Raw genomic sequence first — 71,287 nt, forward strand, 5'->3', positions numbered from 1 at the left:
GAGCTTCCTGGGAGGAAATCTTAAGAGAGTTGTTTAGCCAAGAGAAAATGCAATTTAAAAGTGACAGGATAAACACCCTTCAGATATCTGAAGGGGTGTCAGCTAGACAATGCAGCAAACTTGGAAAGAAGTGGACTCTCCTTCCAGACTGGGGTGCCACCTTTCAGGAATGTTGTAGAAGAGGCCTCTCTGCTTCGGCTGGATGACCTTTTGAGATCCCATCAATTCCAATATTCTATGCAGGGGTGTTGCTTATTAGCAATTAGATGGAAGCTGAATTAAAACAGGACTTCCACACAGCACTAAACGCAATACATTTTTATGTACTTCCCCATGGCCAAGAGCCTTCATTGCCCCCATCGGGGACAACGAAATTACTTGACTGCTCCATAAAAACACTAATTAAACAATACAGTATAATACAGCAGGGGAGATTAGATGACTTTCAAAGTCCAGGCTTCCCATTCAGGGCCGAGATCGCTCTGGAGAAGAAGCTGTTCTTAAGATGGCTCGTTCTTGTCTTCATCGTCCTGTATCTCCGTCCCGACGGCAAGAGCTCAAAGAGACAGTGACCAGGATGCGATGGATCTTTTACTATGTCCAGTGCCTTCCTATGGCACCTTGTGGCATAAATCTGCTCTAAGGTGGAGAGTGGGCAGCCAAGAATGCTCTCTGCTGCCTTAACAACCCTGCACAACCCCATCCTGTCCTGGGTAGTACAGCTTCCGTACCACACACATAAGCCATAAGTGAGCACGCTCTCAATGGCACAGTGATAGAAGGCAAGCAGCAGTTTCTCCGGAAGATGGTTTTTCCTTAGTATTCTCAAAAAGTACAGTCTCTGCTGCGCCTTCTTCACAAGCCCCCTTGTGTTGACACTCCAGGACAGATCCTCTTGTAATTCAATGCCCAAAAATCTGAACGTTGTTACCCTCTCCACACAGACCCCATCAATCAAAAGTGGCTCTTGTTATGTTTGCTTCAGGTTGTGCGTTTTCAGGTTGCGTCCCGCAGCGACCCAGAAGTACCGGAAAGGGTTACTTCCGGGTTTTGCCGCTCACGCAGACGTGCAAAATGACGTCACACGCATGCGCAGAAGCGGGTTGCGTTCTGCTCATGTTGCGAACGGGGCTCCGGAACAGATCCTGTTCACAACCCAAGGTATCACTGTAGTTGCTCACAATTATGTAAAACGCTAAGTTCCTCGCTAGAATTAATTATAATCTTGTTTGCAGGTTCAGCCTGTTTCAATGCTGCCTGTTGATTTGTCTGGGGTGGGGGGCTTTAATTGAGCAGTCATTAAAGGCTCCCTCTTGGAAACAGAAATGAACACTGGGGTAATTAAAAGAGGCTAATTATTGGGAAACTCTTCACTTATCCCCCAGATGTAACTCACAATGAGGTGGTGAAAGCAGTCAATTAGCCAAGTTGCACATATCTGGCAGTCCTGCTTTTAGTGTTTCATCATAGGCACAGATTAAGGACGCGAGTGGCGCTGTGGGTTAAACCACAGAGCCTAGGACTTGTTGATCAGAAGGTTGGCGGTTTGAATCCCCGCGACGGGGTCAGCTCCCGTTTCTCTGTCCCAGCTCCTGCCAACCTAGCAGTTCGAAAGCATGTCAAAGTGCAAGTAGATAAATAGGTACCGCTTTGGCGGGAAGGTAAACAGTGTTTCTGTGCGCTGCTCTGGTTCGCCAGAAGCGGCTTAGTCATGCTGGCCACATGACCTGGAAGCTGTACGCCAGCTCCCTCGGCCAATAAAGCGAGATGAGCACCGCAACCCCAGAGTCGGTCACAACTGGACCTAATGGTCAGGGGTCCCTTTACCTTTACCTTTACCTAGGCACAGATAGAGAAGAACTAAATCTCACTGCTTACAGAAAAGCATCAGCATTCAATCACAGGTCCAGATAAGGAATGCAAATCACAGAGTGGAGCAGACTGACAGCATCGTCTGGATGTTTCATAAACTACAAGTGAACAAATGACGGGAGATTCCAAAAAAAAAGAAGTTAACATGGAAGCAACCCCAGTGGTTAAAAAACTCAGTGCAGCTATCGGAAGGGTGTGGGTCAGAGAATCTGCACCCCTAAAACCTGGGTGAATGCTGAATTTCCGCATGGAGCTTGGCTTCATGGATAAGATGGCTAATATCCAAGAATAGACCCAAACTGTCAGGGGTTCAGGAGCAGAGGCGAGGGCAAGGGAGGAAACAGAGAGCGAGGGGGAGGAGTCCGAAGAAAAGATGAGTGATGACGACGACCCGAGATCTCCGAGTCTTTCCAGTGAATCAGAAGATTCACAGAAAGGAGCGCCAGTGGCCAGAGCAAGGGGGGAGCCTAGGGGAACACCCCAGGAAGTAGGGTCCAGAGGGGGTTCAGAGGGCAGCAGTTGGAAATCGGGGCCAGCGTCCCCAACAGAGCGCAGTGGAGAGGAAGGGCGCCAGGTATCGAGCTCTGGCAGCTCGCAGCAGGGGGGAGGGCATGAGTCAGGAGTGGCCACACCTCCATCGGGGAGCGAAGAAACGGTCAAGCGGAAAGTGGAAGGTTGGGCGCGCGTGCCAAGTTCAAATGCACAGGAAGGCGGCGCAGTAAGCAGCCCGGAAAGGGAGCCAGGTCCTAAAGCCCGACGCAAGGAGACAGAAGGGTCCGGGGGGTCAGCGTCAGAAGAGTCCAGGAAGGAAGAGACCACGGGGGGCAGAGGGACCCAGAGAAGAACGGTCAGGCGGAAAAGGTGGAGTAAGGCTAGGGTATTAAGTTGGTGTACAGGGGGCGGAGACTCAGACGGAGCTTCGCCGGTCTAGCTTATAAGACGTAGAGCTGCACGCGGCAGCTTGAAAATGGAAACTGTAACTCAATAAAGACTTTTATAAAGTGAACGCTGGCTAGCGTGATCCTCTGTGAGCTAGGATCTGGGAGCAGCTCTGACACAAACAATATACAGAACTTTCATACTCAGAAGAAGCATACCTTGGGTTATCAGATGCTGAAGGCAAACAATAGGGGCTTGGTCATTCCTCCTCTGGTCACTGCTGTGGATTCACAACCAGACTTTATTATGTATGAAGCACCTTAAGCGCTTTTCTACATAAGCTGCCTCCGTAATCTTTAAGGTAGCCCTGCAAGGCAGTTCAGCATATTTTTTAATTCCAAAATGAAAGGGCTACAGATGCAGAGATTGGCAACCTTAGGCAAGCCATTTGCTGAATGCCTGAGCTCCAAACTAGACATCCCTGGCTCACAGTCCATTTTTATCCAGTCCATTAAGACTAGCAAACCGTCCCCTTGCTTTCTTAAAATTGCAGCCCTCTCCAAATGCCTCTGAATGAAAGTGGGATGGGGAAGGACAGTCTTTTGATTTGCAATTCAGGACAGCTGTGCTCCTGCATCTCTTTGCTCATTTACCTCGGAGCAGTGTTATCCTTGGATCGATTATTCAATTTCATACTTAGATCACAGTATCCTTCCAATGAATTAGTGAATTTATTGAGTCCAACAGAGTTTACTATAACAATGGCTGTGATAACGGCTTCTTTGGCTATCATCAACTTGGCTGTGGCAAGGTTAAAAGTGGTTATGCCTTACTGCACAGGAATGGGAAGCCCATTTCCCTCCAGATGTTGTTAGACGCCAACTCCCAGCAGCCCCAGCTAGCATGGCCAAGGGACCTAGGGATGATGGGAGTTGGGAGTCCAGAACTATTTAGAGGGGCACAAGTTCCCCATTCTTGTTCTGTAGGCTCAAAGTCCTTCCTCTCCAGGGCTCCAAAGTGCTGGGAGCTGAACTGACGTATGAGGGGAGGGGAGAAGGATTTGTCCTCTCATCAGTTAAGTTGGAGGGGACAAAATAGACCTACACAAATATAAAACTAGCATCTGAGATAAGTGAAAACAAAGTATGCATCAACTAAGATATACAAGACAGCATCTTAAAAAGCAGAGACATCACCTTGCCAACAAAGGTCCGTATAGTTAAAGCTCTGGTTTTCCCAGTAGTGATGTATGGAAGTGAGAGCTGGACCATAAAGAAGGCTGATCGCCAAAGAATGGATGCTTTTGAATTCTGGTGCTGGAGGAGACTCTTGAGAGTCCCATGGACTGCAAGAAGAGAAGATCAAACCGATCCATTCTAAAGGAAATCAGGCCTGAGTGCTCACTGGAAGGACAGATCCTGAAGCTGAGGCTCCAAGACTTTGGCCACCTCAGGAGAAGAGAAGACTCCCTGGAAAAGACCCTGATGTTGGGAAAGATGGAGGGCACAAGGGGAAGGGGACGACAGAGGACGAGGTGGTTGGTCAGTGTTCTTGAAGCTACCAGCATGAGTTTGACCAAACTGCGGGAGGCAGTGGAAGACAGGAGTGCCTGGCGTGCTCTGGTCCAGGGGGTCACGAAGAGTCGGACACGACTAAACGACTAAACAACAACAAGAAGATATACAAATGTCACCACTTTATTTAGTAGAACCATTACATAAAAATACAAAAATTCCAGCATTCGGAAGAAAAACATTTGCTATGCTGAACTCAGACATACCCGATGATGCCCACATGCCTAAGGCAGGAGTATTTAATGTAATGCCCTCCAGAAGTTGTTGGACTACAGCACACATCATCCACGATCACTGGCTAGGCTAGATGGGGCCAATGGGTAGTCCCGCAACATTTTGAGGGCACTGCGCTAGCTACCCCAGCCTAAGAGACAAGTCTCTCCTACATTCCTTTCCTACGTAGATCAGAGGGAAAGTTACACAAACCAGATGGGTGTGGGGTGAAAGATTCTTCTTCAACATGGCTGGGTGGGAAATGGGGTTACATGATGGCTCCACTGTTCTCAGCTCACCTATCAGCACACGGTGAGTCAAGTCAAAAGCTCACAAGGCTGTCGTTGCAGGACAGGCAAACCCCCAAAGTGCCAGAGCCTAACAAAGGCTTTCATACATTCTGTAACTTAAAAAGGAAAAGCAACAAAGAAGTAGTGGAAAACAGAAGGTCAGAAGAACAGTGTCAAGCAGGAACAGAGGACATCTATGGAACGGACTCTCTGCCTTTTCTCCTTGGCCATAGCCGCTTTCTACTGCCATGGTGCAGTCCCAAAGGAAACACGGTGCACTACTGAAATAACAGGTCTCATGCCAGGAATATTTGGATTTGGCTTACTGGGACCAACTAAATGTGTGGCATGACATAAAAAGGGCAACACCTGTTTGGAGGCTGGTTCAAACAATAGGTTAAAGTTAACCCACAAGGTACCCTTAGAAAAGCACAAACTGGTTTATCTCTGCTTAAAGGCAAATGCTGATAGCTTTGCGATGGCAGACTCCTGAATGGAACTGGGTTTTGTGACCGAGCTTGTGTCCTCCTTTGATTTTTTCCCTTGGCCTTCTTGCCCATCACTGTTAACAACTTCCAAGCGCTTCCGCTTTTTCCCTTCCGACGAATCGCCAGCTTCTTTTCCTTTGGCTTTCTCGGTCCAAACCTAGGGCAGAAGAAGAAGAAGAAGAGTTTGGATTTGATATCCCGCCTTTCACTCCCTTTAAGGAGTCTCAAAGCGGCTGACATTCTCCTTTCCCTTCCTCCCCCACAACAAACACTCTGTGAGGTGAGTGGGGCTGAGAGACTTCAGAGAAGTGTGACTGGCCCAAGGTCACCCAGCAGCTGCATGTGGAGGAGCGGAGACTCAAACCCGGCTCCCCAGATTATGAGACTACCGCTCTTAACCACTACACCACACTGGTAGGGGAGGAAACCAATTAACTAATGTAGCAGGGATTTGCCATTATTCAGCTATTCAGAGGTAAAGTGCAGTGTCACTGGATTCTGTGGAATGGGATACTTCTTCACCAGCACTGAATCCTAACAAAATAAGATCAGAAGAGCCTGGCTTCTGCATCCTGGCTTCTCTCAAGGCATCGCCCCTAGACCAGATTTCCAACTGCAGCAAAGATGGGGAGATGTTGATCAGGGGGTGCAGTGCAAATATTACAGTTAGCATGTTGTAGTGATTAGCACTGAACTAGACCTGGAGAGACACAGGTTCAGATCTCTACTATGAAAGCTCCCTGGGTGATTTCACACTGTTGACTCATGTTAAGCTTGTGGTCTGCCAAGACCCCAAGATCTTTTTCACATTTACTAGTGGCAAGCCAGGTGTCCCCCCCCATCTTTTATTTGTGTAGCTGGTTCTTCATGCCTTACAGTTGTTGCTACGGAAATTCATTTGGTTAGCTTAGGCCCAGTTCTCCATTCTGCTAAAGTCACATTGAATCCCAATTACGTCTTCTGCGACATTAGCTACCCCACCCCCATGCCTGCAGGGGCTGATGGGAGTTGTAGTTCAGCAACATCTGAAGGGTCTGAGCTTCTGCACACCTGGCGTGGCACAACATAGGCCATGCTGTGCCAAACATGCAGATTAATGCTTCACGCAGCTACCTCCAAGTTCATTCATTCTGGGGCATGGTAGCAATGCTGGAGCAGGCAATGGAAAAGCCGCAGAACCTAGGAATGGGGAAAGGAAACAGGGGGGCGGGGGAAGGATTTCTATAGAAGAAGCAAATGAACATTCCATGGGGGAACTCCATTACCATCCTTTCTTCAGCAGACAGATTTCTGAATCGACTCATGCCTTCTTTTATTATCTCAGTTTCTTCAAAATGAGGATTATCTGCCCCAATGCAGCTTCTGTTCTCGTCTAGCCACATCTGGAACCCAGTCTTTGGCCTTGAAAAAAGGAGGAAGAAGAAAAGGAAGGGATTCTGAAATGTTCTGCAGCGGAACTTTTGGAACGCCCAGGGAGCTTTCTGGATTAGCCACCCCACAAGGGCAATGGGAAAGACAGGGACTGCCTTCCTGGGACACTGACCTTTTATTGTCACTGCTCTCCGTCGGAGTTTGAGGTGGTTCAGGTGGGGGTGCTTCAGTTCCCCCTCCTCTCTCATCTATGTTCTTCTTTTCAGTGCTAGGTGTTCGGGGTTGGAAAAACGCAGCTGCTGTAGCCTATACAATTAGATACAGATTCCTAAAATTCACAGTCAACATGTATTATTTATGCATTTCAGGCCGTAAAATACTCTGGGCGCCCATCTCTTGATGTTAAAACATTTCCCTTGAAAGGGTGTCTTTATGGATAATTTTTTCTCCCAGTCAACAGTTTTAAATGCATTATTAACTACGACAGAAGAAGTTAGTGAGACAGCATTTCTTTTGCTTTGTGTGTGTGTGTGTGTGTGTGTGTGTGTGTGCATTTATTGTTTGTTTGTATGTATTTTATCTTCATCTACTTCCTGTTTCTTTGTACAGTGGTGCCTTGCAAGACGAAAATAATCCGTTCCGCGAGTCTCTTCGTCTAGCGGTTTTTTCGTCTTGCGAAGCAACCCTATTAGCGGCTTAGCGCTATTAGCGGTTTAGCGGCTATTAAAGGCTTAGCGGCTAAAAGGCTATTAGCGGCTTAGTGGCTTAGAAAAAGGGGGGGAAGCGAAAAAAATCGCAAGACTCGCAAGACGTTTTCGTCTTGCGAAGCAAGCCCATAGGGAAATTCGTCTTGCGAAGTGCATCGAAAAACAGAAAACCCTTTCGTCTAGCGGGTTTTTCGTCTTGCGAGGCATTCGTCTAGCGGGGCACCACTGTATTGAAAAACAAAACAATAGGCATGCCAGGGTCTTAGCTTTTTGACCACGCAACTATAAGTCAACACGAAGCTCACCTGCTTTGACTTCGGCTTAGGAACCAGCGGTTTTATAACTGGACTCTTCTTGTTTGGAGCAACTCGGCTGTTTGGCATGGAATTTTTCTTGCCCTGTTTGGTCATGTTGTCTATGATATTAGCCAGCTGAACCAGTTGATCCTTTTGGCTACTGGATACCTAGTGGAGCAAAACATTAAAAAAAAACAACCTTACTTTCCATCGCTCAGGATTTCTGACAATCTTCACACATTTTACTTAAAATTTGAAGTGAACTAAAACCACCAAATTCTCACCTTGAAGGGATTGACTCGCTTTTGACTGCTGGAAACAACTACAGCTTTTGTTACTGGAGAGAGAAGAGATAGGGGAGAAGAACACCAATGAAAACCTTTAGGAAACACTGTGTATGCCTTTTGGGGAAAGGAACTTCAGTAATTTTTTTCATTTACAATAGTTAATTGGGCCTGCTTATACAGAAGTGCTTTATTAATTAATGTTATGTGTTTTTTATTTTTAGGGTTGTATTCAATGCTGTATACATGGGATTCTATTTATAAGCACACCTCAGAGATATTGCAGGTTCGGTTCCAGACCATCGCAATAAAGCTAATATTGCAATAAAACCCAGCTCCAGCCATAGTCTACTCCTATGGCCAGAAGAGGGGCAGCAGTGGGGAGCTTCCTTCCCCTGGCTGGGCTGCCTGAAGTGGCACCCATGTCCCGGTAAGGAGCAATATCCACGAACCACAATAAAGCAAAACACAATAAAATGAGGTTTGCCTGAAGCCGCCTCTCCCCATGCTCCACGCAATCCCCCAACTCCTCATAGCTGATTTGGGGTGCACAGTGGGAGCTGGAGAGGAACTGTTCCAATTTATTACATCAGAATTAAGGGATGCAAGCATGCTGTTTGACAAAAGGAAAGGAACTGCAATTGGGCAGCTGACACCAAAAGTTGCATAAACAGGCACAACCATGAATATCTTTTCCTTGCCTAGAAAATAATAATAATTTTGACTCACCAGATTGGGGAGCAGACACCTTTCCAGAGATTGGCAGAGGTCCTTCAGAAAGATATGACAAATGGTGTATATGTAAGTGCAAACACAAGGAGTGAAATTTGAGGCATCTTCCAGGTTAACCATGAATAAGTGCTGTACAGTGGTGCCCCGCAAGACGAATGCCTCGCAAGACGAAAAACTCGCTAGACGAAAGGGTTTTGCGTTTTTTGAGTCGTTCTGCAAGACGAATTTCCCTATGGGCTTGATTCGCAAGACGAAATGTCTTGCGAGTTCTTGCGAGTTTGTTTCCTTTTTCTTAAAGCCGCTAAGCCGTTAATAGCCGCTAAGCCGTTAATAGCCGCTAAGCCGCTAATAGCCGTGCTTCACAAGACGAAAAAACCGCAAGACGAAGAGACTCGCGGAACGGATTAATTTCGTCTTGCGAGGCACCACTGTATTATAGTCCTAGTTAAGAACATCAGCTAAGCAAAATAGATGGGAAGTGAGCTACAAAATGCTAAAAGCTAGAAAACACAGAAGACAGACCCTACTTGCTACTTTGATTACTGAGGGAAAGGAGAAGCAAGCTTTTCCTTCCTTGAAAAGGAAAATGAATCAAGAAAAATAAACCCCAGAAAATAGTTCTTCTTTGTGGAGCCTGTCATGCATTATTTGTCTGCTCTTATCAACAACCCGTCCTCAGGACCTGGGAAATATGACAACTATACAGCCTTCTGCCCTGAATACTTGTGTGCATCTGTCAGTCTTACTAGGTTTTGTCACTTCAGATGTGCCTTCCTCCTCCTCCTCCTCCTTCTCCTGCTCCTCTTCCTCATAGGTCTCCATACTTTGCTGACGTTGAAGGTTTCTGATCCGGGCCTGACCTGATTCTGTGGGGGTGCTACTGTAACTGAAAGCAGATAAATGAACTTAGCAGTCTACTCATTTAGTTAGATATTTAGATAAACAGATAGATAAGAGGCAGCTGCCACACATGTAACGCACTGGGCCATTAGTAAGATTAAAACAACAACTGATTTAGGTCACATGCTAGAAAATATCTTAAAACTGCATACCTAGGTAAAAAGAAGAAGATAACTACACACCCTGCCACCAAAATAAAGGAATAGACCACTGATGAATCTAAGTGTGTGTGGTTGGAAGAAGATATCAATCACTCTGAGGTTTCTAAAAGGAGGGAGAGGATCCAGGGAAAATATAAAGAAGAGTAACATATGTTGCACAGCACCTTAATGGACTGCCCTAGAGCTAACAACAAGTCTCTGGTTAAAAGCACACTCTAGCGAAGGTCACTGCCAACACACAACCCTTATCTGCTATTAAGGAAAATGGTGAATAGTGAAGAAAATTCATGTGAGAAAGGAGGAAAGTGTGCGGACAATGGCTTAAGGGTTATATTCACACAGGCCCTTTGTAAATGTGTGTGTGTGTGTGTGTGTGTGTGTGTGTGTGTATCTCCGTCTCCAAACCTTTACACTCAAAATGCTATTCTGTCCTAGGAGAGAAAGATAAGCTTAACTCTTGCTTCCAGAACATTCCCAGTTTGTGAAACATCCCAGTCCCCGCAAGAATCAACTTCAAGCCATAAAAAGATGGCTGTATCTCACTTTTTATAGAAAATTTGTTCCTCATAGAAGAAGAAGAAGAAGAGGAGTAGTTTGGATTTGATATCCTGCTTTATCACTACCCTAAGGAGTCTCAAAGAGGCTAACAATCTCCTTTCCCTTCCTCCCCCACAGCAAACACTCTGTGAGGTGAGTGGGGCTGAGAGACTTCAGAGAAGAGTGACTGGCCCAAGGTCACCCAGCAGCTGCATGTGGAGGAGTGGGGAAGCGAACCCGGTTCACCAGATTACGAGTCCACTGCTCTTAAGCAGTACAGCACACTGGCTCTCAAATGGTGCCTGTGCCCTTTTTAAGCATTGTTTCAGTCCAGGGGTTGAGGACCAGTATAAAGGCTCCCCATTATCCACGATACTGACAGGGAAGGAACACCACCAAACTTCAGGCACTGGCAGATAGAATATGGGACTGCAAGCCACACAAATGCCCACACTCACTATCTGTCACTAGTACATGCCTACGTGATGAATGAGGTCCCTGCAACTCCTTCACTGCAAAAGTCTGCCAACTGTAGTGTCACTCTGGAATTTCTTTTTACCCAGCATTCAGGTGGTTTTGGAAATCTTCCTCCTCCTCCTCTTCCTCTTGAATGCCGTTCTCTTCAGCAGCTGCCAACTCAGCTGCTGTCTCTGCTGCCAGTTCACTGAGCCGCTGGGCGAGATTCAGCCTCCGAGAGCGAGAGGCGTACTTGATAGCTAAGCTCCTGGCATTCTGAGTCATAAGCTCAGCAAGCTCCATGCAGCGAAACTCCCGTTCCAGGGTGCAGGAAAGCTATTCGTACGAAAGGGAAAAAGAGAAACAAAGTCCTGTGGTGTTTAGCAAGGGAAGGTTCTCTTGTAAAATCAGGAGAACAAAAGCTATACAGTAGTACCTCCGGTTAAGTAACCCTCTGGTTACATAAACTTCGGGATGCGAAAACGGCAAATCCGGAAGCATTTTATCGGGTTTTGCTGCGCGCACATGCACAGAAGCGGTCCTCAGGTTGCGGAAACCTCAGGATCCAACCAGACCTCCGGAACGGATCCCGTCCACAACAGGAGGTACCACTGTACTCCTATCCTCCTCCCTGTCACTGGGAAAGCCACCTGCCTGCAGTCATTCTTTTAAAAAGCAGTAACTTTGGTGGGAACCAGCCTGCTACTGGAGTTACACTGCCTTTAAAAACTGTTAATTTAAGAAGTAGACCTCAACATTTTAAAACTGTACAGGAGACAAGACAGTAATGGGCAGTGCAAAGCTCTGGGGCTATGACACGGCAGACCAAGGAACTATGGCGTATTAGGGTTAGTTTACTGAGGCTTTGCCAGCAAGGGGGGGGGCAGTTGTCACGTCACTTTCTTCTCTTGGCATAGCTTTCTCCTGGCTCAGCAAGGCTCCTTTCCTAAGAGCCTCCTGCTCCAACAGGCATTAGCTACTCACACATTAAGCCCCCAGGTACATTCCTCCTCTCTGATCCAGCCCCTCCTTACCCTTCTCCATTCTCCTCCCATTCCACATAGTTTGCGCTGTGCCTTGCCCCCATCCCTGACACCTCTGGCTCCACCCACTGCAGCAACTCTGGCTACAGTCACAGCTAGCCCACCTGGGACTTCGCAGCAGCCTGGGAATAGCAGAGGTGTTGGCACTGCCCAGCCACAAGATTGGTGTGTTGATTAAGCAGATCTATCTGCGTTATCTACCCATGCTCAGACCACACAATGTGTGTTGGCAAGCTATTATTGTTGTTGTTTAGTCATTTAGTCGTGTCTGACTCTTTGTGACCCCCTGGACCAGAGCACGCCAGGCACTCCTCTCTTCCACTGCCTCCCCGCAGTTTGGTCAAACTCATGCTGGTAGCTTCGAGAACACTGTCCCACCATCTCGTCCTCTGTTGTCCCCTTCTCCTTGTGCCCTCCATCTTTCCCAGCATCAGGGGAATGCCCTCCATCTTTTCCAGGGAGTCTTCTCTTCTCATGAGCTGGCCAAAGTATTGGAGCCTCAGCTTCAGGATCTGTCCTTCCAGTGAGCACTCATGGCTGATTTCCTTCAGAATGGAGAGGTTTGATCTTCTTGCAGTCCATGGGACTCTCAAGAGTCTCCTCCAGCACCATAATTCAAAAGCATCAATTCTTTAGCGATCAGCCTTCTTGGCAAGCTACATCTTGCAATAGTGCGTGCTCAAGCCTAAACGCCCTTTGTATGTTTCAGGGGTTAATAAAGGGTCACAACCAAATTCCCAAGCTGCAAAGAAATAATGCTATTTTGCTAAGCAGCGTGACATCAAAATGCTTCAAGAGCTGTAGTTGCTTTTTGAATTGAGAACCTCACTTACCGCAAACATTTTCATCAAGAGATTCTGCTGTTCTTGGGTTGCCTGGCTTTTCACACTTTCATCGTGTTCATATCCATTTTGGGATAAGTAGTCCAGGTAGCGGTGAAACAAGACAGAGCGCCAAAATTGCTCCTGAAGCATGCAGGAAAAAGAAAGGGGGGGGAAACATAGTTCAACACGTTGCTGTTTAATCAGGACCATTTGTAGGTCCTGATATTTGCAGGAATTTAACAAGGTCCTGAGATTGCTCTAGTACTTACAATAAACAAGCACACAAATGCATGCCCTCTACATGCGATGCAAGTAAACAGCTTTGACGGTTTTTACAACACAGTGGTGTATTAAATGAATGAATGAATGTAAACACACATATACAACTATGGGAGGAGCGTCTGTATATTTTCTGTTCAATACCTGCAATTTAAACATGAATTCAACAAATGTTTCTGACCAGCCCCACAGATAAGAACAGGGGGTTCTGCAGTGCTTTTCTTCACAACAGAGATAATTTGCATCAGAGGTGTTTTATATTAAACGACGTGTCAGATAAACTACTCAAGGAACTCACGTGCTCCACTTCCATGCAATACAGACGAAGCAAAAACCATACAAAATGGGTCTGAGAAAAGGAAGCAAACTGCAATCCCTTATTTAGGTCTTCAGTCTTCCGGCCCCAAATAAAGATATATTGTTTTCCCTTCAGTTTTTCGTGCTTGGTATTATTTTGAGTCCAGCATTTGTTATGTGTCACTGCTGCAAGGAATTTGTCTATGACCGCAATCGGTTTTTATGTTAATATTTATCATATGACGTATGTGTTTTATGCGGTTATTATTTTTCACCTGGGATCCAAACATATGAAGGGTGAAAAGTGCAATAAATAACAACAACCATAATGTTGCTTTCGTTAATAACACCGTTGTCGTTAACAAACACCCTTTCCCAATACGGATCTACGGACCAAATCCCAAGTTCCGACTACAAACACACTGCAAGGGCTGCTTTCATAATCTGGACACACATGTCAAGAGGGCACCGATGCAAGGCAGCCAGCAAACCAAACCAATGTTGACTTTCCCTACCTCCATCTGGCCCTTATCTGTTGCTGTCTGACAAAAAGGAAGCTTGAATGGCAGCACTGCTACTGCCGGACGGGGAAGGGTAGCGGGGAAACGGGCTCCTTTACAAGGGACGCACCTGCAAGGAGGGAAGCACAGAATTAAGATGCACACCTAAAAGCAGTGTCTCTCCCCCCCCCCCTCCGAGTAGGCTCTGTCTAAAGGAGCAATTCATGCACTCACAGCACAATAAATAAAAGGTACAGCTTTTCTTGCATTTTACCACTTCAGTCTACAGGTCAGGGAGGGGCAGTTTCCGTACTCTCCCACATCAGAGGGGAGAAAAATGGCATGCATTAGTTTTTATTTTTAAAAAGTAACATATTACAAAAAGTAGAACAAAACTCCAAAAAAGCATTTGCGAAATCTAAAATTTTAGCCCCATTCAATTACACTAGTACAATCAAATCCTTCATACATCCATTCTCATGGGTGATATATTTTAAAAATATAAATATAAAGAGAAACCCTGTATTTAAATGACACACTTTCTGTCTTTTTCTTTCTTGGAAGAGGAAGGAAAACCACAATGACTGTGACTTGCATTCATCAACCCAGACGTATCCTGGGGCTTTTCATTAGTTTCCCTAGAAATGAATGACTCGATGGGGGAAGCAGAAGAACATGCCGTTTCTGTACAATTGGCCATGTCCACAGATAACAGCAAGATGCCTCCCTGAGCGGCTGCAGTGAGCCCAAGCTTAGCTTTATCAGGGGGAAATAACGCAACCATTGGAAGAAAAAGATAAAAGTATCGAGACCATGTACGGCTGCGCTCTATATCTGCAGGGTGTCTGCAGTAAAAGAGGAGATTCTGGGCAGCCCTAAGGTGATGGTAGTTGTGACAATAACATCACTGAAGGCAAGAGCAGCCTGGGGCAGTAAGATCTGCTTCTCCAGCAGCTGGAGCTTTGTTTATTAACTGTATTTCCACTTTGAAGGTACATAAGTCTGGATTATTTCTTCTGTAATAGTGAATTTATTCTGCCTACCAAACTGTTGAGGTTTTTGTTTTACTTAAATTTATTAACATACTTTGTTAGCTAGCTGCTGTTAGAAGGTCACTGCTGGAGACAGCTCACTGTGGAAAGGTAGCAAAAAATACAGTGGTACCTTGGGTTAAGTACTTAATTCGTTCCGGAGGTCCGTTCTTAACCTGAAACTGTTCTTAACCTGAAGAACCACTTTAGCTAATGGGGCCTCCAGCTGCTGCCGCGCCGCCGGAGCACAATTTCTGTTCTCATCCTGAAGCAAAGTTCTTAACCCAAGGTACTATTTCTAGGTTAGCGGAGTCTGTAACCTGAAGCGTATGTAACCCGAGGTACCACTGTAAACCAAAGCAAGTCAATTAAGGGCAGCCTTAGTTGCACAGCTGGCTGTTTAAAGGGGAAGAGACGCTTTCATTGCTAGCAGCTCCACACAGAGCTCTTCCCACCTAAGAAATTTAAGCTGGAGGGGCCTGGACTAAACAGGCAGCAGAGGAGAAGGTGTAGACAGAAAGCAGCAGAGGATAAACGGGTAGGTGGCTTTGGACAAAACCACCTGAATATTCACGTGCTTTTCTGTTGTATAGCCATGCAAACTCTAACTTCCTACCTGAGCTGCTGCGGGTTTTCATGAATGCCCACAATCCAGTAGTGATCTGACTTCCCTTTACAGTGCTCCCTTGTGTCACAGACTGGGGTCCAGGTATTACCAAGTCCTCGGTTCAGCATGCGCACGACACCCTCTGAATCCGCGTAACAAGGGGTACCTACAAAATCAGGAACACACACACACACAGTGTAGTTTTGAGGGTTCTCTCAGAAGCAGATGCATGAGCTACAGGTAGGATGTTAAGTGCAGCACTCCTCTCTGCCTTACTGAATAAAAAAAGTATGGCACATTTTGAAGAGAACCAGGGGCTGTTAACTTTGGAAATGGCACCACCTTCTGGTAGTTTGTAGTAACTACCGTATTTTTCGCTCTATAACACGTACCCGACCATAACACGCACATAGTTTTTAGAGGAGGAAAACAAGAAAAAAAATATTCTAAACGAAACAATGGATGTATGATTTTTGTGGTTCATGCTGTGGCCACAGACATGTGATCTGACAGTGAGTTCGGAGTAGCTCAATGCAAAAATCCTGATGAGCCATGTGGATCCATGTTTGTAACCACGTTTTTGCACCACTGCGGCCCCAGGGAACAGTGGGTGCGTGATTTTTTTGGTGCAAGATGTAGCCATGGACATGCTATGTGATCTGATGATAAATTTGGGGTGACCCAGTGCAAAAATCCTGAGGATCCATGTGGATCCGTGCTTTCTAACCACGTTTTAAGTGGGGAGGGAAGGAAAAGCACTCAAGGGACAAGGAGCACACGTGGGGTGGGTGGAGAAGGATGCTGCTAATAATGAAGAAGAGGGGTATAAGGGGAGGAACCAACCGGACAGGACTCGTGTAAGCGGCTCCTCTCCTCTCCCGCTTTGCTCCTTTAAAGAAGCAGGCTCTCTGTCCCTCTCTCCTCCCCACTCAGCGGCTCTTCTCCCGGTTTGCTGTTTCAAAGCGAGCCACGGAGGAGGGAAGGAAGGGGAACCATGGATCCTCTGCTCACGACTGCAGCAGATTCCCCCGCCACCCGTAGGCACTCCCTCTATAACACGCACAGACATTTCCCCTTACTTTCTAGAAGGAAAAAAGTGAGTGTTATGGTGCAAAAAATACGGTAAGTTGTTGAAATTCAGTTTTAACAGCCGCGTCCCCTTGCAATCTTCAAGAGCAAGCAAGTGCACAAGTATCAGTGACCCTTTTAAGCTGGTAGACAGCGACAATGATGTTGCTCTTGCAGGATAGCCACCTGTCATTCACAGAGGAGCAGTGCTTGGTCCCCTTCCCCACCCTGGTATCCTCCTCAAGTTTAGAGATGCTCTTGAAAAGCTCCTTGCCCAGATCCAGATCCACAGATCCGGGTGTTCACTAATAATGCTGAACTTCCCTGCTTAAGACGTTGCAGGCATCTCCACCTCTTAGGGCAGGCATAGACAAACTCAGCCCTCCCAAAGTTTTGGGACTACAACTCCCATCATCCCTGACCACTGGGTCCTGCTAGCTAGGGATGATGGGAGTTGTAGTCCAAAACATCTGGTGGGCCGCGTTTGCCTATGCCTGTCTTAGGAGGCTGCAGGCATCTTCAACAACGCCAGTGACCGATTTAGCTTGTAAACCAGCCCTTAGGGATAACAACTTGCACCCTAACTTCCCTTTCACTCATCGGTATCGTTATTTTATTCAGATTTTTGCCTGCCCTTCACCATCAGGTCCAAGGGCTGCAGTCATTCAAAACTCAACATTAAAAACTGCTATAACAAATTACAGTTGCAGAAATAGGGTCTGAACATTAAGCAGTTCACATTCATGGACCAGGGCTTTGGGCTTTCCCTCCCGCCCCCCTTCCCACTTGTCCTGGGGGCTGGGGAGCCTTTGAGAATGATTTGGAATATAGTACAGCTGGCTGCAGAGGAGGTGGTGGAAACTGGCTCCTCTCACTTTCATGAAGAGAAACTTAGGATCCAAACCGGTGAGCAGTGGTACCTCGGGTTACATACGCTTCAGGTTACATACGCTTCAGGTTACAGACTCCACTAACCCAGAAATAGTACCTCGGGTTAAGAACTTTGCTTCAGGATGAGAACAGAAATCGCACGGCGGCGGCAGTGGGAAGCCCCATTAGCTAAAGTGGTGCTTCAGGTTAAGAACCGTTTCAGGTTAAGAACGGACCTCCAGAACGAATTAAGTACGTAACCAGAGGTAACACTGTATCCTGTTACAGTGGTGCCTCGCAAGACGAAAAGAATCCGTTCTGTGATTCTCTTCGTCTAGCGGTTTTTTCGTCTTGCGAAGCAAGCCCATTGAAGGATTAGCGGATTAGTGCTATTAGCGCTATTAGCGGCTTATCTGCTGATCGGATCAGCTGATAAGCGGCTTAGCGGCTTAGAAAAAGGGGGAGGGGAAAAAACAGCAGGAACTCGCAAGACATTGTCGTCTTGCGAAGCAAGCCCATAGGAAATTCGTTTTGCGAAGCACCTCCAAAACGGAAAACTCTTTCGTCTAGCGAGTTTTCCGTCTTGCGAGGCATTCGTCTTGCGGGGCACCACTGTATGTCTATCCACTAACAGAACAAACTTTCACTTGTGCAATGGGACTTCCTCTTCTGCTTGCAAACCCCCTTGTACCCACCCACCCCTCAATATAAAGGATCATAGGAACTTCTAGAATAGAATTGATGGAGCGTGAGAGGGCTGTGGGGGAGAGTAGAGGAATGGGAAGCCTGTCACACAATGCTGCACATCCCCTCCCCCCCGGCCAGGAAAATGATATCGACACATCTCAGAATAAAGAAGAGAAGCGAACCATCCTACCTTCTGCTGAAAATCCTAGCCATGTGAGATAGGATTTCCTGGAAAGAGGAAGTGGGTCACCGTGCAAAAGCTGCCTCTTCTTCCTTCCCAGCTCTAGCAGCTGCACCCCAAGACACTGATCCCCATCAAAACCAGTACCTATAAAAGCAAGAGGGGTGGGGGCAATTAATTCTAGACCGAAGGAAGTTGCAGGAAAGGAGCTGCTGCTGGTGGGTGAAGATAGCTGGAAGTTGCTCTGTCGGTGTGCCATTTTCTGGGCACCTGAAGGACCTGGCTGAATTTCTATCCCCTGGTTAATTTTTAAGCATTCACAGAAATATCTAAGTTCTTAAGTCTCAATTATTCCTTTTATAATATTGAATTTATTCTGTCTGCTAAATTGTTGGTGTCAGGGAACTGCCATCGGCTCAGAGGCGAGAAATAGAAGCAGTGGCGTAGCGTGGGTTGTCAGCACCCGGGGCAAGGCAAGTAATTTGCACCCCCTAACCCATGGATTTGCGCCCCCTAACCCGTGGATTTGCGCCCCCTAGCCCTAACCCCCAGATGTTGCGCCCGGTGCGGCCGGCCCCCCCTGCACCCCCCACGCTACGCCACTGAATAGAAGGGCAGTTGTGTTACAGGGAGCCTCCGGAAATCTTGCGACGCAGTTCCTCTTCTGGGGAGGAGGAAAGCCCCACCTCCAGTGGGGAAGAGGTGCAAGGACCAGAGGATGCTGGTGAGAGCCTTAACACCGCTTCTGGGCAGGCCGGACAGGAGGGAAACACGCCCTTGCCATCGCCCATCCTGCGCAGTAGTTTGAGGCGCAGAGAAGGGAGGAGACATTTGGGGGTAATGAAATTCTTATGTTGGGGGAAGGTCCAAAAAGAGACCACTCCCGGATTCTGCTAGTGACTGAGCCAGACATGAGCTTTGGGGCTCTTCACTGTAAATAGTTTGCACCAAAATAAAGCCTGTAAAACACAGGTCGGGAGTCCTGCCTGGTTACTCTTGAGCAACCGCAACAGCCACCTGACAGCTGGTTTTTGTCTCACTTGAATTAACTGATATATTTTGTTAAGTGGCTTTTTGTGGCAGGACTTCTCCTTCCTCTCTCCTCCTCCCCCCAACACCACAGCCTTCCATCCTCCCACCCCATCCTCCCCCAAGTCTGCTAAGGAGGGTTCGCCAACCTGAAGGGTGGGGTCTGTGAAGGAGAAGAGAATCCATCCTGTCAACCGTGTCTGTTCAGCTAGCAGATGGATACTGTCAGCTTTCACCCTCATTATCCTAAAACAATTCCAATGAATCCTAAACTTCATTGTGGCAAGACAGGGGTGTCAAGAGAGACGGGTGGTGTAAAGCCGGTAGTAAAATTACAAACAAATGGAAGTCGTTGGGCATGTGATGACGGCTCACTTTAGAAATGCAACTAAATTAACATACTCAACATTTTCCCATCAAAATCAAAGCATGGTGCTTCTATGGCATTTTTTGAAACAGAAGTTGCAGCGACAAAGGAATCATAGAATCATAGAGTTGGAAGAGACCACAAGGGCCATCGAGTCCAACCCCCTGCCAAGCAGGAAACACCATCAGAGCACTCCTGACATATGGTTGTCAAGCCTCTGCTTAAAGACCTCCAAAGAAGGAGACTCCACCACACTCCTTGGCAGCAAATTCCACTGTCAAACAGCTCTTACTGTCAGGAAGTTCTTCCTAATGTTTAGGTGGGGAGGAAACATAACTAACCCCGAAACATATTTAAACAGGAAAAAGAAGCCTGCCAGGGAAATCACCTTTGTGAAAAGCCACCAACAGCTGCTCTCCGTGTCCCGCCATGGACACCACAGGGCCAGGGAGGCTGAAGATGTCTTTCTGAACTCCCCCATTCGTGAAGAGGCGGAGGAGAAGGGTGCTTGTGGCACACGCAGCCCAGCCCTGGCCCAAACAAACCGCTTCAATCTCTTCATTCTGCAGCATGTCAACTGTCCACTCCTTGTTGGAATCCCAGGAGTTAAAATGTATGCAGTGAAGCTTGCTGAAAATGGGGAAAAAGCGAGGGGGGAATGGGGAACAAAAAACAAGAAGTAATTAGGGATGTTCAGACTAGAGTCTTTCTGCTGAACATGTTTTTCAGGGTGGGGGGGGGGACTTCACGCAATAGTAGCAGTTTTGTTGGAGACTAAATTAAACCAGAATGCTGGTTTGTACTGTTACAAGTTGAAAACATGCTAGGAAAACTGATAACCAATTTATTAATTAGTAAGTCTTCTTTCATTTATCAGCTCCACTTTTTCTTTATTCCTCAGCTGTTCCCTTGAGGTTTTGCATGAAACGAACGGTAACAGTATCTCCAAGAAATGTTGCACTAACAACAGCTCTGAGATCCATTCATCCTTATCATGACCACTACAGGTAAACCCATGTCATGCCAAAAATAGGTTTGGTAGTGGGCGTGTTTTTTTTTTAACAAGTTGTGTTCTTCACAGAAACATTAAAATAAGTTTTACCTCGCTAGCTCCTCTGTGCTCTCGCAGGCTAGCAAAATAGCGTCACTGGAAAGGGCTGCCATTGTGTGATTCAAAGAATTTGGCAAGTGCATTGCGTGATGGATGGCTGTGTCATGGAATTCCACATCAATGGCGTTGTCCTGCTCATCATTATAGCAGCGAATAATACCAATAGAGTTCCACACCTATGGGAGGAACGTCAACAGTAACACTACTTTCAGAAAAGCAACATATAGCCTTCAACATATAGCCTGCTTTCTACTCTGAATGGATCCCAGGTCACTTGGTCTAACTCTAGCAGAGGCTAATACTCTATTCCGAACTTAAAAATGGAACATGTAATGCTAGTGGTCAACACAAGAGGTTTAAAGACTGTCCCAAGGCAAATCTAAAAAAATGTAGTATAAACACTGACAACTGGGAAACACTGGCCTGCGAGCGCTCCAGTTGGAGAACAGCCTTGACCAAAGGTGCCATGAACTTTGAAGACGCTCAAACTCAGGACGCAAGGGAGAAATGTACTAAGAGGAAGGCACGCTTGGCAAACCCTCACCATTATCAACTCCTGCCCGGAAACCAATGTCCCCACTGTGGAAGGATTTGTGGATCCAGAATTGGCCTCCACAGTCACTTATGGACTCATTGTTAAAACCGTATTTATGGAAGACACTCTTACTCAGCTATGAGTGATCGCCAAAGAAGAATGTTCACACAAGTATCAGACAGGCAGGTTATAAATAATAAAATATTTCTGTTATTATTATTAAACATTATTGCTGGATTTTTGGAAACCGCTTTGCAATCCTTTTCTTGAAAAGCAACATACAAAAACTTAAATAAAAATTATACTCTCTCCATTTCCCCCTTAATTAGATGGGGACAACTGGCTGATTATTTTGACATGTTTGGTTTAAAGGGCTGAGGGCAGAAGAAATTTCAAAAAGCAAAGGGGGATGACAATACCACATGCCCAAGAGAGGACTCCAATGTCTGCTGTGAAATGATCTGATAAATGCTGGCCAATATTATACACAGAGTGTTTAGGCTGCAGGTTAATTACTCCAAACAGCAAAAGACAGGGGCAATGTCTGAGAGACCAGGCAAGTTGCTTGCTGCTGTGACATTTCTCTTTTCATTTCTCTCCTTGTAAAGAGAGGCAATGGCACCTTATTTACTGAAATCTGTTTATTTGCCTTCCCTCACTTCTCTGTGGAGTAACACGCCATCACCTTGTTTCTTGGAAGAGGCGGGGAAGAGTCATTCCTACTCACAAAGAAATCTTAAGCCACTTTTTCACCCCCATTCAGGCATTGTGAGGTGCGCACACATACCCTTTCTGGGAGGTTTTTTGTGCAACAGCAGCCCATGTAGAGATGCACTGCTTTAAAAAAGAAAGGAAAAAGAACTCAGCCCGCTCCCGCTCCCCCTTAAAAGGAGACAACAATTGATGAAGGAACCAATTGATCTGGGCACTGGTACTGTTTTGGGTGGCATCACACTCCCTTGAAAAATCAGTTGCATAGCCTGGGGGTACTTCTCGGTTCAGTATCACTCTTGGATCCTGAGGTGGGACCAATGGCCAAGAGTGCCTTTTCCCAACATCATCATCATCATTATTTTAAATCAGCCAAAGAAACGAAACTCACCATGAAGCGGTGAGTGAGGTGAACCGGAGTGGAGCCAGGCTGGAAGGGCTTTTGCTGAGGAGTTGGCATTGGCCCATCGTAGAAAGGCCTCTGGGTTGATGACAGTGGCAGCAGCGGGGCAAGGCTTTCCTGGTCGTCCTCTTCTTCCTCCTTATCAAGGGCAGAGTTAGCTTTCAGCAATCCAGTATCTATGCAAGATAGATAGCTTTGCATTAGTGGCTTAGGAAAGCAAGGGCTTCTTTTTTTAATCTTGCAACACCCCCCCCCCCCAACCAAAGGATATTGTGAGCCAAGCTGGCAGCATCCTTGATGTGTCTACAGTTCCTGCAATGTTGTCCCCCCTGCCCCCCCTCCACACACCCATGCTTTGGGAAATTCAAACCTAGGGAGTTCTCATCATCCTCTATTATTGCCCCTCGGTTTCTGGGACGGCCTGATGCCATCATGGGGTCATCGTCATCATCTTCATCGTTCCTCGCAGCTTTGGAACCCCAGTCGTCCCCAACCGAGTCTCTGTTCAGGAAGTCCTCGCCGTCATCCTCATCAAAAAGTTCGTCGTAATCTTTGACACCAGGCGCAGATGCCTAAAGCCATGGTTTAAAAGTTACTGTCATAAAATCCACATAGTGCCATCAAGAAAACATCACGTTTTATCCTGAAGCCTGCCAAACTCCAGGTTTACACGAGTGGATAAAGATTGCCATCCATGATGGGAAAGGATACCGAAAAAGCCAAGAAAGCTTCTGGTTTGTATTACCTTGTGGTCTGATTTCTTTCCATCTACATCACAAACATTCTCAAGTAGTCCCAGATTGCCTTCCATGTCCGTATAAGCAACCTGCCCGCCTTTTGGGTGCCAAGCCAGACCACAGATGGTATAACTTTTGTCATGCTTCACCCTAAAAAATAATGAAAAACCAGTGTTCAGTACAGGTTTAAAATCACGATCTGTTAAGCCCTCGCTACAGAAAAAAATTGTTTGGCTCACAGGACTTGGACAAAGCATTCTTGGCTTAGCAAAGATCACTACAGCAGAACACAAGAACCCTGTGAAAAAACCCTGTGCCATGTATGAGTCCTAATACTATAATTGTAATCAATTAAGTGAGAAACATACACACCAGTCCTCCTGAGCTCATCAAATCTTCTCAATGTGCTACATCCTTCTGAATCATATGTAGTTAAGAACAATTCTAATTGGTTCTTACTAAGACAGATGAATCACATGCAGTCTGTGCAACCCAAATCGCTATGCTCAGGCAGGCCCAACACCCAGCTAAAAATTAATGTGGCCCGTTTGCAGTTTGCACGGCTGATATATACAGAGGAATGTCTTAGGTCCATGGGCCTGAAATTCCACATTCCTGCTCTAGGGCATCGGGATTTTTCACCCAATGCAAGTTGCCCTAATTTACATAGGATTTTTTCTCCCAAAAGCAATCCCAGTTCAAAATTTTCCAGAAAATCCACACCACTGAGCACTGCAGTACAAAGAGACTAACAGTTATGGTTGCATGGAATGGACAGAGATGGCCCAACGAAAACAAGGCAGGCATCTGTCCTGTCATAAGCTGCTTCACCTCTAGATTAAACCAAAGGTAAGCAAAATAATAATAATAATAATAATTTTTATTTATACCCTGCCCTCCCCAGCCAAGGCTGGGCTCAGGGCAGCTAACAAGCAATAATAAAAACAAGTTGAATGAATACAACTTAAAAACAAGATTAAAATACAACAATTAAAATATTGAAACATTGAAATATTAAAATGCAGCCTCATCACAGGAGAAAAGGGAAAAGAAAAAAGAAAGAAGGGGAGGGAATCAAATTGGCTCCAAGCCAAAGGCCAGGAAGAACAACTCTGTCTTACAGGCCCTGCGGAAAGAAATCAGATCCTGCAGGGCCCTGGTCTCATGAGAAAGAGCGTTCCACCAGGCCGGAGCCAGTGTTGAAAAGGCCCTGGCTCTGGTTGAAGCTAATCTAACTTCCTTAGGGCCAGGTACTACTAGGGTGTTGCTATCTATGGACCTTGAGGCTCTCCGTGGGGCATACCGGGAGAGGCGGTCCCGTAGGTACGAGGGTCCTAGGCTATTAAGAGGGCCAAATGTTCATTTTATAGACCTGTGGCTCCCAATTGATCTCCTAATAATTGTTCCACTTTGTGGAAGCTCATCTTTACAAGACACATTATGAAAACTACAGGCACCTCTCCAAGCACTCCTGGGTCTCCACATTCCAAATGACTATCCAGCCACCAACACTTCCTGCTGCCAGATACTGTCCACACGGAGACCAGGCTACAACATTGAAGGGCTGGTAGGGGGTGGGGGTAGACAAAGGAAAAAATAAAGATGTGTCATTAACTGCAGAACACGTTGAACAATCTCACTTTCATTTTGGGCACCAAGCAACTGTACTGATTATTAATTCTTTGTGGGAAAAGAAAGCATCTATATTGGGATTTTCTAAGCAAACTGAAAGACAAAACAGATGTATGAAGATACTGGGCACTCGTTTCAACTTTACATTTATCATCCTTGCGAGGGATGAGGAGCCTTGTATTTAAGGGAAAAAACCACCCTGTATCTTATATAAATATGAAAGTTGAGAAACTATTTCCAGTTGCCACAGCCACTGCCCAGGCCTTTGAAATGTCAGGTTCTATTTTACAATTCTAACATTTGGAAAGAAAATGAATATCCCACAGTAATAATAATAATAATTTATTATTTATACCCTGCCCATCTGGCTGGGTTTCCCCAGTCACTCTGGGCGGCTTCCAACAAAACACTAAAATACAATAACCTATTAAACATTAAAAGCTTCCCTAAACAGGGCTGCCTTTAGATGTCTTCTAAAAGTTTGGTAGTTATTTTTCTCTTTGACATCTGATGGGAGGGTGTTCCACACGGCGGGTGCCACTACCGAGAAGGCCCTCTGCCTGGTTCCCTGTAACTTGGCTTCTTGCAGCGAGGGAACCGCCAGAAGGCCCTCGGCGCTGGACCTCAGTGTCCGGACAGAACGATGGAGGTGGAGATGCTCCATCAGGTATACTGAGCCGAGGCCGTTTAGGGCTTTAAAGGTCAGCACCAACACATTCCATTGTTCTGCTCTGCACTCTGTGCTTACCTAAACAATGATGCATCTATCTGTAGGAAGGACTATTGGGCCTCGTTTCCTTTGGTTAAGAGTCAATGCCTGAGTGCACTTGAAACTGAACAGTACCTTTGCAATGAACTGTTTATACATATGCACAGGATATTGAGAGCAAGTAGACTCCTTTCAGCAAGAGGTTCAACCACTAATACTGTATCAGATTTCCAAAAGGAACTGCTATATCCCAAGGATGTTTGCAGCACAACATTATACAGGTCTGCACAGAAGTAAGTTTCACTGAATTCAATGAGACTTGCTCTCCCAGGTAAGGAGATACAGGATTCCCTGCAGGTAGACTGCTCAGTTAGAAAAGCATATCATAGCCATCCGGGAGCGATCAGTTTAACAATGGATAGCCAGCACTTCCTTCATGTGTCAGGAAAGCCCTCTTCTTACAATATGTACAGAATGAATAGCAAGCACCTGGCGGATACCAACCTGTGTGACGGACTTATCCAACAGATCTAGTTGATGATCCCAGGTTTCTCGTCTGTATAGTTTAACCACTTTCTCTACTGGAACAGCAAGCAACTATTCAGAGGGGGAAATGTTTTGTTTTTAATAATAATAGTTTTATTATTTATACCCCGCCCATCTGACTAGGTTTCCCAGCAAATCTCAGTTGTAAAATGAGTTCGTTTTGTGGCTTTAGTTATAAAAGTATTTTTAAGCCACAGTGTCGTAAAATATCAAGGCAGAGTAAAACAATAAAAGAACACCGTTAAAAACAATATGATGTTTGATAAGCAAGCACTGATGCATCGTTCATTTTGGAAGGAACTCACTAGACACAGAGCATTGTACACAGAACACAGAATGCATTGTATGGGTTCCGTCCTGTTCCAACAAAGCTGAGAGACCAGCCTGTGGCAACAATCTGAGTCAGAAAAAGCAGGACAGCTCTCATGGCTAAGACTGCAAACCCTCAGGAGCAATGGAGATTGATCCAACGAATGTCTGAAATCAGCCAAGCACATGCATACTACAGCAGCTATACCGAGTACCAGTCTTCCACAATGCTGTTTGCCATGAGAAGCGTGGCACTGCCCTCTGGCAAACATGACAAGTAGCCACCCTTCCTCCCAAATTTGAAGATACAGAGGTGGCCAAAGATTTTTCTGAGCAAAAGATTAGCAAGAGTTATAAGTTACTTTTGGTTGCCCTTTTTGCTTTGTGAAAAGAGCAACCAATAAATGTAATTACAGTGGTGCCTCGCAAGACGAAAAGAATCCGTTCTGTGAGTCTCTTCATCTAGCGGTTTTTTCGTCTTGCGAAGCAAGCCCATTGACGGATTAGCAGCTATTAGCGGCTTAGCGGATAAGCGGCTTAGAAAAAGGGGGGAAGGGGGGAAAAACCGCAGGAACCCGCAAGACATTTTCGTCTTGCGAAGCAAGCCCATAGGAGATTCATTTTGCGAAGCACCTCCAAAACAGAAAACTCTTTCGTCTAGCGAGTTTTCCGTCTTGCGAGGCATTCGTCTTGCGGGGCACCACTGTAATCGTGATCATCTATTGTATGGGAAGAGGTTCTTGTGCCATTTCATATGTTGCCCACTCTCTGCATCTGCATTACTTAGAAGACACAGCATTTATGATTACGACAGCAGCACCTTCACCAACATTCGCCATCCTTAATCCTGAACAGGGCTCTGCCATTGTTCCACATGTTGGATTTCTAAACACTCAACTTCACAGTGGCATCAGGGCAGGTGGATTTTCAGAGGAACAACAATTTGAAAAGAAGAAATTCTAAAACATTTCCCTACCCATTGCTTTTCCAAATTTGCGCGCGCGCACACACACACGGATTAAAACACATAAAGACAGCTTGTTACCTTTCCTGTTTTGGGTTGCCACGCGTGTCTACATATTGTTTTTGCATTCACCACATCATTACACTTCTGCAGCAATGGCAAGTTTGTCTCACAACTCTGGAAGCAAAATAAGTTAATAGTGGTTATCCATCTTGAGATGAGCTCTTTCTAAATATGAGATTCAGGTAGATAGCTGTGTTGGTGTGACGCAGTCGAAATAAATAAAAATAAAATAAATGTCCAGTAGCACCTTAGAGACCAACTAAGTTTGTTTTGGGTATAAGCTTTCATGTGCATGCACACTTCTTCAGATCCTTAGCTGGTCTCTAAGGTGCTACTGGACATTTATTTTATTTTTTATTTAAATGTGATGAGTTTTAGATGAAGAGGGGTGCAATTTAAGTCCCCACTCAAGGAAGGACAGATAGCCACTGTGGATCCACAGCCTGGGAGAATCAAAAAAAAGGTCTTCAACTATGCCAGTTAAGTATCTCTACATACTGATACTCAAAATTTGAGATCATTAGGAACTTCGAGAAGTGAAATGGAGACACTTCCATCCCTTAACTGGAATGTTTCTTTAAAATGTCTGAACAGGGCTGGTGCGGAAAATGGTATGTAGGACAAGCCATAAATTTGAATGATTTGGTAAATATGTACTCTATGAACCTGCTGCCTTCACAGTATATGTTCCTGGTTCCCTGTGACCATTTTTCCTGTAAAGAAACACTCTCTTCCAGAAGGCATGGGCCCTCTTGCACTAAACACAGAAGGGGGCGGTTTTTCTAAGAGCACGAAAACGTTAATATCTGAATACAGACAATGGGAGTTGGTATGAGGTCAATGCAGACATGAGAGAAAATAAAATTTTAAAAACCTACTTAAGCATCTCTTGTGGTAAAATTCCAAGTTTAACTCCAAGAAGTGGCATTTTACCTGCTCTGAAATTTTCCATACTCTGACCGACCCGTCACAGCTTGCCGATGCCTGTGCAAGGAAACATTTTTAGAGAGTCATTAGCCTCTGACTAACCAGCAAAGTACTACTGCATTAAGGTTTACATTGAAAACAGCAGCAAACAGTACCATAAACATATTATGCAATCAAATGTTCATGGACATACTGGTCTTCAAATGCATTAGCCTTTAAGGTGGCCTTGATGTTTTCCTATCAAGTGTTGGAAAGAATAGTTGAAAAAATCAAGCCTGAATTTGATTTTCATATTATCTTTTCTACTTTTTAGCATAGTTACAATTTCATAAAGTCACTTCGCCAGTGCCACATCATTCATATATATATATATATATATATATATATATATATATGCAGGTTTTGGTGTCTTCGGGTGTCTTCCCGTGTAAGAGTTGGGGTGTCTAGGCGACGTTTCGACGAGGTCTCACTCGTCATCTTCAGGCTGGTGCTTTCGGCTTCTTGTTACTGGAACAGAGCAGGATCTCAGTGTTTGAGTTCCTATAAATACTGTTGAGGGGGTGTGGTGTATAGCCTCCGACGTTCTGGGCAGAGAGGAAGTTCCCAGGTTAGTGTGACTTTTCTTCTTTTGTTCCTTAATTACTTGAGGGATATCTTGAGTGATTTCTTGAGTGATATTCTGAGTACCACTTAGGAGGGTCATTAAGTGTGGATTAGTTGCTAAAGCTTTCGTGTCTTGACCTCTTGAGCTTGTGAAGAGTTTTTCTGAGAAGATGGCTGTACTGCACTTAGTTGTGCTCTGGCTTGGCTTCGTGTATAGGGGCGAGCTGTGGTTTTGTGCCCTGTGCCAGCCAGATCTGTGTAGGGATTGCAGGGGGGTGCAGCATCCGGAGGTGCCACTATGGTTTGGCTACTGGATGGTGTCTGTAATTTATCTGTGGAGAGGGTCTGGGTTTGGGTCTGGTGTGGTTGATTGGTGATGGCGTTCTGTGTGCCTCTGGTTCTGGTGTCGGTTTTTGTGGGGAGGGCTAATTTCCAGATGTCTGGCAGGCGGGACGTGTCGTCACGCTTGTTCATGTTGTGAGGGTGTTTCTCTATCTCGATGGCTTCCATGATTATTCTCTTGTGGTGATGTTCCATGTTAAAGAGCAATTTGGAATCTGCAAAATTAATTTCGTGTCCTGTTTCTTTCATGTGTTGGAAAAGAGAGGAAGTTTTTTCTTCTTTTTTGACGGCATTCTTGTGTTCTGCGATACGTGCATTTATTCGTCTGTTTGTTTGTCCAATGTACGTGGCTGGGCAGACTTTGCAGGGTATTTCATAGACCCCTTGGTTTTCCAACTGGATTTTATCTTTGGGGTTTCTGAGGATATTGGCTATTTTTTGGTTGGTGCAAAAGGCTGTTTTGATATTGTGTTTATGGAGGATTTTGCTAATTTTATCTGTAGTGCCCTTGATATAAGGAAGGAGGGCCATGCCATTGTTTTCTTCTGTGTCTTGGTTTTTGGGGGGTGTTTCTTTTTGGATTAGCTTCGTAACCCTGTTTTGCTGGTATCCATTGGCGATTAACACATTTGAGAGATTCTGTAACTCAGTTGTCAAGTGGTCTTTGTCAGCCAGGCGTTTGGTTCTGGAGATGAGAGTCTTGGCTACGGAGTTTATTTGTGCAGGGTGGTGGTGTGATTGTGCATGTAAGTAGCGGTTGGTGTGTGTTTTTTTCCGGTAGATAGTGTGTCCTAGGGAGCCATCAGGTTTTTTGTAGATTAGGACGTCAAGGAAGGGAAGTTGGTTGTTGGCTTCTATTTCCATAGTGAATTGTATTTTGGGGTGTAGGCTGTTGAGATGTGTGAGGAAGCTATCTAGTTTTTCTTTCCCGTGTGGCTTCCTCACACATCTCAACAGCCTACACCCCAAAATACAATTCACTATGGAAATAGAAGCCAACAACCAACTTCCCTTCCTTGACGTCCTAATCTACAAAAAACCTGATGGCTCCCTAGGACACACTATCTACCGGAAAAAAACACACACCAACCGCTACTTACATGCACAATCACACCACCACCCTGCACAAATAAACTCCGTAGCCAAGACTCTCATCTCCAGAACCAAACGCCTGGCTGACAAAGACCACTTGACAACTGAGTTACAGAATCTCTCAAATGTGTTAATCGCCAATGGATACCAGCAAAACAGGGTTACGAAGCTAATCCAAAAAGAAACACCCCCCAAAAACCAAGACACAGAAGAAAACAATGGCATGGCCCTCCTTCCTTATATCAAGGGCACTACAGATAAAATTAGCAAAATCCTCCATAAACACAATATCAAAACAGCCTTTTGCACCAACCAAAAAATAGCCAATATCCTCAGAAACCCCAAAGATAAAATCCAGTTGGAAAACCAAGGGGTCTATGAAATACCCTGCAAAGTCTGCCCAGCCACGTACATTGGACAAACAAACAGACGAATAAATGCACGTATCGCAGAACACAAGAATGCCGTCAAAAAAGAAGAAAAAACTTCCTCTCTTTTCCAACACATGAAAGAAACAGGACACGAAATTAATTTTGCAGATTCCAAATTGCTCTTTAACATGGAACATCACCACAAGAGAATAATCATGGAAGCCATCGAGATAGAGAAACACCCTCACAACATGAACAAGCGTGACGACACGTCCCGCCTGCCAGACATCTGGAAATTAGCCCTCCCCACAAAAACCGACACCAGAACCAGAGGCACACAGAACGCCATCACCAATCAACCACACCAGACCCAAACCCAGACCCTCTCCACAGATAAATTACAGACACCATCCAGTAGCCAAACCATAGTGGCACCTCCGGATGCTGCACCCCCCTGCAATCCCTACACAGATCTGGCTGGCACAGGGCACAAAACCACAGCTCGCCCCTATACACGAAGCCAAGCCAGAGCACAACTAAGTGCAGTACAGCCATCTTCTCAGAAAAACTCTTCACAAGCTCAAGAGGTCAAGACACGAAAGCTTTAGCAACTAATCCACACTTAATGACCCTCCTAAGTGGTACTCAGAATATCACTCAAGAAATCACTCAAGATATCCCTCAAGTAATTAAGGAACAAAAGAAGAAAAGTCACACTAACCTGGGAACTTCCTCTCTGCCCAGAACGTCGGAGGCTATACACCACACCCCCTCAACAGTATTTATAGGAACTCAAACACTGAGATCCTGCTCTGTTCCAGTAACAAGAAGCCGAAAGCACCAGCCTGAAGATGACGAGTGAGACCTCGTCGAAACGTCGCCTAGACACCCCAACTCTTACACGGGAAGACACCCGAAGACACCAAAACCTGCATTCCTGTACCCGTGAAAATCTACGAAAGCATATATATATATATATATATATATATATATATATATATATATGAGAAATATTTTGTTTGAAGGCACTCTTAAAAAGAAATGGTTGAGTATTTACAAAGCCATGACAAAATCTCATTTTTAAAAAGGGATAATGAACACTACAAACTTTTTATTAACAACTGACTGTCGTGTCTCTCCCCAAAGAATCCTGAAAGTCATAGTTATATAGCTTTGCAGGTTATTCTGTGCTCTATATACTTCACAAAGTAATTTTAGTTTTGAATTTTTAAATTATTAATTTATTTCATTAAGGAGGTTTTACAAAAAACACCTTAATTAAAATGTGTGCTCCACTTTTAAGAGACAAGAGAAGAGAAAGTCCACTGGAAAAGTTGTTACCAGAAAAGTGTTCTTTGGATCGAATGACACACTTAAAACAGGTGCGTCATGTCCTCGAAAGGTCTTTTGCTGGCTGCTGTCAGTTACTTCCACAATCTTCACCAGGAAGTCACTAGGGATAAGCATAATACTACTATTAGGAGTTGTGCTATATAATGAAAAATTGAAAATCTAACTTTTATTGGAATAAATGAAGCTGTATTTCTTCCATTTAGAAATGACTCAATTACAATTACAGTGCAGATGTACTTTTTAAAAGGCACTGCATGTTTCTACGCAAGTGTGGGCACACAATTACTCTACCACAGAAAAAGTTAACCTCTGTTCAATCTCTGCAATTCAGAGATTCATTTGTGTTATCAAACATTATAGACATAAAAACCATTTTCATAATGCATATTAAAACTGTTGATCATAATGAACTACTAACTCTGACAAATTGTCTTCCTGCCATGAGCCCCTCAAGGCAATTACAACAAATTGATCTAATTTAAAATGACAATTAAGGACTCTTGAGAACCACCTCCACAAATATCACCTGCAAATGCTTATAACAAGAGCAAGAGGTAGAAAAATGGCAGTAAAAGTCGGCTGGAGTGCTTTAAGCTAACCTTCAGAAACTCAGTAAAGTGATAACTTATATCGTGCATACTCTTTTGCAGCCTGCATTAAATTAGGTACAGCCAGACTCACTTCTCCACCAGATCAGTGCAAGAATGTAGACAGCTTCCTATGAGCAAAGCTGGTGTGTTTTTCTCAAGGGAATGCCACTTATATGTAGAGAGAATATACAATGTTCCTGCAACAATCCCAACATTAAATACAATCAGCAGAGCATGCAAACTTTTTTCCTATCATACATGAACAGAATATTAAAACAATGTCTTCTATCCAAGGTTGCTGGTATTCAAAAGTCATAGGGAAAGCCGTTTGTGTGTCTTTTCCTTCTACTTCAGAGTCAAGTTACCTGGATCCAGCAGCTACTTTGCTCCCATCAGCACTGAAAACTACATGGTTTGCATTCATTGTGAAGCGTGTCAGGATACCATCTGGAGCACCCTCTGGGAATGTATGGATCTGGACAGTATTGTTAGAGACTGCCGTAATCAATCTTCCATTCTACAAATAAAGCAATGGGAGGGTTAGGTGATTTAAATAAACATCTACTGACTCCAGGAGCAGTTCAATCCACTTCAACCGGCTCCCACGTAACCATCCAGCCACAGCTTCCAAACATCTGATCAGTGTGTCTGGGGCCGAGTCAGGATGGCCATCCATCAACAGATAGAGTTGGGTGTCATCAGCATACTGATGGCAGACCAACCCAAAACTCCGGACAAGCTGGACGAGGGGGCACATAAAGATGTTGAAAAGCATCGGGGAGAGTATCACACCCTGCGGCACTCCACGCATCAAGGAGTGGCACGACGACAGTTCCCCCCCCCCAAGCGCCACCCTCTGTCCCCAACCAGAGAGAAACGAGCGCAGCCACTGAAGGACAGTGCCCTGGATCCCCATGTCAGCAAGGCGGTGGTCCAGGAGTTCGTGATCAACCATGTTGAAGGCTGCTGACAGGTCTAAAGGAATCAGCAGCCCCGACCCGCCTCGATCCAGCTGCCTACGGAGATCATCTGTTAGGGCGACCAGAGCCGTCTCGGTCCCATGACCAGAGCGGAAGCTGGATTGGAATGGATCCAGAGCCGATGTTTCATCCAGAAACCCACCAAGCTGTTCACCAACCGCTCTCTCAATCACCCTACCCAGGAACGGAAGATTCGAAACCGGGCGGTAATTGGATAGATCTAAAGGATCTAATGATGTTTTTTTAAAGAACGGGCGCACCACTGCCTCCTTCAGTTCCCCGGGGAATGTCCCCGTGCCAAGGGACAAATTGATGATATCCCCTTTTCAGTACTCATAAAGTTGTCAATACACTTCAGGGCAAATATACTTATTACTCAGCTGGGCTCAAAGACTGGCCAGGGTAGAGACTGGGGAGAGGCCATTCCTCCTCCCCCATTTATGTTCCCTTGGCAAATATGGGCTTGGGAATGTCCTTGCATGGATTACAAATTACAGTTAAATCTGTTTCTAGGGAAATCCATATATATATATGCACAATTTTAAAATTAACAACCATTGTAAAATTACCTCTTCAAAATACTTTCCACGTAAGAATAGCAAGCAACAGTCTAGTACAGGCATCCCCAAACTTGGCCCTCCAGATGTTTTGGGACTACAACTCCCATCATCCCTAGCTAACAGGACCAGTGGTCAGGGATGATGGGAACTGTAGTCCCAAAACATCTGGAGGGCCAAGTTTGCCTATGCCTGGTCTAGTTACGTACTATAATTGGATGCTGTAGCAGATTAGCCACTGAAGCACAAATTCAGTAACGACATGAGGTTGGGGGCAGCAAATATGAGTCCCAGGGCCAAAATGGTAAGAGGGAAATGGTAAAACTGTCACAGCAAACACATAACAGCACAATAACTTTAATGCTGACGGTGTTATAAATAGCCAGGTAAATTAACAAGCACAGCAAAAGCAACCTTTAATAAAAAATAAAGATTTGAAAAATTTAGGGGGTGATTTTCTTATAATAGCAGTCTCGTTTGAGGCTTATACAGTGGTGCCTCGCAAGATGAAAAGAATCCGTTCTGTGAGTCTCTTCGTCTAGCGGTTTTTTTCGTCTTGCGAAGCAAGCCCATTGACGGATTAGCGGATTAGTGCTATTAGCGGCTTTTAGCGGCTTAGCGGATAAGCGGCTTAGAAAAAGGGGGGGAGGGGGAAAAACCGCCAGGAACTCGCAAAACATTTTCGTCTTGCGAAGCAAGCCCATAGGAGATTTGTTTTGCGAAGCACCTCCAAAACGGAAAACTCTTTCGTCTAGTGAATTTTCCGTCTTGCGAGGCATTCGTCTTGCGGGGCACCACTGTAATAATAATCTCAATTATAAGTATCAGTTGAGTTGCTTTAACTTGCTGTATTCACAAGAGGGCAGACTTGGGCAAGGTTTCACGAATAAAATACTGTTATTAAAAACTGCAGTCTGAGTATCAAATTTAACAAAATGATAATACTGCAATGAAGAAAGTCTTGTTAAACTCTGAAACAAGAGCCCAACTTAAATTAGCAAAATAAAATGTAGTGCAAATATTGTTTCAGAAAGGAGTTGCTGATGCCAAACATATGGATTTGTATTGCTAATGTTTTACTCACCTTTTTCTATTTTTCCATCAAAACAAGAAACATAAAATAATTATTTTGTTTCAAGAAACATTCCGCCCAACTCTAAATACATCTACTGTCTGCTAATGTTAAAATAGAAGACGAGGGGTCAGCAAAGCTTTTCAGCAGGGGGCCGGTCCACTGTCCCTCAGACCTTGTGTGGGGGTAGGACTATATTTTTTTGGGGGGGGGGGAATGAACTAATTCCTATGCCCCACAAATAACCCAGAGATGCATTTTAAATAAAAGCATACATTCTACTCATGTAAAAATCCGTGGGCCGGATTGAGAAGGCGATTGGGCCGGATCTGGCCCCTGGGCCTTAGTTTTCCTATCCATGCAGAAGACGATACAAATGATAAGTGTTACCTCTTTCGATCAAGTTAGCAGTTTTGAACACTCTGCACAACACTGAAAAGAAAGTTGCTACACCAGAAGTTTTTACTTGTCTAACGAGTTCACACAAACAATTTGTAGCACAGACAGCCTGGGTGAATGAAGAGAACCAGCTGTTCCAATTTACAAAAGCTTTTGTGCCTAGTCATAATTCTCATGTCACAGGTAATCAAGTCAGTGACTATATTCAATCCTGACATAATAGACTGCATAGCAGAAGCAACAGGTTGCTCAAATGTTGCTGACTTCCTATCAGTATAAAGCACAGCTGTGAAAATGACCTCATTGCAGGTATTGCCTAATGCACAAGGCCTATCTGATGACACCACTTTTACAAAGGAGCCCTGCACACATACTGGAAGAACCAGAATATCTCTAAGTTCCCGCTGTATAGTTCATAACTTCAGTACCTTGAGAGCAAACGAGTAGGCCTTTTCTCCCACGTTAATTGACTTGGGGTCATTGTCATCCAAGCTTTCCCAAATCCTGACATCTCCATCACTGCCGCATGTTACAATACAGCTATTCAAAGAAACAAGATCAATCTTACACAAACATGTACGAAACTGTATCAAAATTCTTCACAGTTTTCACTAAGGTAAAACAGTGGTGGAAGTTTCTCTGCAAACACTTTCATTCCTCAGAAACAATCTACAGTGGTACCCCGGAAGTCAAACGGAATCCATTCTGGAAGCCCGTTCGACTTCCAAAATGTTCGGAAACCAAGGCGTGGCTTCTAATTGGCTGCAGGAAGCTCCTGCAGCCAATCAGAAGCCGTGGAAGCCGAGTCGGGACGTTTGGGTTCCAAAGGACGCTCGCACACTAGAGCACTCACTTCCTGGTTTGCGGCGTTTGGGAGCCAAAACATTCAACTCGCAAGGCGTTCGGGATCCAAAGTACGACTGTAAATTGATCACAGTAAGAAGGTGCTAGCTTTGCTGAGATGAGGTGTCCTACTAAATTTCAGGTGACTACTTCACATCTCAACCTTATAGATTATGGTGATAAAACAAGGCATAAGGAAAGAGGCAATCTCTTGAATACATGCCAAAAACCCAACCTTGGGCAGCAAGACCATACAATTAAACCACATGACTTCCCCCAAAGAATCCTGGGAAACCCTCACAGAACTACAATTCCCAACAAACTGCAGTCCCCGGGATTCTTTAGCTGAAGCCATGTGGTTTAAACGAATGGTGCATAGTAGGCAAATTGCTTCCTCCCTCATGAATTTAACTATCAGTGGTTACTTGCCACAATGGGTATGTGCTGCCTCCATAGTCTGAGGCAGTATGCTTCTAAATAACAGCTGCTGGAAACTACAAAGGGGAAACTGCTGTTGTGCTCGGGTCCTGCTTACGGATTTCCTACAGTCATCTGGTCAGTCACTCTGAGAACAGGATGATGAACTAAACGAGCCATGAGCCTGATCCAGGAGGGCAGTTCTTATAAATTTGGCACCAATGAAATCCATTTTTGCAGAGTTCAAACTGCATCACTCTAAAAAAGGACAGCACCCTGGCTAAGTGCATCTGACAGTTTGTCCTCATTCCTCTGTTGCTCTTCACTACTGTGCCACCTGGCAGAAAAGATGAATGTAGAATCTGTTTGCACTGAGATCATGCAAATCCATCTGTGAATGACTGTACTACTCCTAGTTGTCAATGGAGTATTCAGTTCCACACAATGCTGGAGTTCCCTTGTAATTCAGCAGCAGTCATTCAAATGGGGTAGGCAATAAAGGCACAGCATCACTTTGACCCATAGCATAAACAAAAATCTTTGGGTCTTAAGAATTATGAAGTCATTTATTTGTTCTTCACATGAAACAAACACTGTGGGAAGCAATAACAATCGCTTCCCGCCATCTATGCCAGGAATGGGGGACCCACAATCCTTCAGATGTTGCAGGACTCCAAACCCCACCAGCCTTGGCCAGCATTGCCAATGGCTAGTGATGTTCTAGATTCAGGTAGGTAGCCATGTTGGTCTGATGCAGTAGAAATATATATAAAAATAAAAAAATGTCTAGTAGCACCTTCTTGTTGTTTAGTCGTGTCCAACTCTTCATGACCCCATGGACCAGAGCACGCCAGGCACTCCTGTCTTCCACTGCCTCCCACAGTTTGGTCAAACTCATGCTGGTAGCTTCAAGAACACTGTCCTACCGTCTCGTCCTCTTGTCATCCCCTTCTCCTTGTGCCCTCCATCTTTCCCAACATCAGAGGCTTTTCCAGGGAGTCTTCTCTTCTCATGAGGTGGCCAAAGTACTGGCGCCTCAGCTTCAGGATCTGTCCTTCCAGTGAGCACTCAGGGCTGATTTCCTTAAGAATGGATAGGTTTGATCTTCTTGCAGTCCATGGGACTGCACACGAAAGCTCATACCAAAAACAAACTTAGTTGGTCTCTAAGGTGCTACTAGACAATTTTTATATTTTTTTATATATGGCTAGTGATGTTGTGAGTCATCCAGAGGGCCACAGGTTACCCATCCCCAACATATACATACATTGTGTGTGTGTACATTAATCACATGCAACTGGGCCCTCAGTCACTTACCTCCCAATGTCATCAAAGCAAACATCTGTGTGACCTTCTGTGTGGCCGTATCTCATTGGCTTTTGTGACAAAGGCATATTCTTTATCTAGGTTACAAAGTTAAAAAGGGCTTCAAGCAAAACAATTACAAGTGATTAACAGGTTTTTGAGTTCAAAAATCACCAAATCTACAATTACATTCAAACTATTTTTATTTTTTAATATAACGTCATTAACCTGCATGAAATTTTACAGTGTAACACAGCCAAAAGATTACCTGTAGAAGCTTACTACCTAATTTTAGGCTGGGGGTGTGTGAATGGGGAAGAGGAGAGGCAATAGTAGTAGGTAAAGGTAAAGGGACCCCTGACCATTAGGCCCAGTCGCGGATGACTCTAGGGTTGCGGCACTCATCTCGGTAACATATACAGTAATGCCTACAGACTGCAATATCATTATAAAGAATCTCAGTTACTATACTATGGACAACTGTATTAGTCCTTTTTCATCATTTTGCCACAGACACAATTCTTTAGGATAGGAAAAAGTCAATAACTTATTCCGTATGTTATGAAGGCTTGGCTATTATTAGACTCCTTTCCTTTCTTTGTCTTGTTATGCTTACGTTTTCTTCCGTCAGCAGCCCCTCGACGAAATCTCCAAATGGGCGGTTTCCTAATCGGTGCCAGTGATTTGAGGTAGAGGTAAAAGCAGTGCAATTCCAGATTCAGTGACCTGCAGTGAAAGCGTATAGTCCTGTAAATGCAAAAACCACAGTGGGACATACATGCAAGGCGATAAATCATCATCATCATCACCATCATCACAACATTAGGAGGGTTTCTTTCACAAAGAAGACAAGAAGCAATGACATGGGTAGTGCAAATACTTTGGATTACACTGCTTAGAAGCACACCTTTTGTAAAGGTATCAGCCATACAGGTGACTCTTCACTCAAGGAGCTGCCAGGCACCTGCTTACTCTCTCTGAGGGCACCAAATTCCCGGGATCCCAGTTAATCCGAAACAACTTGCACCCAATGTCGCCTCATAATGTTTTGTTTGAAAAGGGAGGGAGGGATATGACCTTATTTCCCCACAAAGTTTGCTACTTGGAGAGGTGAAGAATGGAGAGAGAGAGAAAAGAAGTCAGAGAGACAGCAGTCATCTCTTCTCTTCTCCCCCCCCACCCCCTTTTTTTGCTGGAGCACAAAAAAAGGGAAAAGGAGCAGCGGGGAGACATCAAGAAATAGAGGCAGGTGGCAGCCCACTTCTAGGCAGGCAAGAAAGAAAAACAGCAACACATATGTCAATGGCAGGAGTTCAGAAATAGAGGGGGAAGTGGGGGTAGCTGCTCTTTTCTTTATCTGTAAGCCGCCTTGAGTCCCTGTCTGGGGAAAAGGTGGGGTAACAACAAAATAATAATAGCAGGTCCTTGTTTTGGGGGGGGGGTTGCTTGCACCTCACCATAATAATAATAGCAGGTCCTTGTATGGGGGGGTCGCTTGCCCCTCACCAAATTAATAATAATAATAGCAAGTCCTTGTTTGGGGGGGTCGCTTGCCCCTCTCTGCAAAATAATAATAATAATATAAATTATTTCAGGTCCTTGTTTGGGGGGGGTGTCGCTTGCCCCTCTCTCCACAAATAATAACAATAACAGGTCCTTGTTTGGGGGGGGGGTCGCTTGCCCCTCTCTGCAAAATAATAATAATAATAATATAAATTATATCAGGTCCTTGTTTGGGGGGGGGGTGTCGCTTACCCCTCTCTCCACAAATAATAATAATAATAAGCCCTTGTTCAGGGGGTTGCTTGCCCCTCTCCACAAATAAAAATAAAAAAATCAGGTCCTTGGTTGGGGGGGTCGCTTGCCCCTCACCAAATAAATAATAATAACAGGTCCTTCTTGTTTGGGAGGTCGCTTGCCCCTCACCACAAAATAAAATAATAATAGTAGTAGGTCCTTGTTTGTGGGAGGGGGTCGCTTGCCCCTCACCCCCTCGTGGCACCGGCTATGGGGGCAGCCTGAGGTAACAAATCCCCCCCCCCTTTTGCGAAGGGGCGCTTCTTCCTCCCCTTTTTCTTCCTCCTCCTTCGCTTCTCTTTTGGGGGGCTGATGAGAGAAACAGGGCCGAGGCAGGCGCCCCCCCAAACACAGCCCGGCCCCCCACAGCCCCCCCCTCCTCACCGCGACACGGAGGCCCCGGCGGCCTCTCCTCCTCCTCCTCCTCCTGGCCTTTCTTCCCCTTCTTCTTCCCGCGCTCTGGGCCTGAGGCGGAGCCGGCGTGGGGCGTCAGAGTCCCGGCCTCCCTCTCCTCTCCGCCTCCCGCTCCTCCTCCTTCCCGGGCCGGCCGGATCCTCCGAGACCAGGAGGAGGCGCCTGAGGTGACCGGGCCGCCTGGCACCGAGCGAGGGAGGAGAAGGAGGAGAAGAGGAGGCGGCGGCGGCGGCGGGGGAGAAGCGCCTCTGCGCGGCCGGGAGACGGACGAGGAGGGCGGGCAGCAGCTGGCCGGGCCTCTCGGCTGCTCCTCTTCCCTTCTTCTCTCCACCCTGTGGTGTTAAAAGGGCATCTCTGTGTGGAGCTTTATAGGATATATACACTCTCCTCTTTTTCAGCACTTTCTGCCTCACGGTTTCCTCTCTCCCCATTAATCTCTTTATTTCGGAGCTCCCACCTCCCCCTCTCTCTTCTATTTATTTTTTTTAACCCCCCCCCGCGTTTATTTCTCATTTCTTCTCGTCTTTCCTTCCTCAAATAACCCCTTCCCCATTGGCATTTTTGTCAAATAACCCCCTTCCCCATTGGGAAGGGGGGGCTCCTTCCTTCCTTCTTTTCTTCCTAGGGGAGTAAGTTTTAGGACGGCACCCCCCCAAAAAAAAGTGCCTCCCTTTTCCCGTGTATAAGACTTACTATATTCCCCCCCCCAATTTTTTTAAGTTTAAAAACTGGGGGGTCGTCGTCTACACGGTTGCAATTCATTATTTCTTAATTTGGGGGCTCCAATTCATTATTTCTTAATTTGGGGCTCCATAATTTGGGTCTTATGCATGGGGGGCGTCTTATACATGGAAAAATACAGGAATTAAAATTCCCCTGCGCTCAGTTCTGCCCACCTTCCCTTTTCCGCTGCCTCCATCCTTCCCCCTTTCCCGATGCTTTTCCTCTCTCAACCTTCCCCATTCCCTTTTCCTTCCTCCTCTTTCCTTTTAAACTCTCCTTCCTTGCCCCCCCCCACTTTCTTTCTTTCCTTCCTCCCCATCTCCTGCTTCCTCAGCCCAGCCCACCTCCCCCCCCCCCCAGTTCCAGCTGTGCAGTTAATCCAGTCTGGCTTTGTGTCTGATGGGGAGCGGATGTGCCTGTCCTTGCTGGGGTGAAGCCCCTCTTGGACCCCTTCTTTTGGGTGCCAGACCTCCACCCCCCCCCCACCAACAACATGTCTCTTCTGGTAAGCAGCAGGTAAGCATGCTCAATGGGGGTGGGGGCAGCATCCCCTTCATTATGGAAATTGCTTTATTATTATCATTATTATTAACTGCTAAAGGCTTTCCGATTGCCATCTTCAAGGCATGTTTCTTAACATTCTGGGAAATTTAATGAATCGTAATATTCTTCCTTAACATCAGTGCTTTTTTCTGGGGGGACGCAGGGGTGCGCATACCCCTAAACATTTTGTGAATCTAAGTTTGGCCTCATCAAGGAGCAGTATTTCTATATGAGTAGGAAAATGAGAGTACCCCTAAACATTTTTTTAAATGAAAAAAAGCACTGCTTAACATTATGGGGAAAGTTTATCTGGGGGGTTATTGGAACTGGAGTTGGGGGTCTGTTATTTGCATTGGCCGGGTATCTTTCTGGTGGGAAGAGGATTAGGCTGTATTCTGACAAAATCTGGCTCACTGATGGTTTCATAACTGCTGTCGCAGAAATGTAGCTTCTTTTTTAGAAAACAGCTGAAGGCAAAACTTTTAAATGAGTCTGTGCCTTTAAGGTTGGAATTGGTGCTCGGTAATAAATTTTGATTCAAGATGTTCCCAGTTTTAACCCGCTCTAGGGATGTGTATTAAAAAATGGACGGGCAAATAAATATTTAGTATCCTTGACTGCATTGCTGAAGGTTTTTCTGGACAGCATCTACTAGTGAGTAACCAAGCATTTGACTGTGTTACGGGTCACTTCGGTATCTTATATCCACCCACGGCATAAAGTGATACTCGGCTGACATGCTGTCCTTATTTCAAAGGATTTCCCTTTATTCTTGAGTATTCCCATCTCAAAACCAAGCACTGCACTTATTTTTAAAAACTTTGATATGCCCACCACACTTTTCAAAAGTTAAAAAGTGAGGCTTTCTTCTCTTTCAGATGACATTTCCAAGTGTAGCTGCTTCTAGCTCTTCTTCATACATGGCACACATTTTACATCTCATGTCTTGAAACATGCATGGAAATGCCACTTAAGAATGACTAAAATTCAGGTCTGATTCACTGCCACCTTGTATTCTGGAAATATTCCGGAAGCGATTCGTTCAAAGCCAAACCTAGGTCTTAAGATGTGTCCTTTATTATAATGATAATTATAATAATAGATAATGATGATTATAATACTGTAGCAACAACACTAGTTATGGAGAAACCACAAGGAACTAAAATGCTTGTTCTTGCCTTTTAATGGTAGCTTGGTAGCTATTGAGATCTAGGCTGACAAAATACATGAAATAGCTCTGGATTGTTTGTTTGTCCCTGCTTACAATACATGCGTGAATATTTCTGGTCTCATATTGACACGTGTGCGTGTACTATTATTATTGTTACTATTATTAATCTATATGCTACCCATCTGACTGGATTCCAACAGATTAAAACACAATACCATATCAAACATTAAAAACTTCCCCGAACAGTACTGCCTTCAGATGTCTTCTAAAAGTCAGATAGTTGTTTATTTCCTTGACATCTGACGGGAGGGTGCGACTACCAAGAAGGCCCTCTGCCTCACTAGATGTTTCAAGATATGGCAATATACTTTGTACACAAATAGGTGGCTTCTTCTGTTTCTAGAAATACAACTATTAGACTGTCCTTAGCGAGAATATAATTTTTACGAGATGACATTTAAAAATAAGCAACTAAATATCCACTTTGTTGTATTTAAGGAAACATTTTAAATATAATTGGTGTTTTCATTTTACTCTTTTATTTTTGGAGTGTTAACAGGACTTCTTTTTTAAAATGAAATTATGATAAATACCTACTGAGGATCTCAATTCTGGTTGAATTTCAGATCCATAATTAAGCTAAATATATTTCTGTGTAGGGGGAGAAACAAATTATGGATATTTAAATGGGAGCTGCACAAGAGTAATATTTGTTCTTCAGTTTCCATTCATTTGAATGAGCCTTGCAAAGGAGAACCTAAGGCATTCTGTCCCCTTTCATGCCTGGAGATGACAATGGATTGAATAAACTGAGGCTTAACCCAGATAAGATAGAGAGGCAGTAAGTGGATGGTTTGTCTGCCAAGTTGAGTGGGTGGTTTTTGTTTTTGTTTTTATTATGTATTTTGTGGTTTTATCTTGTGAACCACCCTGACACCTGCGGGTATAGGGCAGTATACAAAATTAATAATAATAATAATAATAATAATAATAATAATAATAATAATAATAAACCTATTCTGGATGTGGTTGCACTCCCCTTAAATCATGGGTAGGCAAACTAAGGCCTGGGGGCCTTCTAAACCCAGCCCAGAGATGGTCCATGAATCAGCGTGTTTTTACATGAGTAGAATGTGTGCTTTTATTTAAAATGCGTCTCTGGGTTATTTGTGGGACATAGGAATTCGTTCACCCCCCCCCCAAAAAAATACAGTCCACCCCCCCAAGGTCTGAGGGACAGTGGACTGGCTCCCTGCTGAGAAAGTTTGCTGACCCCTGCCCTAAGTGATCCAATTTGCAGTTTGGAGGTAAAGTGGTACCTCGGGTTAAGAACTTAATTCGTTCTGGAGGTCTGTTCTTAACCTGAAACTGTTATTAACCTGAAGAACCACTTTAGCTAATGGGGCCTCTCACTGCCGCCACACCGCTGCTGCACGATTTCTGTTCTCATCCTGAAGCAAAGTTCTTAACCCAAGGTAGTATTTCTGGGTTAGCGGAGTCTGTAACCTGAAGCGTCTGTAACCTGAGATACCACTGTACTCAGCATCCAATAATGTCACTAGACTAGAAGCACAGGTGTCCTCGGGGGCTGAAAATGTCGTGCCTTTTATCGACTTCTGGTGAGAAATCGGCTACAATCTTACTTGGACAGAGATAGCTTGGCCACGGTACGGTCATCCATGCTCTGATAACCTCCCCTTAGATTATTGTGTTATGTATGTAGCTGCCTTTGAAAACAATTACCTTGTTAGTCCAAAATGGGGCAGTGAGGTTGTTGACCAGGACTAGGCAACTGAAACATATTATGCTTGTACATTATCAGCTATTTTGACTTCTTGTTTATTTGCAGGCAGTTTTCGGCCAGGTTACCTGTAGGATTGCATCCTCCCACATATACCCAGACCTTGAGTCCATGATCTCTGAGTACTACCACCAGGTGTGATCCAACTACTAGTGATAAGGCCTTCTCAGTAATATCACCCTGGTTGTGGAATGCCCGCCCCAGAGAGCCTCACCTGACCCCTGTTGTGTATTTTTTTCTGGTGCCAGATGAATACATTTTTATCCTTCCAGGATTCTGAGGGAGGTTTTGGCTTTTAAAGTACCAATTTTATTGATTTTTCTCTGGCATTATGTGTTTTATAAGGGATTTGTACCAAGAAGGAAAAGAAAGGAAGGAAGGAATAAAAAAATAAGAGATTTGTATTTTGTATTGCTGAATTTTAGTAGTATTTATGTATTACACCTGAAAGTGAGGTTCTTCAGTTCACCACCCAGAGAATTGCCATAAATAAATAAGTAATATTGATTAACATATGGAAGGATGCAGTTTGAATTTTCTGCCTCTGGCACCAAAACAAAGGTCTAGCACAGTTTAGTACACTTCACACTTCTTATACCTTACGTGCTGATGACTGAGAATCATTTGCCAAAAACGGCAACTGATAAAGCAAAGTTTTTGCATGAAGTGATTTCCCCACCCCATGGCACTATCTCACTATCACAGTGTGATGCAGCAGCAAAAAAAGCTAATGTTATTCTAGGCTGCATCAATAGAAGTCTAGTGTCCAGATCAAGGGAAGTAATAGTACCACTCTCTTCTGCCTTGGTCAGACCACACCTGGAATATTGTGTCCAGTTTTGGGCACCACAATTTTAAGAAGGATGTTGACAAGCAGGAAGGTGTGCGGAGGAGGGCGACCAAGATGATCAGAGGTCTGGAAATGAAGCCTTATGAGGAGTTCTTGAAGGAGCTGGGTATGTTTAGCCTGAAAAAGAGGAGACAGAGAGGAGATAGGAGAGGCATCTTCAAATATCTTAAGGGCTGTCGCATGGAAGATGGAGCATGTTTGCTTTCTCCTGCTCTGGAGGGTAGGACTCGAACCCATGGCTTCAAGTTGCAAGAAAGGAGATTCCGACTAAACATTCGAAAAAACTTTCTGACAGTAAGAACTGTTTAGCAGTTGAACAGACTCCCGCTGGAGGTGGTGGACTCTCCTTCCTGGAGATTTCTAAGCATCTGTCATGGAGGCTTTAGCTGAGATTCTTGCATTGCAGGGCATTGGACTAGATGACTCTCGAGGTCGCTTCTAACTCTTAAGATTCTATGATTCTCACAACTCATGTGACCAGGCACACAAATAATGGTACCTAATGCCTCTTTACTGAAACAATGGGTTGGATTTTGCTGGTCTTGCATTCTGGGAGTACTCAAATAGGGCTTGCTTTAACCAGACATATATAGGATTGCACTGTGAGTCTCCAAATGACAAAAAAACACAACACTGCACAGTCCCCTCTTAAGTCTGCTGAAGAGCTGGCAGCCTGTTTTCTCAGCACTTTGTAGTTCAAGCCCAATATATTTACTACATTTTGAGTGCATGTTAACATCTGCAGAATTGGGGCTACTATAAGTACAATTGTAGTCAGTTGTGCTTCAACGAGTACCTGCATTAAAATACAACCAATCTTTGAAACAATATTTTATACATACTGTTTTTAAAGAGAAAATGTCTTCGGCACACAGGTTACAAAATACCTGGACTGAAAAGAGAATTTCCTCTTGCCATTTCTGCAGCTGAAGCTAGCTTTTAATTTCACTACTAGGCCAACAACAGTAATCACTCCCGGGCAGAAATCTTTTTCAAAACAAAACAAACTTGCAAGCAGTTTTCACAACATATTTGCTTATAGCGTATGGTAACTTTCATAGAAAGTGTGTCCTTGATATGCTTTATAGTCTAAATGGTGCTCTATTAGGTTTTATTCTGATGCCTATTTTGAGTTAAGCTGAGACAGCCATCTCTTGAGTGGTAGGAGGGAGGAACGAATTGCCCTTAAGAACAGAAGAGTGCTGATGGGCTGCAGCTTTTGGTATCTGTCTGGTTTCTTACCAACAGCACCACCTTAACCGTGTCTACTCAAATGTAAATCCTGTTGAAGTGTAGGGACGCAGTGGCGCTGTGGTCTAAACTATGGGTAGGCAAACTAAGGCCCGGGAGCCGGAGCCAGCACAATCGCCTTCTCAATCCGGCCTGCGGACAGTCCAGGAATCGGCATGTTTTTAATGAGTAGAATGTGTCCTTTTATTTAAAATGCATCTCTGGGTTATTTGTGGGGCCTGCCTGGTGTTTTTACATGAGTAGAATGTGCACTTTTATATAAAATGCATCTCTGGGTTATTTGTGGGGCGTAGGAATTCATTCATTTCCCCCTCCCCCAAATATAGTCCGGCCCCCCACAAGGTCTGAGGGACAGTGGACCGGCCCCTTGCTGAAAAAGTTTGCTGACCCCCGACTGAGCCTCTTGGGTTTGCCAACCGTTCCTGTGTCCTAGCTTCTACCAACCTAGCAGTTGGATTCATCCCTGAGCAAATGGAACTAAGATTGCAGTTTAAATTACTCTGGGATAGCAAATACTATTTGTTTGCAGCCTGCATGTATGCGGTTATAACATATTCATTGCTCCTATGGATTTATTACTGGACATAGAATTTCTCTCTTTAGGGAAATGCAGGCTTATGGATTCCCTGGTCTTTATCAGCCACTTGGAGGTTATCCATACTTCACTTGCCCAGTGCCTAGAAAGCATGGGTCCGGGCAGTTTTCCACATGTCCCATACTTTCTAGGCAAGGGTCATAAAATCATAGAAATGGTCAAAGGCCTGGAAACGATGCCTTATGAGGAACGGCTAAGGGAGCTGGGCATGTTTAGCCTGGAGAAGAGGAGGTTAAGGGGTGATATGATAGCCATGTTCAAATATATAAAAGGATGTCAGTCACATAGAGGAGGGAGAAAGGTTGTTTTCTGCTGCTCCAGAGAAGCGGACACAGAGCAATGGATCCAAACTACAGTGGTACCTCGCAAGACGAATGCCTCACAAGATGAAAAACGCGCAAGACGGAAGAGTTTTCCGTTTTTTGAGTCGTTCCGCAAGACAAATTTCCCTATGGGCTTTCTTCGCAAGACGAAATGTCTTGCGAGTTCTTGCGAGTTTGTTTCCTTTTTCTTAAAGCCGCTAAGCCGCTAATAGCCGTGCTTCGCAAGACGAAAAAGCCGCAAGACGAAGAGACTCGCGGAACGGATTAATTTTGTCTTGCGAGGCACCACTGTACAAGAAAGAAGATTCCACCTAAACATTAGGAAGAACTTCCTGACAGTAAGTTCGACAGTGGAATTTGCTGCCAAAGGAGTTTGGTGGAGTCTCCTTCTTTGGAGGTCTTTAAGCAGAGGCTTGACAACCATATGTCAGGAGTGCTCTGATGGTGTTTCCTGCTTGGCAGGGGGTTGGACTCAATGGCCCTTGTGGTCTCTTCCAACTCTATGATTCTATGATTCTATGAATTGTAGAGTTGGAAGGGACCCCGAGGATCATCTAGTCCAACCCCCTGCTGTGCAGGAATCTCAGTGGTTTTGCCCTTGCCCTTCCACTTTCCCATGGAAAACCCGCTCTTTGGCAATAAATCAGCGCAAACGTCAATCTGGAGAGAACCCAATTGTCATTTGCTCTGATTCAGCAGTAAATATTGGATTTTCCCAGGGGAAAGCAGTGGTGCAAGGGCAAGTCTGGATATGATCTTAGTCTCAGAAGAAGAGTGTTATTCTGGGCCTCATATCTGTCCACACATGATGCAGGGTCCAAAGTAGCTGGTTTCAGACTTCTCCAATCTTCTGCTGTCCTTCCTGTTGTTGTGAAGATCAGTCAAATTTCTCCTAGTCCAGGGGTGTCCAAACTTTTTTCAAAGAGGGCCAGATTTGATGAAGTGAATATGCATGAGGGCCGACCAAAGTTGCTGACCTTTTTTTTTTTTAGAACCACAGAGAGGAACTGTTTATGAGGGCCGGATTAGAATGGACTTTGGACATGTCACTACCTGTATGAGGGAAGTGAAAAGGAACAATGTTGGCTTCCATTCTCTCCCTGAGATAAGAGTCCATTGCAATTGCAAGCAACAAAAGAGACAGTCCTGTGTCAAAGAACAACGAATCAAACTCCTCCGCAGTGTTTTTCATGCTCTGATTACTTCCCTGTGGCGGAATCCTATGGTCCAAAAGGAAGCCTTTATTTTATTGTCTGTGTGTGGGAACTAGCTGCGTGCTTAAGTGTTTTGTCAAAGGCAGAATGCTTTTAAAAGGCTTTCAGTGTGTGCCCACTAACAAGTAAATCGTACATGGAAGACGTGAGCATCCTTTCTGCTGAGACCTATGTCACATCCGCTCTGTTTCTTAGCGAAAATAAAGCCTACAAAGCGGATGCTCGTAATGTGGCTTATCAAATGGCCCGTTCCATCAGTGTTGCCCTCTGGGTGAAAATATACTTAATATCTACGTGGTCTTTTGTTCTTATCTGTGTTGCTGGCATTAGTGAACATAAAGCTATATGCATTTATTTGGTTCAGATATCCTTGGGTTATGAAGATGTCGTTGAAGCCTGATTTTTTTTGGGGGGGGGGGTTTGGGATGGAGACTTAGGGGAAGTAGAACAAGTTAAAGCAGGATATTAAGCAAGTCTGTACAGCTGGCATGTATCCCAATTTATCTGAGTGTTCCTCGTCTAAACCAAGGATGGTTGGGAATTTTCTGTTGTCTTGCTGTGTTGTTAAAATGGGAATGTCCTTACATTAAGTTACTGAGGTTACGCTGGCGATCTTGTACATTTAGAATTTTGTATTTGCATAAGACCTTGTTCTGTTTTTTTGGACCTGCTTTTTGTGTTAATGTACTATTAGGTTCCTCTAGCCTTCAAAATGGTGCTGGCTAAGCATAACATTTAATAAATAGCCCCTTTCTCTTTGAAGAGGAGGAGACAATGTCTGAGAAATCAGTGGTATCTGCCCTCGGGGAATAGGACACAGACATTGGGTGTCTCTCAGTAGCAATATTGTGAGGGTAAATATAATGAAGGGAATAGATTAATTAAATGGAGAGAAGACCCGAGAGCTGCTTTTTTCAGTCATCTCAGTCCATTTAATAAGAAGAGGTGGAGAGCTGAGCTGGGAGAAATAGAAAAGTAAGCAAGATGTAAAATGGTTGCTCCAAAGGTCCGGTAGAAAGCCCTGTTTCTGTGCGTACAGATGAGCTCCTTCCTCTTTATCTTCAGCTGGGCAGGGGAAATATGCTTTGAGTTATAAACATGGAGAAGAATGTGTGTGTGTGCGCGCTTAGATTTCTCCAAAGGTTATGGCATGTGTAAGATAATATTTCTCTGCAGAAGAATGTTTATTGTTAAGAAAGAGGGTTTATTGCTTTTGATTTATAGTCCAACATATCCCAACCGTGCAAGGTGATAAACATTATGTTTGTTTAAATAAATCTTTATCAGCAGTGGAAGGGACGTTGTTATTCATACCATTTACAGATGAGGCACCAGATTTGTGTCACGGGCTGCAATGTGAACACTAGGGAGTAAGCCCCACTGAGCAGAGTGGGACTTACCTCAGAGTAAGCCTACATAGGATTGCTTAGTCCAGGCATCCCCAACCTTCAGCCCTCCAGATGTTTTGGACTACAATTCCCATCATCCCTGACCACTGGTCCTGTTAGCTAGGGATCATGGGAGTTGTAGGCCAAAACATCTGGAGGGCCGCAGGTTGGGGATGCCTGGTTAGTCTATCATCAGAGATCAACAAGGAAAACATTTCTCTGTTGAGGTTTTTCTACCCTTGACCTCTCAGTGGCTTTTGATATGACATAAAGGAAAAGATTAACGGGTTGTTGTTTTTTAAGTGCCCTGATTTTCTTCCAAAAATGGCATTCAAGTCTTGAAATAACCATAAGCATCATAACATGAAATACTGTATTATAATTAACAGCAGATTCAAGCAGTTTAAAACCAAGAGATCAAATTCTCAAAGACACAACCTCAAAGAGTTAACAAACAAAAGCACTCAAGCTAGCAGAAAAAACCCACTGGTCACCATTAGAACAGTGTTACCGGTCACCAAAGGCTCACATAAACAAAGACAGGCTTTGCCTCATGCCTAAAAGATAATAAGGACAGCTGCAGGTGAACATCCATCTAGAGGGAATTCTATAATCAAAGCATCTATCTCCAATGGTGGCATTTCCATTTCTGGGGGCCAGCTGCTTAACTTCAGACTATGGGGTTGCCTGAAGAAGGCCTCCAGTCACTATCTCATTTGTCCAGGAGAAGAAAGCCCTTAAAGTACCTTTTTCCTAGGCCATGTAAATTTGTGGCTATGTATTAGCAAAACTAGGGATGCGGATGGCGCTGTGGGTAAAAGTCTCAGTGCCTAGGACTTGCCGATTGAAAGGTCGGCGGTTCGAATCCCCACGGCGGGGTGCGCTCCCATTGCTCGGTCCCAGCGCCTGCCAACCTAGCAGCTCGAAAGCACCCCTGGGTGCAAGTAGATAAATAGGGACCGCTTATTGGCGGGAAGGTAAACGGCGTTTCCGTGTGCTGCGCTGGCTCGCCAGATGCAGCTTTGTCACGCTGGCCACGTGACCCGGAAGTGTCTCCGGACAGCGCTGGCCCCCGGCCTCTTAAAGTGAGATGGGCGCACAACCCTAGAGTCGGACACGACTGGCCCGTACGGGCAGGGGTACCTTTACCTTTACCTTTATTAGCAAAACTAGACCTTTGGCAACACATGAAATAGGAGAGGACAACTTTTGAGTAAACAATACATAGAAATCACTTGAAATTTCTGAAGACATTTCAGAAGAAGCTTGGTGTAGAACACATTATGTTAATTGTGACTTCTTTTGGACCTCCTGCTGGAGTCAATAGGAATAAGCAGGGCAGCTTTATGCTGGTTCTGATACTCTCCGGGCAGTTGAGGGTTTACTCCTTTGTGGACACTTGTGAGCTGTTCTGTAAAGTTTCATAGCCCTCTTCCTGTCTGTATAATATTTGTATAAAATCACCAAGTGAAATCATTTGGTGTGCGGATGATGCCTGACTCCATTTTTCCTTTAGAACAGACCCAAAGGCAGCAGCTCCAGCTGCAAACAAGCTTGTGGCGACCACAATTAGATGGATATACAAAATGCTGCCAATGCCAGCTAGTAGTCCCTTTTCTCCAGGGGTCAGTTTCCACTTTATGAATAATAGTCTTTCTCTTTTGGTGACCCAAGTTCACGGTCTTGCTGTGCTCCAGCATCTACTGCAGATGTGGAGGAACCTTTGGGGCCTGTAGATGTTGTTGAACTACAACTCCCATCATCTCTGGCCATTGGCCAGGTTTGTTAGTGCTGGTGTGAACTGTAGTTCAGCAACAGCTGGAGGGCCAAAGGTTCCCCACTCCTGGTCTGCCATTAGAAGCAGAGCTGAAACAGAGCGGTGGCTAAGAGCAGGTTCCATCAACTGGTCATTTGGACGGCAGTTTCACTGTATCTCACATCCATTCTTCTTCAGTAACTTCCAGGCTAGACTCTCTGATGCACTCTGAGAGGTGCAGAGTAGCCCCCACCCACCCACCCACCAAAAGTATTTGGAAACATTATTTGGTGTGCAATGCAGGGGCCTGGCTTTTTGTGAAGGCCAGTCACCAAAATTGTGTGACACTGCACCTGTCTTCTTGTTGGTTTCCAGACCTCACGCAAAGTGCTGGTTTTGACCCTTAAAACCTCTCGGAGCCTGTTTTCCACTTGAGACCTGTGGAAGAAGCTGCCCTCTAGCACAGGGCTGTGGCCTTTTCAATTGTAGGCCCTCTAGGGAATCTAAGCGTTGTAAAAAGGTAGAAGGTAAAGGACCCCTGGATAGTTATGTCCAGTCAAAGGCGACTATGGAGTTGCGGTGCTCATCTCGCTTTTCAGGCCGAGGGAGCCGGCGTTTGTCCACAGACAGCTTTCCTGGTCATGTGGCCAGCAGGACTAAACTGCTTCTGGCACAACGGGACGCTGTGATGAGTGCCAGACTTCACAGAAACACTGTTTATCTTCCCACCACAGCGGTACCCATTTATTTACTAGCACTGGTGTGCTTTCGAACTGCTAGGTTGGCAGAAGCTGGGACAGAGCAACGGGAGCTCACACCATCACAGCCACCCACTCCCCTAAGCATAGTGCTACCATCTTTTAAGAGAGGTTAAAACATATTGTAGTTTTGATACAGTACTTTGTTTTATTTGTGTGTAAACCACATTGAGTTAAAATACTTGCCTTAAAGGTAGCTTGTATGTGGCTTAAAAATAAGTAATATTAAAATACTCGTTTAAAAATGGCTCAGAGGTTCAAGTACCCTTGCTCCACATTATAAATGTATTATGTTCCATTTGCATGTTTCTTATTCCCTGGGGCCAGCAGTGTGTTTCGATAAACATTAAACTGTAGGGGAGGAAAACAAAGGCATGTGTTGTGCATGAGTTGAATCTTGAAGAAGGCTTAATTTTGGTAGTGTCATTCCCGCCCCGCCCCCCCTTGCAATCCCTTTAAAAAAAAAGCCATCCATCATGGTCTTTCAAAATTGCTTTCATGAAAGGAACTGGATTTTATATAATCCTCTTCAATATGTAAAGCCCTAGATACTTCAAGTGCCTTGGGGGTGTCCTTTAAAAAGAAAAAGAGAAAACCCTTCATCTTGAAAAGCAAGTGACAAGAGTACCAAGAGATTCCCAGTATGTAACTTATGTATTTTTAATTAATTTCTGTCTTGAGTGTGACCTGAAAGTGTCAGTATAGAATAACATCTCTTAACATCACACTTATGTGAACTAATATTGAACAAGCATAACGTGGATCTTTTGAGCATGTAATATTTCTTGGCCTACTTTGCCTCTCTTCTGGGGGTTTTGCTCTTGAGTGACTCACTGGCATGAATATATATAGCATTTGTCTAAAAAGGACAGGCGAAGCAAAATCCTCTCCAACAGCTCTCAGCTACCTGCTGCCCTCCAGATGTTTTTGACCACAATTCCCATCACCACCAGCCACCATGAAGGGGGCGGACATCTGGGGGGAAAGTGTTTGGCAACCCCACCCACCATTGAACCCAATGTGTTTTGACTTTTTTTTTAAAAAAAAAAAACATTTTTATCGATTTTAACATACAAATTATAAAACATACCACACAAATTATTACAAATACAATCTTGTTGGGCTTCCATCAGCACCTTGGATGATCTTCCGTCTTAAACCCTTCTTATGCATTACTTAATTTTGTATTGGCTTTACCTTTCTTATCCCATCCTCACCCCTTCTTCATTTTTACAATACTTCCCATAATACTCCTCACAGAACTTCTTGCAAACCTACAAACGTCGTCTGATCATCACAAATACTTTTCATATAACTCGTAAATTTACTCCAGGCTTCGGTAAATTTCTGGTCACGTCGGTTTTGGATCCTTCCTGTTAGTTTGTCTAATTCTGCATAGTCCATTAACTTCATCCTCCTTTCTTCAATCGTCGGCAACTTTTCTTGCTTCCATTTTTGGGCCATTAATATTCTAGCTGCTGTTACTGCATATAAAAAAAGCTTACATTCTTTTCTATTTATATCACTTCCCACCATTCCCAATAGAAATGCTTCTGGCTTCTTTATAAATGTATATCTCAACATTTTTTTCAGCTCATTATATATCATCTCCCAGAAGCTTTCCACCTTTTTACATTCCCAAATGTGTTTTGACTTTATGTGATTTTGGCCCATGTAAGTTGCACGGTTTACTGTACAGTGGTACCTCAGGTTAAGTACTTAATTCGTTCCGGAGGTTCATACTTAACCTGAAACTGTTCTTAACCTGAAGCAACACTTTAGCTAATGGGGACTCCTGCTGCTGCCGCACTGCCAGAGCATGATTTCTGTTCTCATCCTGAAGCAAAGTTCTTAACCTGAAGCACTATTTCTGGGTTAGCGGAGTCTGTACCCTGAAGCGTATGTAACCCGAAGCGTATGTAACCTGAGGTACCACTGTACAGCACTGGTCCCAACAGCGTGGTGGTGGTCCTGGAAGTATGCCAACTTCCAGCGATGACATTAAGCCCTCTCTGCAGTTTATCTCTCATAACATGATCACAGAGGAAGTCCTTGAGAGCTAATTGAGTTAGAATTGTGCTTCAGGTGATACAGAGGTCCATCAGCCACAGTTCCATTTGTCTGAAAGCCCTGGAAGTCACACCTATTTACCATGGCCTTTTTGCACTTGAGTTGTACATTTTTAGGACCCTTTGTTACTCTATTATTTGTAGTTGTTTCCCTGGCTGTTGTTAGACTACAACTCCCATCATCCCTAGCTAGCAGGACCAGCGATCAGGGATGATGAGAGTTGTAGTCCAGCAGCGGCTGGGGACCTAAGTTTGAGAAACGCAGATTTAAAATAATAAAGAATTTGGAACTCTGGTAGTCTATTCTTTTTTTAATTTAAAAAAACCCCAAACATTAAGCAAGTAGCTATGGGTATTCCAGTGTGTAGCTGGCACAAATGCTAATATTTATAGCATGAATATGATGTCCACGTGATCTAATCGCCTTGATCTGAATATCAGTGGAATAAGCTAGCAAGATATAACTTGGAGTTTAGCTTTGATTTGCATTTCCACCCACAAACGTTTCAAAATATCAAATAAAATACGATTGTCCTGATTCTGTGGCAGATATAGATTATCTGATTCAACCTCTCCCTCCAATTAATTAGTAACGCTTTCCTAAGTGGATATCTGCCAGCCAAGGCTTGATTCTTGGAAACATGTTAACCCCTTAATTCCCAAACCACACCACATACAGGATTTTTAAAGCAGTAGAATGTCTCCACGCAATGTCTGCCACATTGTGCTCCTGAAGGAAGTATGGGATAACAAAAGAGGAAGAATATACGGTATTTAGTGGTTGTCTCAGTATGAACTTAACGGATTAAGTGCAATTCTAATCACTCCACAGAAACCAGTGTAGTCCTATCCTTTCCAATAGAGCTTCTGTTGTGCTGCTGGGCACATGAGCACTGTGGCCGGGCCCTTTATGTCAATATGCTCATCAAAATCTCCCCTAGGAACATGCAGCAGTGTTCACTATCCTTGCTCCTTGTTTTCAGCTCTACTGCTTTTCCTGGAAGTAGTTTGCAGCTTTACTGCTTTTCCTGGGAAAGGACAAGCCACCAGATATTCCTAGGGAGGGTGCAGAAAGGCTGTGAACAGCCGGGCTCTGACGCTTTGTGTCTGGGTGATGGAAGCCTGAGTGTATACTTGGGTTTATCACACATGTACTCATAACGTAAAGGGACGCAGGTGGCGCTGTGGGTTAAACCACAGAGCCTAGGGCTTGCCGATCAGAAGGTCGGTGGTTCGAATCCCTGCGACAGGGTGAGCTCCCGTTGTTCGGTCCCTGCTCCTGCCAACCCAACAGTTCGAAAGTACGTCAAAGTGCAAGGAGATAAATAGGTACCGCTCCAGCGGGAAGGTAAACGGCGTTTCCGTGTGCTGCTCTGGTTCGCCAGAAGCGTCTTAGTCATGCTGGCCACATGACCTGGAAGCTGTACACCGGCTCCCTCGGCCAATAAAGCAAGATGAGCACCGCAACCCCAGAGTCGTCTGCGACTAGACCTAATGGTCAGGGGTCCCTTTTCCCTTTACCTTTTTACTCATAACATAAGCTGAGGACTGTCTTTTTTGTTTTCATAGGTACATCCGAAAAGCACCTGATGGAAGCTTTCTGAGCTAGAAACTGGTTCCAGAGGATTTGGCAACGGTAGCCTTGGAGCTTTTGTGAATCTGGGTTGCATTCGTGGGGAAATGGCCGAAAATAAAGAAAGGAGTCCTAAAAATCCAGATGTGAGGCCTAAAACCAGCCGGAGTAGAAGCGCAGACAGAAAGGACGGCTATGTGTGGAGCGGAAAGAAGCTTTCCTGGTCAAAAAGGAGTGAAGGCAGTTCTGACGCTGAAACAGCCAGCACCTCAGGGAAATCCATGTTTAGTTTAAGGAACCAGGAGAGGAAACACAGCTGTTCCTCTACTGAGCTGGACTTGGAACGTTCCTGCGGTCACAGACTCCTAGGCCGCTCCCTTAAGCAGAAACTGCAGGATGCTGTGGGCCAGTGCTTTCCCATAAAGAACTGCAGCAGTCGACATTCTTCGGTGCTTCCATCAAAGAGAAAGATCCATATCAGCGAGCTCATGCTGGACAAGTGTCCGTTCCCGCCACGATCCGAACTAGCCTTCCGGTGGCATTTAATCAAACGGCACACTGCCCCCGTAAGACAGGCATCCGAAAGTTGGTTAAGTATGGAGTCGTCACAAGGTGAAGGGAGGAACGGGGAACTCAGGGGCGTTGAGAGTGCCGAAGGAGGAGAGTCAGCGGTTTTGCAGGCATGCAGCATTCCTGACGTTGCAGCCTGCAGGTGCGACCCGCAAGGTGACCCTGCCGCAGGCAAGCAGCTAAGGAACAGCAGGGAGGAAAGTGACATGGACTCGGACGATGAGGTGGTGACTCTATGCACTAGCTCCAGGAAGAGAAACAAGCCACGGTGGGAAACGGATGACGAGCTGCTGCAGCTGGAAACCCCTCCTAAATATCACACCCAGATAGATTATGTTCATTGTCTTGTCCCTGACCTCCTTCAGATCAATAATAATCCGTGCTACTGGGGAGTGATGGATAAATACGCTGCGGAAGCACTTTTAGATGGGAAGCCAGAAGGGACTTTTTTGCTGCGAGACTCTGCCCAGGAAGATTACTTGTTCTCGGTCAGTTTTAGGCGTTACAGCCGGTCCCTTCATGCCAGGATCGAGCAGTGGAATCACAACTTCAGCTTCGATGCCCACGACCCATGCGTCTTCCATTCTCCCGACATCACTGGACTCCTGGAACATTACAAAGACCCAAGCTCTTGCATGTTCTTTGAGCCGCTTCTCTCGACTCCCTTAAACAGGACTTTCCCCTTTTCCCTTCAGCATATATGCAGGACAGTTATTTGCAACAACACGACTTACGATGGCATAGACGCCCTTCCCGTTCCGCCCTCTGTGAAGTTGTATCTGAAAGAATATCACTATAAGTCCAAAGTTAGAGTCCTCAGGATTGATGTACCAGACCAGCAACTCTAGAAGACTTTCAGAGAGACCTTTGGGAGTCTCTGTCCTTTTCCCTCTAAATAATTGTTTCCCCCTGAAAAAAAATATTTATAGTCTCAACTGAACTCTGCCTGAGCCTTATGGTCCAAATAGATTTTTATTCTGCAGCTCCAACAGGCAGATTTTTTTTGGGTGAAGACACAAAATCTGTGCTTTTATTGGTAATAATATTCTATAGGGTTTTATGGAATTTCAAGTAGATTTTTTTAAGTTTTCACGCAAGCCTAACCTTTTAGATTGAAGCTAAGTCAAAATGAATTTTGACTTGCCTTTTATATACTGTGATTTATATGCAGTACAGGCATGTTTGAAACACTGTATGCAATGTCTACTCAAGAGTGACTAATTTGTATTTTATACCTTTCTTTGAAATTTAGTACATGGTCCTCTCTGTAAAAAGTAAAATTAATGTCTATTTATGATGCTGCTGCTGCTGCTGTGTGGTTTCTTAATCTTGGTCATAACAAAAATATATTATCTGTCTTTTGAGTCCATGTGACCATAATCTGGTATAGGGCACAACATAATTTGGTCTTCTGATCATTTTTTACTTGTTTTAAAACTATGTACTGAGCTTAGATTGCCTCGTTTGGAAATACAGTGGTGTCCCGCAAGACGAATGCCTCGCAAGACGAAAAACTCGCTAGACGAAAGGGTTTTTCGGTTTTTGCGTTGCTTCGCTAGACGAATTTCCCTATGGGCTTGCTTCGCAAGACGAAAACGTCTTGCGAGTTTGTTCGCTTTTTTCTTAAAGCCGCTTGAAGTGGCGCAGTTGCGACGGACCGTGCTTCGCAAGACGAAAAACATCGCAAGACGAAAAGACTCGCGGAACGAATTAATTTCGTCTTGCGAGGCACCACAGTATCGACCAATAACCCAGAACGATAATGCACCATATTAAGCGATGCCAGTGTAAAAAGTTAGTAAATATTTTACAAGGAATTAAATAATGGGCAGGGCATCTGATTGGGTGCAGACCTCATAAGCTATTAACTATATGTGCTAAAACAAATATGATTAAAATGTGCTGAAGGGGGCACATCTAAGTTCACCAAATCCACTCTTTACTCTTCCCTGCTCATCCATTCCTTTTACCTTCCTTTCTTCCCAAATAAGACAACACTGGGATAGCTCAGTAGGTAGAACACGAGGTGCTTAACCTCAGGGTTGCAGGTTTGAGCCCCACGTTGGGCAAAAGATTCAGGCATTGCAGAGGGCTGGACTAGATGACCCTCGTGGTTCCTTCCAACTCTTCAGTTCTAAGAAAGAGAGATGTGGACCTCCTGCCTCTCTCTCTCTCTCACACACACAACTCACACCAACACGGCTACCTATCTACTACTGGAACCATGGAAGGCACCACATTGAGCCGCATGAAATGGAAGTCCATCAACCTCACCAAGAAACTTGCACAGGTACAGACTGATATCTTCTTTCTTACTAAATGCAAGAACCTGGACATTATACCCAAGGGTCTTAGAATTAAGAACCCTCTACAATCCACATATCCCACTGAATATGCAAGAAAACTATGCAACACTTTCTCTAAGAAGCTGCTCAAACATCTGATCAGCGTTCTCTACTCTAAACAGAAGCTAATAAAGGAGGAACTCCTTGTATTAGACAACTCTATCAGGAACCACCAAGCTTGGCAAGAGTTTCAAAAGGAAAAACAAAACGTTTACCACTCCCAACTGGAGCTACTGAAAAAACAGAAAAACAAGAAACTCTCCAACCTTTCCAACCTACAGGCTACTAATCAAAACAAGATCAACAATATTGTCAATCTCTCACAACAAGCACTCAGCCCAGCCGAGGAATCAGTCCTTTCACGTGGACTGTCATTCTGCCCTGCCAAATCCCCACACATGATTCAATTCTACGGGGATTTGGAAGCATTTTTCCGCCGTTTACGCCTAAAGGAGTATTTTCAACACACACAACAACAAGACAAATCAGAACAAACATCAACTTCACAACACAACGCCTCTCAACCCACTGGAGAACAACAACCACCCTCCCAACAGAACACGGACCACCAACTACCACCGAAAAAGTGTTACACAAAAAGGGACTCCACATGGACCCCTCCTGAGGGACGCAATACCACACTGGACTTGTACATTGACTGCTTCCGCCACAGAATCCAAACAGATGTGACCAGAAAACACCATCACTTACAACAAAATCTAAACCATGCTGAAAGGAGAGCCATAAATAATCTCAGAAACAACCCAGACATTATAATTAAAGAAGCAGACAAAGGTGGAGCTGTCGTCATCATGAACAAAACTGACTACATTCAGGAGGCTCACAAACAACTTTCCAATACCGCCTTTTACACAAAATTGGACTCAGACCCCACACAAGAATACAAGAAAGAACTAAACAAGATTGTTAAGGAGCTACCCCCACACATCCAAGAACAGATCCTCACCAACACACCAACAGAACCTCGACCAGGAACTTTCTATCTTCTACCCAAAATACACAAACCAGGAAATCCAGGACGCCCCATCATTTCAGGTATTGGCACTGTTACAGTGGGTGTCTCCGGTTATATGGACTCTGTTCTGAAACCATATGCCATCAATGCTCCCAGCTATGTACGTGACACCACAGATTTTCTGAGGAAAATACAAACTTTAAATAATCTTCCCAACAACACTATACTAGCCACTATGGATGTGGAATCTCTGTACACCAACATCCCACACAACGATGGTTTACAAGCCATAAGGAACACCATATCAGATAAAACCACAGCGGACCTTGCCACCAAACTCTGCCAATTTGTCCTTACCCACAACAACTTCAAATTCGGTGATGACCTGTTTCTTCAGATCAGCGGCACAGCAATGGGCACCCGCATGGCCCCACAGTATGCCAACATCTTCATGGCAGATTTAGAACAACGTTTCCTGAACTCCTACCCACTCAAACCTCTCTTGTACCTGCGATACATTGATGATATTTTTATCATCTGGACACATGGTCAACAGACCCTGGACACCTTTCACCAGAAATTTAATGATTTTCACCCCACAATCAACCTTACAATGAATCAATCTATGCAAGAAATACATTTTTTGGACACTACTATAAAAATACAGGATGGGCGCATAGACACCACCTTATACCGCAAACCAACTGACCGACAAACATATCTACATGCCTCTAGCTACCATCCCAAACATACCAAACAGTCCATTGTATATAGCCAGGCACTACGTTACAGCCGCATCTGTTCCAATTCTACAGACAGAGACTCTCACCTAAGGGATCTACAGCAAACCTTCTCAGAACTAAAATACCCAGCAGATGAAGTTAGACAACAGATCAACAGAGCCAGACTGATACCCAGAGAGAACTTGCTGCAAGACAGACCCAAAAAAGAAAATAACAGAACACCTCTAGTCATCACATACAGCTCCCAAGTTAAAACAGTACAACGCATCATCAGAGATCTACAACCTCTCCTGGACAATGACAGTTCTCTTTCTCAAGCTCTGGGAGGAAGACCTTTCATTGCCTACAGACAGCCACCCAATCTTAAACAACTCCTAACCCACAATAATACTACAACCAGACTTAACACAGACACTGGCACCAGAGCCTGCAATAAACCCAGATGCCAACTTTGCTGCCACATACACCCGGACAACACCATTACTGGCCCCAACAACATCACACATACCATCTCGGGACTATTTAATTGCTCATCGTCTAACATTGTGTATGCCATCAAATGCCAACAGTGTCCTTCAGCTCTCTATATTGGACAAACAGGCCAAACCTTACGCCAAAGAATAAACGGACATAAATCTGACATCAAGAATCACAGAACAGAGAAACCAGTAGGAGAACACTTCAATCTCCCAGGGCATTCTATACAAGATCTCAAAGTAGCTGTTTTACTACAAAGGAATTTCAGAAATAGACTGGAAAGAGAAGCTGCTGAATTACAACTCATTACCAAACTTAAAACCATGAAAAGACCTGGGCTTAACAAAGACATTGGATTCTTATCTCACTATACATAACTAAACCATTTCTCACCTTCCCACCCCTTGCCTTTTCCTGTAAGACCTATTACAGTCGTTAAGAGTCGTCAACAGGCTCTCCCAGCTATCTGCCTATCTCCCATTCCCACCATCCTTCTGAGTAACACCCCTCCCCACCTTCTCACTATATAGAAGGATCTGGCAACTTCTATTTCAGTGTATCTGAAGAAGTGTGCATGCACACGAAAGCTCATACCAAGAACTAACTTAGTTGGTCTTTAAGGTGCTACTGGAAGGAATTTTTTATTTTGACACACAACTCAGTCTTGCATAGCGTTGCCATGTTTCAAAAAGTGAAAATCTGGACACAAAAGTTGCTGAGCTTTTTTTGGCACAGTTGTTGAGCTTTTTTCTTGGTTTTTGAGCTATTTTTAAGGACATTTGCCAAAAAAGTCAACACTTCCAACATGCGTTGCCATACTTCTGGGTTTCCCTGGACATTTTTGAAAATTTCACCCAAACGCAATTCACGGGTATGTCTGGGGAAACCAGGGCGTATGGCAGCCCTAGTCTTGCTTAGATTAGCGCTCTCTTGTCATTTTCCCACCCCCAAAACTGCCCAGCTCTAACCACTGTAGTTTTACATGGTTAAAACTACAGTAACCTTTCTCCAAAAGCGTGGACAGTACCTGGTTGGACAGATGTATTATATCTGCATTCTTCAGGCCCGTTGCATAGTTAATACAGGAGAGTATTTTCACTGCAGACATTGGGGGTTCTCTGTGAGCAGAGACAAGCAGGTAGCCTGAAGACCGAAGTTTATAGGAAAACACATCCTCTTTCAGGCGTGCGTCTCTCAAAGTATAAATTGAACTAGATACGCGCTTTGTCCTCCCATCTCAAGGACAGCACTGTGTCCCCTCAGGACTAAGAAGTAGATTATTAGGTTTTTTTCCTCACTTGCTATTTTAAAATAGCTTTCGAACTCCAGAGGTCTCCCTGGAGAGTCAAGAGGGAATTGGGTCCTCGTACAGCAAGCGCCAGACACTCACTTAGAAATTTATGAATAGGTCTTGGTGAATTACCTATTCTCGAGGCACACTTTTTAGCATTGCTTCCCTGTCAATTAGTTCCTTCTACTTCAGTCATAAAACTACCTAGTTTTCAGCTTTAATAATATCAATGGGGAGGGTCTTTAAAAAAAAAAAAATCAAACCCCAGGCAGTGGTGTAGCTTTCTCTTCTTCCTCCCACCCTGAATGTACCTTCCCCCCACAGGATTAATATTTTTGAATTAATCTTGTTTCATTTAAAAAGAAGGAATCCCAATTTTCACTTTTAAAAGTTCTCAAGACGACCTATATATGTCCCTGTAGTTGCTCCTTTTAGCTTTTATTTCATCTGCATTCTGATACTATTCCTCCTCTCCTAATTGCTTTGTATTTACATTTGCTTCTCCCTTGTAGCACTGTGAGTAAAGGGTAAAGGGACCCCTGACCAATAGGTCCAGTCATGACCAACTCTGGAGTTGCGGCACTCATCTCGCTTTACTGGCCGAGGGAGCCGGCGTACAGCTTCCGGGTCATGTGGCCAGCATGACTAAGCCGCTTCTGGCGAACCAGAGCAGCGCACGGAAACGCCATTTACCTTCCCGCCAGGGCGGTACCTATTTATCTACTTGCACTTTGACGTGCTTTCGAACTGCTAGGTTGGCAGGAGCAGGGACCGTGCAACGGGAGCTCACCCCATCGCGCAGATTTGAACCACCGACCTTCTGATAGGGGAGGGCTAACTCCCACCCCATTTCATTGCAGTACAAAAGGAGAAACACTCTGTTTCACAAGGCTTTTAAGTGTGGAATCCAATAAAGCTAGCGTTTTCCTAGAGGCAATGTAAGGACCACGTCTCAGACTATGTGCAGGGGTCAGCAAACTTTTTCAGCAGAGGGCAGGTTCACTGTCCCTCAGACCTTGTGGGGGGCCGGATTATATTGGGGGGGAGAATGAATTCCTATGTCCCACAAATAACCCAGAGATGCATTTTAAATACAGTGGTGCCTCGCAAGACGAAAAGAATCCGTTCCGCGAGTCTCTTCGTCTTGCGGTTTTTTCGTCTTGCGAAGCAAGCCCATTAGCGGATTAGTGCTATTAGCGTCTTAGCAGGCTTAGCGGATCAGCTGTTAAGCGGCTTTGCGGATCAGCTGCTTAGCGGCTTAGGATCAGCTGATAAGCGGCTTAGCGGCTTGAGGAAAGGGGGGGAGGGAAAAAACCCCGCAGGAACTCGCAAGACATTTTCGTCTTGCGAAGCAAGCCCATAGGAAATTCGTTTTGCGAAGCACCTCCAAAACGGAAAATCCTTTCGTCTAGCGGGTTTTCCGTCTTGCGAGGCATTCGTCTTGCGGGGGACCTTGTGGGGGGCCGGATTATATTGGGGGGGAGAATGAATTCCTATGTCCCACAAATAACCCAGAGATGCATTTTAAATACAGTGGTGCCTCGCAAGACGAAAAGAATCCGTTCCGCGAGTCTCTTCGTCTTGCGGTTTTTTCGTCTTGCGAAGCAACCCTATTAGAGGCTTAGCGGATTAGCGCTATTAGCGGTTTAGCGGCTATTAAAGGCTTAGCGGCTAAAAGGCTATTAGCGGCTTAGTGGCTTAGAAAAAGGGGGGGAAGGGAAAAAAATCGCAAGACTCGCAAGACTTTTTCATTTTGCGAAGCAAGCCCATAGGAAATTCGTTTTGCGAAGCACCTCCAAAACGGAAAATCCTTTCGTCTAGCGGGTTTTCCGTCTTGCGAGGCATTCGTCTTGCGGGGCACCACTGTAAAAGCACACATTCTACTCATGTAAAAACACCAGGCAGGCCCCACAAATAACCCAGAGATGCATTTTCAATAAAAGGACACATTCTACTCATGTAAAAACACGCTGATTCCCGGACCATCCACGGGCTGGATTTAGAAGGTGACTGGGCCAGATCCAGCCCCTGGGTCTTAGTTTGCCTACCCATGGACTATGGAAAACATGTTTGCAGCGGGTGATATCTAGGTAAGTGCTGCCACTAGCACAAGAACATTTGACTGTGCAACAGAAATTCCTCTCCCTCTTCTCTCCCTGCGCACCCCCTAAATCTGTTCTGGGGTTTCCTAGGATAATACTTTTTTTATATTTAAACTACAGTGAAAGCAACTTATTTTTAAAAAATGTTTAAGGAAAATCACATTGCACATGTGCAAAGATAGAACCTGCACGTCTGGCAGGTGTGTGCGGGAAATAATGGTACAGAGGTTTTTGGTTTCTGGAGCATGGCAACTGCACTTACTAATGTTCATCGCTTGTTACTGTGTGTTGAGGGAGTATAGAAAACCTTTTGTCGGAGCCAGAACAAAGGAATGTTATTCCCACCTGCCTTCTCTATGTCTCTCTCTCTCACTGTCTCTCTCGCTCTCGCTGTGACCAGAGAGAGCCACGGAGCTCCTTTCACCGTCTTTTATGAGTGTGCTTTAAGTGTACCCTGATGCATGAGCAAGCTTGAGAAAGCACCTTTCATGTTGAGGAAACCAGCTGGCAAGAGAGCCGACAGTCTCTGCTGTACGTCTGCAGATTTCCCCAGAGAAGCCCTAATTCCCATTTTCATTTTTCTTAGAAAAGAAGCCTAGTCCGTGCACAGCCTGACACAAGAGGGGAAATGCACAGGTTCCGTTCATTGGTTTTGTCAGAAACTAGCCTGCTCCTGCCTTTCCGTGTTTCTTGGCCAATGAACGAGGTCGTAATAACGACTGACATTAATGAAAGCACATCTAGTCAAAGCGAAGGCTGAAGTCGCAAAACCCACTGAAGGAGGTTCTGGGTTCATTCTCAAGCCTTCTGCTGGGCATATCCGCAGCATTTTTAGTCTACACTGGGGCTGGCCGGCACTGTGATTCCATTCAGAAAAATGGCTGAATAGCTAGCTCCTGAGAAAGTCTTGGGAAGACAAAACCCAGAAAACACTTGGCTTGCAGTGCTGCAACAGCAGCAACATCCTCTGTACTAACATGAATGAAAAATGACCCTAGCTGGGGGAAAATGGCTAGCATGGAAGCCACCGTCGTTCTGAGCCAGAGAAAACCAGGATCGCTTAGTTAAAAGCAGAAGGTCAAGGGATAATCTTACAACTTGCTGCAATATTTATGTTTTCTTCTTAGATGTAGCATTCCTTCCTGTGGTGTCTTGTTTCCACAACAGAAGCCCCTTTTCTCCACCGAACTTTACTATCTCGGCAGGCAAAACAGCTCATCTCATTGGCCACTACGTGAGCAAAAATAGGGACTGTCCACTCCTTCCGCCCTGCTAGTGACCGCAGCTCTTTTTAGTTGCAGCATGCCACATTTAGGGCCCTCAAGGGTAGAGAGATTCCACATTAGCCAACCAAATGCCAAGCCAAGAATCAGGGTGAGTTGGTGGGGTTATCTTATAAAAACTGCACTCTTCTGTAAAGAAGAGACTTTACAGTTAAATTGCCGTATTTTTTGCTCTATAAGACTCACTTTTTCCCTCCTAAAAAGTAAGGGGAAATGTGTGTGCGTCTTATGGAGCGAATGCAGGCTGTGCAGCTATCACAGAAGCCAGAACAGCAAGACGGATTGCTGCTTTCGCTGCGCTGCGATCCCTCTTGTTGTTCTGGCTTCTGAGATTCAGAATATTTTTTGTCTTGTTTTCCTCCTCCAAAAATGAGGTGCGCCTTATGATCTGGTGCGTCTTATAGAGCGAAAAATACGGTAAGTGTCATCAACCAGGAAAGACAGGCTACTCGAAGCCTATCACAATAAAAGCATCCAGTAGGAAAATAGTGCCCAAAAGTAGCTGGGAATGGGAGAAAGTGAAGTTATAACAATGACGACTTTTATTGTTGTATGCAGCACAGTGGTCAGGGATGGTAGGTGTCGCCCAAAACATCTGGCAACCTCCCCAACCTGTTGCCCTCAAGATGTTTAGGATACAAGATCCATCAGCCCCAGGTGCATGGCCAAAGGCCAAGGGCAATGAGAAGTGTAGTCCCAAACAGGTTGGGGAAGGCTGATTTGAGAGCCAGTGTGGTGTAGTGGTTAAGAGCGGTAGTCACATAATCTGGGAAACCGGGTTCGATTCCCCGCTCCTCCACATGCAGCTGCTGGGTGACCTTGGGCTGCTCACACTTCTCTGAAGTCTCTCAGCCCCACTCACCCCACAGAGTGTTTGTTGTGGGGGAGGAAGGGAAAGGAGAATGTTAGCCGCTTTGAGACTCCTGAAGGGGAGTGAAAGGCAGGATATCAAATCCAAACTCTTCTTCTTCTTCTGATTTATTGAATCGAATCACTGTGTGTGTTTATGTTTCTGTGGTGACTTGCCTGGGTTATGAATCTGCCACCATGGTTCCCTTAGTTCCCAGCAGAGTACAGTCATACCTCGGGTTAAATGTGCTTCAGGTTGAGCGTTTTCAGGTTACGCTCCACGGCGACCTGGAAGTAACGGAACGTGTTACTTCCAGATTTCGCCGCTCGCGCATGTGCAGACGCTCAAAATGACATCACATGCATGCGCAGAAGCGGTGAATTGCAACACGTGCAGACGCGGGTTGCGTTCACTTCAGGATGCGAACGGGGCTCCGGAACAGATCCCATTCACATCCAGAGGTACCACTGTACCCTGTTAGGGTTGGTGGTGTAATCCTACAAGTATTAACCCTTGCAGAAGAAGAGCTCTAGCGATCCGCTTAAGCCTCCAAAATAGACTCCGGTTCTCCAGCTTTTTATAGTAGGGCAGACAACAACAACAACAACAACAACAACAACAACAATAATAATAAATTTTATTTATACCCCGCCCTCCCCGGCAAGAGCCGGGTTCATGGCGGCTAACACCAGTAAAATTATAATAAAAATATAATGGGGGGAATCCAGTTTAAAATACAGGTTAAAATGCAATTTAAAAAGCAGCCTCATTTTAAAAGTAGCCCACAGATCAAAACCATAAGAGGAGGGAAACATAAAGGTCAGGCTGAGTCCAAACCAAAGGCCAGGCGGAGCAGCTCTGTCTTGCAGGCCCTGCGGAAAGATGTCAAGTCCCGCAGGGCCCTAGTCTCTTGTGACAGAGCGTTCCACCAAGTTGGGGCCAGTACTGAAAAGGCCCTGGCCCTAGTTGAGACCAATCTACTTTTAAAATGGGCTACTTTTAAAATGAGGCTGCATTTTAAATGGCATTTTAACCTGTATTTTAAATTGGTCCCCACCCCCCTATTATGATCCTACTGTAATTTTACTGGTGTTAGCCGCCCTGAGCCTGGCTCTGGCTGGGGAGGGCGGGGTATAAATAAGAATTGTTGTTGTTGTTGTTGTTGTTGTTGTTACCCTATGGTTGGAGGCAGCAATGCTTCTGAACTCCTGTTGTTGGAAACCACAGGAGAGGAGGGGTCTCTTGTGCTCAGGCCCTTCTTATGTGTTGGGGCACCTAGTTGACCATTGTGAGAGCAGCCTGCTGGACAAACTGGGCCATTAGCCTGACCCAGCAAGCTCTTATCACGTTCTCATGTTCCTTAGTCCACCGGAAGACAGGCAGGTGGTCATCTGTAGCAGCCAAAGCTTCTGAACTATTTTTAAGGGCGTTCCACATTGATTACTAGAGCGCAGCCAATCACTGTGTTGGCAAACGACTGGATGCCTGCACAAGCTCTTGCAGGAAAGGGTGCGGGCAGCAAATCAGATACAGCTGATAAAATGCACTCTAGGCCTGTTGCCTGATATGCAGGGCTTGCGCTAAGGTGGCTTTCCTACTACGCATGGCCCAAAAACGAGGGCAGAGATGTGCGTAGAATCTGCCGATCCGAATTTATATTTATAGCAGCAGAATTTAGAAATTATGGAAGGAGTTCAACGCCGGGCTCCTCTGATCGTTCCGCCATCTCCTCTCTCTTGCTTTGGGGGGGGGGTGTTTTCTCCTGGCCCTCCAGGGCAGAATTGGGGCATGCAGAGAGTGTGCATTGTTCTTCTGCTGGCATGCCAGCTTAGCTGAATCCCGCCCCATTTCCGTAGCCATCATCAAGAGTGTAAATTAGATAGAAATGCAAAACATCTCACTGTACAGGAGAACACACCTGTATGGCAAGTGACCTGTGCACAGTTCTGCTGCCCAGGTGCTCACTGTTGAGGGGCAACCTCAAGACCCCTGTGGGTCTCCTTTCTTAGGGAAAGAGCACCTCAGAAGAACAGTAAGAAAAAGAGGGAACAGCCCTGGGGCTCCACAAGGCAAAATTCATTATTACAGCTCAGGGCCAGCACACCCATACAGTGGCGTAGCGTGGGTTGTCAGCACCCGGGGCAAGGCAAGTAATTTGCGCCCCCTAACCCATGGATTTGCGCCCCCTAACCCGTGGATTTGCACCCCCTAACCCGTGGATTTGCGCCCCCTAACCCTAACCCCCAGATGTTGCGCCCGGTGCGGCCGGGCCCCCCTGCACCCCCCACGCTACGCCACTGCACCCATAAGGTAAGGTGAGGCGACTACCTCGGGTGACAGGATCCACAGAGGCAGCAAAGCCTGGTGGAGATCTTTATTCAGCCCTTCTTCCTGATATAGATCTTCACTCACCCCTTCTTCCCTGGCAGGGAGAGTGGCATCTTGTGGTTTGCCTCAGGTGTCAAAATCTCTTGCGCCAGCCCTCTTACAGCTCATGGGAATAATTTTGAGTGCCTTATTTATTGAATACCAGGACTTTCTCTCCACCACCCTATTTTCTCTCGTTCTTTAGAACAGTCTAGGACAGGGGACAGCAAACTTTTTCAGCAGGGGGCCGGTCCGATGTCCCTCAGACCTTGTGGGGGGCCGGACTCTATTTTGGGGGAAAAATGAACGAATTCCTATGCCCTACAAATAATCCAGAGATGTATTTTCAATAAAAGGACACATTCTACTTATGTGAAAACACGCTGATTCCCAGACCGTCTGTGGGCCAGATTGAGAAGGTGATTGGGCCGGATCCGGCCCCCGGACCTTCGTTTCCCTGCCCATGGTCTGGGACTAGACAGCCCCTCAGACAGAAGGCAGTTTCAAGCAGGAATGTCCACTGTAAAGAAGAAGAAGAAGAAGAAGAAGAAGAAGAAGAAGAAGAAGAAGAAGAAGAAGAAGAAGAAGAAGAAACATATGTTGCACAGCACCTTAATGGACTGTCCTAGAGTTAACATCAAGTTTCTGGTTAAAAGCACACTCTAGCGAAGGTCACTGCCAACACACAACCCTTATCTACAATTAAGGACAGTGGTGAAAATGAAGAAAATTCAAGTGAGAAAGGAGGAAAGTGTGCAGACCATGGCTTAAGGGTTATCCCTTCCAGTCGGGATTCAGGCCTCATCATGGGACTGAAACTGCCTTGGTCGCCCTGGTTGATGATCTCCGGCGAGCTAGGGACAAAGGTGAGAGCTGTTTCCTAGTTCTGCTGGATCTCTCAGCGGCGTTTGATACCATCGACCATAGCATCCTTCTGGACCGTCTTGAGGGGCTGGGAGCTGGGGGCACTGTTATACAGTGGTTCCGCTCCTTCCTCCTGGGCCGTGTTCAGAAAGTGGGGGGGGGGGATGAGTGTTCAGACCCCTGGGCTCTCACTTGTGGGGTGCCTCAGGGTTCTGTCCTCTCCCCCATGCTTTTCAACATTTACATGCAGCCGCTGGGAGAGATCATCAGGATGTTTGGGCTGGGTGTTCATCAGTATGCGGATGATATCCAGCTCTACGTCTCTTTTAAATCAGAACCAGTGAAGGCGGTGAAGGTCCTGCGTGAGTGTCTGGAGGCGGTTGGAGGATGGATGGTGGCTAACAGATTGAGGTTGAATCCTGACAAGACAGAAGTACTGTTTTTGGAGGACAGGAGGCGGGCAGGTGTGGAGGATTCCCTGGTCCTGAATGGGGTAACTGTGCCCCTGAAGGACCACGTGCGCAGCCTGGGAGTCATTTTGGACTCACAGCTGTCCATGGAGGCACAGGTCAAATCTGTGTCCAGGGCAGCTGTTTACCAGCTCCATCTGGTACGTAGGCTGAGACCCTATCTGCCTGCGGACTGTCTCGCCAGAGTGGTGCATGCTCTGGTTATCTCCCGCTTGGACTACTGCAATGCACTCTACGTGGGGCTACCTTTGAAGGTGACTCGGAAACTACAACTAATCCAGAATGCGGCAGCTAGACTGGTGACTGGGGGCGGCCGCCGAGACCATATAACACCGGTCTTGAAAGACCTACTGTGCTGGTCCCGGGGGTAAGGTACCGTGAGTGTAGCAGAGTCCACACGAAGAGGGGCGAGGTCCGATGCAGAGAGCCGGGCGAGGAACAGGAACGCTGGAACAGAAGGCCGAGCAGGGAACAGGAGTACCGGGTAGTCAGGAACAGGAAGCCGAGCAGGGAACAGGAGTACCGGATAGTCAGGAACAGGAGGCCGAGCAGGGATCAGGAACACCGGATAGTCAGGAACAGGAGGCCGAGCAGGGATCAGGAACACCG

At 45.2% G+C, this 71,287-nt stretch overlaps 2 protein-coding genes across 6 annotated transcripts; one reads left to right on the forward strand and one right to left on the reverse strand.

Annotated features, from left to right (window-relative positions):
* Positions 1–4,432: 4,432 nt before the first annotated feature.
* Positions 4,433–40,442, reverse strand: WDHD1 (WD repeat and HMG-box DNA binding protein 1). 4 transcript variants are annotated; one of them, XM_083514476.1, is made up of 27 exons: positions 40,296–40,442; positions 38,731–38,840; positions 38,127–38,212; positions 35,978–36,089; positions 32,907–33,058; positions 31,940–32,051; positions 28,197–28,247; positions 27,282–27,377; positions 25,886–25,978; positions 24,498–24,604; positions 23,049–23,190; positions 22,674–22,875; positions 22,292–22,479; positions 20,646–20,830; positions 19,932–20,173; positions 18,157–18,294; positions 15,351–15,507; positions 13,719–13,833; positions 12,637–12,768; positions 10,864–11,096; positions 9,453–9,592; positions 8,704–8,745; positions 7,975–8,027; positions 7,700–7,858; positions 6,860–6,993; positions 6,582–6,717; positions 4,433–5,473 (listed from the first exon to the last, which is right to left on the reverse strand). In XM_083514476.1, exons 3-27 carry the CDS (start codon positions 38,201–38,203, stop codon positions 5,270–5,272), a joined length of 3,402 nt encoding a protein of 1,133 aa, XP_083370602.1. In that variant the 5' UTR covers positions 38,204–38,212; positions 38,731–38,840; positions 40,296–40,442; the 3' UTR covers positions 4,433–5,269. The 4 variants fall into 4 exon arrangements, with proteins under 4 accessions (XP_083370602.1, XP_083370603.1, XP_083370604.1 ...); XM_083514477.1 differs by having other exon boundaries at positions 38,731–38,861; positions 40,296–40,413; XM_083514478.1 differs by lacking the exon at positions 8,704–8,745.
* A 978-nt stretch (positions 40,443–41,420) lies between these two features.
* On the forward strand, positions 41,421–58,209 carry SOCS4 (suppressor of cytokine signaling 4). Of its 2 annotated transcripts, none has more exons than XM_083515555.1 (2): positions 41,421–41,564; positions 56,337–58,209. In XM_083515555.1, the coding sequence occupies exon 2, from the start codon at positions 56,448–56,450 to the stop codon at positions 57,756–57,758; it is 1,311 nt and encodes a 436-aa protein (XP_083371681.1). In that variant the 5' UTR covers positions 41,421–41,564; positions 56,337–56,447; the 3' UTR covers positions 57,759–58,209. The 2 variants fall into 2 exon arrangements, with proteins under 2 accessions (XP_083371681.1, XP_083371682.1); XM_083515556.1 differs by having other exon boundaries at positions 41,423–41,553.
* Positions 58,210–71,287: the final 13,078 nt, after the last annotated feature.

This window comes from Podarcis liolepis (genome assembly GCF_965112155.1).
Source record: "Podarcis liolepis genome assembly, chromosome: 1".
In the NCBI taxonomy this organism is placed as follows: domain Eukaryota; kingdom Metazoa; phylum Chordata; class Lepidosauria; order Squamata; family Lacertidae; genus Podarcis; species Podarcis liolepis.

What these genes read in the sequence shown, in the direction of transcription:
- WDHD1 (XM_083514476.1), bottom strand. Translation starts at nt 38,203, where the DNA reads ATGCCTTTGTCACAAAAGCCAATGAGATACGGCCACACAGAAGGTCAC. An exon ending in ACCCAGGAGTGCTTGGAGAG is followed by an intron (nt 23,191 to 24,497) that starts GTGCCTGTAGTT and finishes ATTATTTTTTAG; the next exon opens with GGTGAAGCATGACAAAAGTT. An exon ending in GTTGGTGGCTTTTCACAAAG is followed by an intron (nt 18,295 to 19,931) that starts GTGATTTCCCTG and finishes TTGCTTTTATAG; the next exon opens with GTACTGGTTTTGATGGGGAT.
- SOCS4 (XM_083515555.1), top strand. Translation starts at nt 56,448, where the DNA reads ATGGCCGAAAATAAAGAAAGGAGTCCTAAAAATCCAGATGTGAGGCCT.